At 40.2% G+C, this 72,089-nt stretch overlaps 2 protein-coding genes across 2 annotated transcripts; one reads left to right on the forward strand and one right to left on the reverse strand.

Moving 5' to 3' along the window:
- The first annotated feature begins 225 nt into the window (after positions 1-225).
- On the forward strand, positions 226-40,704 carry SUSD5 (sushi domain containing 5). The gene is made up of 5 exons (XM_054648102.2): positions 226-363; positions 8,446-8,623; positions 20,656-20,774; positions 28,885-29,073; positions 37,305-40,704. Exons 1-5 carry the CDS (start codon positions 267-269, stop codon positions 38,585-38,587), a joined length of 1,866 nt encoding a protein of 621 aa, XP_054504077.2. The 5' UTR covers positions 226-266; the 3' UTR covers positions 38,588-40,704.
- Positions 40,705-47,348: 6,644 nt separating this feature from the next.
- On the reverse strand, positions 47,349-68,736 carry CRTAP (cartilage associated protein). Its single transcript, XM_054641298.2, has 7 exons — positions 68,152-68,736; positions 64,613-64,762; positions 63,850-64,021; positions 61,268-61,396; positions 60,180-60,325; positions 58,090-58,173; positions 47,349-47,879 (listed from the first exon to the last, which is right to left on the reverse strand). The coding sequence occupies exons 1-7, from the start codon at positions 68,590-68,592 to the stop codon at positions 47,820-47,822; spliced, it is 1,182 nt and encodes a 393-aa protein (XP_054497273.1). The 5' UTR covers positions 68,593-68,736; the 3' UTR covers positions 47,349-47,819.
- Between the last annotated feature and the right edge of the window lie 3,353 nt (positions 68,737-72,089).

Raw genomic sequence — 72,089 nt, forward strand, 5'->3', positions numbered from 1 at the left:
AGCCTCTCCCCAACCCCAGCTGGCTGGACATCTCCCCCCCACCTTCCCCTCCCCTTCACACCAGCCAAGCCAAGGATTCCTCTCTCCCTCCCTCTTTCTTTTTCCACCCCTCCCGCCTTCAGTGCAAACCCAAGACGCAGGATCCTGCCGAGGGAAAGTGCTCCTTGAAATCATCACCGCAGAGCCCGCTACGAAAGTGCAGAGGAGGAGAGAGAAAAAGCCTCGGCAGCCAACCTCCTGCAGCTGAGGGCTTTGGAAGCAGGGCAATGGCTCCAGGCTCTCAGAGATTCTCTCTCACCTTTCTCCAGGGCGTGGGATCTGTCTTCTTCTTCTTACTTCAGATCATCTCTGTTCAGGCTGATGGTGAGTCTCCCATTCAGTTTGGGCTGGGTTGATATGGCTGGAATGAGGGCTGTATGTTGAAATGTGTTATTGCAAAAAGGAAAAAAAACCCAAACCAATTTTTTTTTTTTTTTTTTTTTTTTTAAATAAGAGGCTTAAATACACGCCCCAGTTTGTATTAGGAAACTTCTGATTCAGAGCTTTTTGAGACTTTACAAATATCCTGGGGTTAAGCAGAGAAAGGAAATAAGATCCCAGAAGGCTAAGATTATTTTATTACAACAGAATGACAGGATAGTGAACTTTTCCAGAGGAAATAAGAATAAAGAAACAAAGCCAGAACACAACTAAGAAGGCTCAGCTATATTTTAGGAGACCTCTCCTTATAATTCAAAGTACCTTTTCTCCAAAGGACTTTCCCATCTCCCCACTTCAGATGTGTCATTTTATATGGGCAGGTACTTGAGAAGTGAAAGACTTTGATAACCTCTTCTGTTCAGTGCCACACATGCTGGAAATGATTGCCCACCTTTCTGCACATGGGCTTCATCTGCACTCCCCTGCTGAGGGATGTGATCAGGACATGGATTTGGCTGAAGCACCAGCTACCAGTTACTCTGAAATGGGACTTTTTACTTGCTGATAGTGATCCTGAAAAGCTGCATCCCTTGAAAGTTTCCAGTAACCCAACGCCCTTTTAATGATTCAGCTTGTGATAATGATGACCAGCTTGTCTAAATTGGTCATCATTACTTTTGAAACAACTACAACAGCAATGCTAAATTTTCCACATTTTTCCACTTTCACAGCTGCAATAGATTTATGCCCAATCTCAGGATTTTTTAATTCCAATACCCTAATCCTTTACCATTGATGTTTGCTGCATTATTCCAGACAACAGAACTTAAACATTATAGGGCAATAAAAATCTCTTCTTGTTTGTTCTCACAGAATTTTTCCTGTTTAACTTAAATTTCTTTCAGTTGGTGACAAAGTACGGCAAAGGAAAGGGAGAAAATTAATCTTGTCTGTATGTTTCTACAGCTTCGAGTAGAATGTATAAATGTATTCCATTTATACAACAGAACCCTTTCTTGTAAAGTTTAAGGAGAGTTACACTTCATTCAGCATAAAGGAAAAGAAATGCATCAGATAACTGTACTATGTTGCAGTAGGCAAAACTGTGATTCTGTTTTTTGGATGTACTCCTTCCTTAGCAAAATGCCTTTGAAATAAGAAGGGGCGGGGGGGCGGGGGGAAGCATATCCATGAAAAAGGAATCTTCATAGAGCTTAAGGACACAGGGCAGGAATAATAATTTCCCTTGCTGAGAATGCTTCACCTGAAGATCCCCTTGTTCTTTCAGGGGCACATTCCAATTTTTATTATTTCCATAAAGCTAACGAAACTAACTTTTTGATTCCTAAACAAGCATCTTCTAAAAGAGAAAGGGAAAAAAAGTTGGAGATCATTTTAAGGCAGAGGTCATGACAGATTTTAATTGTCATTCAACAGTTCGTCAAATTTACTTCACATGTGGTAAAACATTCATAGTATGATAGGCAGAAAATCTGAAATACTTTACAGTTGTCAAGCATTATTACAATAATGTGGTTTGCAATTTTATTTAAATTCTAGGTAGCATTGTGAAAGATGTGTAAGTCTGCTATTAACTTGATCTTCAGTGGGTTCTCCTAATATTAATATTTGAGCACACAACTGTAACACTGTCCTATAAGCCATCTGGGTTAAAACAGAGGAAAACATTGTATGTCAGCTTTAACATTCACCGCTATGTATTTAAGAAAATCTGGGAGTATGAATTAGGATTAATCCTTTCTTTTATAGCAGATTCTGGTCTGATCCAGTCAGAAACCACCTTCTCATTTTTAAGGTGTGGGTGAAAATATAATGGTGCTAGTTTCTAATACATGTTAATGTCACTTAAGTGCCAATGTTCTGAGTGACACATACGTGTTTGTGTATTTGTCATTTTTAACTGAAGGTATCTGACTGTGTTGCAAACTGCTAAAGGGATTTCGAATATGTCTTGTAAAAAACTGTGAAATTCAGACTGGCCCCTGTTACAGTCAAACCTCTCAACTGGTTGCAATGTATTTCCCTAAGGAAGACTTTCACTTTATTATCTCACACAAAAATAATGGCAGAGAGTAGGCAATAAAACTGATGGCTGTCGAGGCTGGTGAAGGTGTAAAACTTCAGAGCTTAATTGATCTCTCTTGACCATTATTTACCATGGCACATATTGCTGTAGCCCAAATAGGCTGCAGAAATACCCAGGCAAATGCAGAAATAAAATATAGCTCCATTTCACTTTTCAGCTTTTTTTGCTCAAAGTTGTCCAGGTCCAGGTCAGATGGACAGAAGACTCCCCAAGGGCTTGTTCATACTCTGAGGTACCATGGTGTGCCACTGCCAGTGCAGTTACTGGAGAATAATATGTGTAATTGTGGCAGTTCTCAATTGTATAACTGCAAATTCAGGAGGTTTAAATTGTTTTCCATTTGCACTGGAATAGGAGAACAAGGATGTGACTTCCTGAATCCTGCACAGGAGTTGCCTCCGCTTTTTTTGCCTCCCTCTTCTGTTTGTTCAAGGCTTCTAAAATATCCACACGTATGAACCACAGTTTTCTGCAGAGTACTTGCTCTGAGACAGAGCATGTCAGGAGAGGGTGATGGCGATTCATCCACCGTACCGCGACACTCCTGAAATGAAAAATGTGCTAATTTCAAAGCATTACTAATTGTGCCAAATTGGAGCTGCTCTGTTGGCTAAATTTGGATCACATGAAGCCCTATTGGTCAAGCCAGTAGTTAGCAGTGTCCATGCATAGTGCCTGCAGAGGTTGCAGGTGAAAGGATCCAGAGTCCATGAAGCTGGGCACAAACAAGATCTGAGAGATATGCCTCTAACTGGAAACTGATGATGTCCAAAGTAGGAAAACACCCCTATTAAAGTATTTAATTTGGCTTGTTTTTCATCCTTTTTTTTTTTTTAAGTAAAGGAAAAAATGTGTGTTTTTTCTCTTCTGCTGTCTCTCAATGCTCAAATTTCTGTAGCAGGTGTCTACACATTTCATCTCCTGCTTACAAAATAACACACATTCACACGTGAACAATTCCAACTCTTTGGTCCTAAATTGTCCAGTAAAATCAAAATTTAGGCTCAAGCTGGGTTTAGCTGATGGGAAACTCAAAGATGACATCTTGATTTTGCTATTTTTCTGATGACGCAATATTTTTTTAATTGAATAAGGCATCATTCACTGTTGTTTCTCACAGAAATAAATTACACATTTGTGAAAACTAAGTAGAATTAGTAATTAGCCAAATCTCTCTTGGCAATTGTAGAGTTACTGGATCTTCCACCTTTACACTTACAATCAAGATACACTGTTTCACATATCCATAGAAATGAAAATTAAATTTCTCTTGAAGTACAGAAGTGACCTCTCCTTGCTCTGCTCTGTTTCATCTCAATTTGAAATTTTTAACATTCAATTAAAAATGTATTGGACTCCACTTTTGCACATCTTTCACCAAATTTTTTTTGTTGAAACTGATTAAGTTTTATTATTTGAAATAGGAAGTGTCATGTCGTGAGGTCAGCACACTGGGCATACCTTTCAAAGTGCTTTCATTTTATAGTATTTTTGAGGGATGTTCTTACTTTAAGGTATATTTGACTATGCAGTTTTCTGTTCCTTCTTCAAGCATGATGCAAATACTGCTGAACACATGGGGAAATTTGAACTCATTTTGGTGGGCTTTGAGCTGTGCCTGTGCACCTCAGAAGAACTTCTTGTTGTATCTGTTTCTGTAAAAGAATAAATCAGCCAAAGTCTTTTCTTAATAACCAATAGAATTCTGTTAAACCCACTGATCTTCTGTAAAATATGAAGAAAGAGATTTTGGACTGGTTTTATTTTTGAAGAACTCCTTTTTTGCACTTCCACATATCTGATTGTAGATGTCTCTTAAGTCTTGAAAGCATTATGAGGATCAGTTGTTAGAAGCTGAGTTTAGCAAAATTTGGAGCTGGAAATAAGGTGGAGTAAGAGTAATGAACCATTGGAACAGTTTACTATAAAGTGTGCTGTAAATTCTCCTTTACTTGGAGGCATTGAATCATGACTGGATGCATGTTGAAAAGACAAGCTGTAGTTCAACCATGAATTTTTAGACTTGATTGTGGAATTACAAGGGGAAATCTACAGTCTAGTAAGGCAGGAATTGAACAAGGTGATAAAAATGATTCCTAGAAGCCCTGAGATCTATGTCTCTGTGGTTATGTTTTCAATCAGAATACAGTGGGGTACTCTTAAGTAAAAATGATATTAATCCATTGCAAAAAAATAACTACAACTTTCTCAATAAATCAAAATATAATCAATATTCTGTAATAACAGTGATCAGATAATGGCAGAAGATAGCAATCTAATATAGGCTAGTTATTAAAGAGGAAATATCTTTTCTTTCAAGCATGAATTTTTCATGTGAACTGTGAATCCCACTAACAAATAGAGGTTGGAAGAATGATGTCTTATTATTTATGCCTCATCATTGAAGTGAAAAGCTTTATCACTTTTTTCAAATGGGAATTTAAAAGAATCTCACTGTGACAAGAATCTTTTTCATTCTGAACCTGCTAAACTCAACAAGCTCAGTACGCATTCTGAGAAATACTACTTTGCATGGATTTTTAGCTTGATCTTGAAACCAAAGGGACTTACATTGTTTAGAAAAGCTTCAGAAAAGTGTGTCATTTTGGTAACAAATTTCCACCCCCCTGTGGAGGTGAAAGTGTTGTGGGAAACGAATGTTACAGGGCAGAAATGAAGTGACAGAGTTGAGAGGGAGTGGAGACATGGTGGCTGCTCACAGGTACCACAACCAAAGGCATACTACATTCTTCATGTACAGATGATCCTTCATCCTGTGTCTTATGGAAATACAGGACAGTCTCACATTTAAAACAGAATGACAACACATATCTTGATACTGTCTCAGAGATAAGGCTGACTTCAACCACCCCAATATAAAAAGATGACTGCTATGTCATCAACTATAAGAGACAATCCTTTTTTAGGAAACGTTTCATTACAAGTAGGACCGATAAAAATGTTACAAATAATTATCCAGGATCCTCAGATTCCCTTAGACTGAAAATGATACCACTTTTGAGATTAAAAGTGAGAAAAATTTAATACATCCATATCTTGATTATGTTAGCCATGATACTGTAAGGTGCAGAATTCAGTGTTGCAGTCTTTTTTGTTTAAGGGGATTTCCTGTTTTCATGTGGTTTGTGGTTTTCCTGTTACCATGCTAGCATGTCTCCTGTATTTTTTCTGTCAATGCCCCTCAGTAATGTGACATATCTCAGGATATTGAGGACTCAGCTATTCCATTGGTCACCAATCTGATAAATGAACTTCGCTTGCTATTATATTTTCTAAGTAAGAAATTAGACAAAACAAAGGGCACATCTTGAAAAATTTGCAGATAGCCAGAGAGCTTCTAAAAGTTTGAAGAAAAATCACAGGTTGGTCTGGAAAACAGATTGGCCTTCTTTACCCACTTCTAACCAAATTCTGTCTAACCAGAATTTCCTATAAAGCAGTTCACTGTAACTTCCCAACCAGTAAGTCTTTCCTAGCTCACCTTATAATTCATTTGTTTGTATAATTTGATCATCCCAGATACCTTTTCAAAGGACAAGATTCCGTGTTGGCATCATCTCCACAGTTTCTAGTAAAAAGTTAGTGTATCTTAAGTACTAGCAAACAGCTTAACAGTAGTCAAGGGAAGCTGTCTCAGCCTCTGCCTTGGATAGGCTGAAAATGTAACTCTTTAAAAATGTAACTCTTGCTTCCTGGTAAAACGACTAAATCATTAACTAATTGTATCTAGATGGAACTCAAAGTCTGATGATTTTCCTTTCTTTAAGGTTTCTAAGTGAAATACTAATAGCTAGAAAATAAGGGTTATGCCATGTCAAAATAACATTCATGATTTAATTTAGATGTTATGCAAATTTGCCCTATATGTCTTTGACAGTGCACCTCAATCCTGACAGTCTAAATGTAGAATGTGGACAAGTTTTTAGCTGGGACAGAACCTGTAAATCATTACACTTAATCCCTGTTTTGCTTTAGGAGCAAAAGCTGTTTTGCCACTTAAGAATGGCTGTTCAAAACCATCACCTCTCTGATTACTGTCTCTCTCCCTAGGCCATGCACATTTCACTGTGTCTGTTGAAGCTTTGGAAAAAGGAACCACATTAGTGTCATGTGCATTATTTGGGACATATTGTAAAGAATCCTGATGTTTGTGTACTCAGGGATGTAGAGGCTTGCTGCTTTCACTACTTTGTGTAAAACCCCCCATTCTAATGACACTTAATGGTTTTGAATACAGTGGAGAATCCAAAGACAATGTAACCTAGTGGTTATCACTCTGACCAGTGTTTCTGGCTGTATTCCTTGGTCAGCTGCTGTTAGCTGCCTTAGGAAAATTGCTCTGGGTACTCTGAATTTCTGTTCCTTCTCATAGCTGCTTGTCCTGATTATTTGAATTGCCATTTTCCCAAGTCAGGATGACTTCCTGCTGTGCACATGTAGAATTCCCACCAAAGTAGGAGTTCTCATTAGGACCTGTCTGCCCTTGTTACCTAATGTAAACACAAATTACATGCTTACTTGAGGGAAACTACATTTTTTGATGTAAGGACCGTGATTCTTCTAGTGGGTGTAGTTGTGCACAGGTGAGAACAGAAAGCTGTTGGAGGCAGATCTACCCTGTATAAATTGCCTGTATTTAGGATTAGAATCAGATTTACCAATTTGTTGAAAGAGTATGTGGTGAGAGTGGCCCCTGGTACAGAACCAGGCTGAATCAGTCTGAAGAATTCCCAATACTGGTCAATACCTCCTGTGAGTGTGAAGCTGGCTACATAGCAAGCACTTGGCATGTGCTGGAAGTTATGCATTCCTGTAACCACTACCACGAATCCTCTTTGGAAATAAGACATAAATAAGAGTTTCCAGGCATTTACTGAATTAGTGGTGCTTAAAATATTTCTTCCTGCAACTGCAAGCAATCTCAGTCTGTACCTTTGAAATCCAGGAGGAATTCTGAGGGATGCTATCACATCCCTCAGATGTGATAGAAAAAAAGATAGTTTCTGTGTAGCAAAAAAGATAGTTATGTCAAATTAAATGTCAGCTGCAAAGTGTCTCATTGTTTATTTCTTTTACTGGAGCACCCAGCTAACATGTTCATTCCATAACCCAGTAACTTCTCAAACTTCATTGCCAAAACCCCAACTGACCTGTTCCCAGTTGCCAAAACCTCTAACTTTCACCCTTTCAGCTTTCATGGTATTAGATAAATTAAAGTAAAATAAACTGAACTGAAAATAAAAATAACACAAAAAATGTTATGCTAAATATGTTCTCATGCTCATTCAAAGAAAAAAAAAAAAAGCCTTCCATTAATAAAAAACTCTGTCTTTCCAAAAAGACATGGTAATGAAGCAGTCTGCATTTAGACACCAGATGTCATGGAATGACATAATTTTGATTTTAGAGAGTAAGTAGAAATCTATTTTTGATGTGGAAGGCAGGGCTGCAAAACTGGCTTTCAGGCATGTGCTTACTTTATGGATGTAGCTGTTATAGAGTAACTGTAAAATGTTTAGTAATGGATTCCAGCATTAGTAGCCTACAGGAGCTGTTCTTTGTGATTTTAACTTTATATGTGCATATGAGAGAGTATCATGCTTTATCTCTCCAGATCTGAAGCACAGACCTACAGAGGCAAGGCAAGCTTCCCCTCTGAGTTTGGACTGACTAGTGCCATTCTTGCTTTTCCTGTGGTAGACAAAATTAAAAGAAAAGCTAACACAAGGATATTTACAGTCCTGATTAAATTAGGCTTAAAAAAAAAAAGGTGGGCCATTAAAATAACCTTAGTAAAAGCATGAAGGCTTTATTTGGTGATAATTTGCAATATTTCTGTTGAATATGTATTGAGTACAATTCCATGATGAATGACATGTCCTTTCTTGGTGTTGCAGGGAAAGTCTTTGCACTTGAGTCCAAGAACAACTCTCAGGGTCTGGATTTAGCTGAAGCTGAGAAAGCTTGTGTTGACCTGAGTGCTCGCCTAGCAACTGCAGAAGAGCTGAAAAGGGCTGTTCTGGACTGTTCTTTTGCTGGCTGCACCACAGGATGGCTTGCCAGCGGCTCTGCTGGGTAAGGACAACAGCATAACACCTTCTGGGAACTATGAATGATGGTTGTCAAGGAAGTTTTCCACCTTGACTAAGATTTACTGAAAAACACTGGCCACAATTCAATCACCATGACATACAGCTAAATTGGCCGATCTCCCCCAAGAATTAGTTTTTTACAGCTAATATTGCAGGTACACAAGTATTCATCAGTCTCACATTATGCGTTCACAGATTTGATGCAATTTCTTCTTCTTCTTTCCCACTGAATTACATCACTGTGGCTCCTGTCACCCTGGCCTGTAGTGGGGTGCTGAGCCCTAAAGAGCCTTGCAGGACACATGTCCTTGCTGAGGACACGGTGCTGGAGTTGGTGTCAGCACTCCCACTGACTGCTATTCTGCAGTCCTTCAGAAGATCAGCAAACAAAACTTCTCATGGGAGCCACGTGTCTGTCTAAGATATTGATGCATGGCTGAGCAGACAATAGGCATGTTCCAAAGGGCACAGATGCACTTAGATATGATAATCCACATGTGCTAGAGAGTTTGTTGGGAAAGCCCACCAGGGAACTGACGTTGTCCCTCAATGTGTTTGAGGTAGCTCGAGTGACTCAATGTGGCACTAGGCTGAGCTTTTCCTTGCATGAAGCACTGTTGCCTCTGTAGATCCTTAAATTTAAAGCAGGAATGTAAATGGAGGGAATGTCTTCCCTTGTGTTGAGGGAATGTCTGATGTCACTGAAGCTGGGACCACACAAGAATTGCCCAGATGGAGTGTATCAAATCTATTTTCAATGTTCGATGAGGATAAAGCTTTGTTTTATGGAAAAAAAGTTTCCAAACTTTAGCATATTATTAGGTTTTGTGACAGTTGCCAGTTTTTTAGGTAAGCATTGGTGTTTCGGTATTTTTAGTAATAAAATTTCCAAAGGATAGAAAATTACTGCTATTAATGAAATATTATATTGAAACTATTTCAAAGAAAAGCAACCATTTTCTCCAATTATATTCTTTTCCAGGTGAAAAAATTGTTTGAAAATTTATTTTTATGTAAAAAAAAAAAAAAAAATCCAGAAATATCTCAGGATAAAAGACAGTGATCTAAACCCCAAAAATCTTTTTTCCCAAGACTGTTGCTGAGATGTCTTGCAGGCTGACTAGCCAGGGAAACTATATACTGTAAGAAGTCCATGGCAAAGTTGTTGCACAGGGTCTTTTATACAACCTCTGTATTATGGAAGTAAGGATGGGTAGGAGAAGAAATCATGGCTTTTTTATCCAAGCAGGACCACTAGTTAGTCCAGTGAGATCCTAAATTAATTGCTACAGGCACTTGAGCTGTGACTATTAATAGATCAGCTGTGCACTGAATATCTTCAGCATCAAAATGGTGATAAAAACACATCATAAGCATGGGAAGGAAATTAAGAATTTTCATCCCTTCTAACTTGCTGTACTCCATTCCCCCAGTAAACCTGTCTTTAGTATGGAAGTTTCTAACCTATTTATCAGAAAGAACCTTGTGGGGGCACATCAGTACACCATTGTTGTGCAGTCACCAGGTCTGACCTTCATTGGAAAGCTTCACCAGAGAGAAAAGCTCTTCAGAGCTGGAATTTTATACTCTGGGGCTATTTTACCCATGGCTGGGCAAGCACCAGAATGTATGTTACTTGGTTCATTGAACTGGGTATTTTTGGCCCTGGGGGAAAATAGGAATTGTGTACTGCCTAAAAAGCTAATCTGTTTTAACTGTAAGTTAATGCAGCTCTGGAGAAGGAACTGAACTGTTGAGTGCAAAGAGCGCAAATGGGACAAAGCTGTTTAAGTTGAACAAGCTCAGCTCCAATACAGATATTTACAGAGAAATTTAGATGAAAGGGTGAAATGATGCCAAAAGGAGCTCAATGATACATGATGATACATGCAGGAGAGGAACATGCAATCTACTTGAAAATATCTTTACAGGGTCTGATTTATCTCTGTCAGGTCAGGAAAGATATGAGGACATTACTATGGACAGCACAAAGAAAACCTCTGTATGACTGCAGCTGTAGTAAAAAACAGACGAACAAACAAAAAACCAAATGTTCAGCAAACAAAGAAATTGCTAGAGTGTTCATAGAATAGGATGAAAAATATGAAAAATATATATACACGTAGGTCAGTGTAATAGCCTCCTTTGGAATATTATATGTATTGTTACGGTGTCTTGGGAAAAATACTAAAAGGGACTCCGGTTTTCTACTAAATTAGTTATTTATTTTTTAAAATATACCAATTCAGTACTTTGGGTATTTACTTGATAACTGAAAACATGACAGCAGGGATAAAGGACAGATGGTATACAGAAAAACCTCTGCACATCAGTTGATGTAACCCAGAGAAGGGAAAGCAGACTTCATAGTATGCCCACAAGTTAGAAAAGTATGGAAAATTATTTCCAAAAGAAAGGACTCTCTGCTGGGCACACCTTGTGTATTTATCTTGATGAAGCACCACATCTTTGAATAATAGGTGACCTCCTCACATATGGCAGGTCCAGAACTGTTCAGGACTTTATAAGTTGGATCTAAAACCTTGGAATCCTCCCAGCAGCTGACTGGTGTCCAATGCAGAAAACAGAGCTTCAGCTGAAAACTCTCCTGTATCCTCTTGGACTGTGTACATCAGAAAGGAGACAAATAGGAGGGAGCATGATAAAAGTTCCTGATTTCAAGAAGAATGAGGTTTGGTTTATTTATTTGGTGCCTAGAAGGTATTCCAATCTTTCTCCTGAGGAAAAATGGATCAGACATTGACAGTAGAAGTAAACACAGACAAATGATGTGACTGAAGTCATTACAGTGTTACAGATTTTCTGACATGCTTCAGCCTTCCTTTCACCACTTAGATTTAAAACTGAACAGGAGCTCTAGCAGACATGTAAGGACTTTTTCACTGCTAGATCTATTCTCCAGGTTTTGCACAAGTCTGTGATTTGTTCACTTCTGATGGCTATTTATGGTTTTAGTGAGTAATTACAATCCCACTCCTGGTAAATATATCCATCACTGTTGATTATTTTGTCATTATTATTATTTTTACAGCCAAATCATAGCCTGGAAACCAGTGGGAGTTTCTCCTGTTATGGCAGAGGCACATCACTGAGTCAGTGTGAGCATGTTTATACTGCCTGCTCTCTGGGCTGTACCTCTTCTATGGGCAAAGAGGAGCATTTGGCCTAAAGAGCCAGTCCAGTTTGGGTGATTGTCAAATTTCTGATGACTCTCATGTCAATGCAGATCATCCATATTTAAATATGCCCACTTCAGCCCCTGCAAACTGGGCTAGCCCAAGCAGCAGGTCTTGATGAATATGAATCATTTCTACTGATGCAGAATGGAAATTGCTTAAACAAATTGATCCCTGCCAGTAAATCCAAAGACACAATAAACTGGGTGGTTTTGTGGTTTGAGCAGCCTGAAACAGAACTTCTTTCACAGGAATAAGGGCATGCTCTTGTCTTTCCCTTGCAGTTGTTCAGGCCAACCCAATTCAGGGTTCAGAGCTCTTCACACAGACAGACGTGTCCCTGGCAGTCCAGGGGCTTGGGAACTTTTTGAGAAGAGCCACTGACAAGTAGGCAAGGATAACTTCTCCCAGCAAGCCAGAAGTCGCCCTTTACAAGTCAGTCCTGACATGTGTAACTTATAAAGCATTACACATTGTTGCATTTCAGGAAATGAAACGTCGTTAGGCAAGTCTTATTTGTCAGATGAGCCCTAATAGCTATTTATACTAAAAATGACACTCTTATGACTTACTTGCATGTCAGACAAGTGAGTCAGTAAAACCATCAAGTGATCTGCCAGAATATTAATGAAAAAAAGGTGGCAGAGTTCTCTGAAAGGCTCTCACTGCTATCTTTTGAATTCAGATGTCATGCTGGCAAACTTTGTGTTGAGTCTTCCAACACTGGGCAGCATATCCTGTAGGGTCTTGACTTCTTTACTGGGGTTTTTGAAATTTAGGAAGTGAACATGACACAATTGGTATTAATATCAACCCTGTACAAACAGCCATTTATTTTAGAAATTGTTAAACATCCTCAACACCTTGTATTAATATCCCCGTAGCAAATTTACTCATTTCCAGTGCTTTTGTAGGATGGAAAAGCTGAAGCTGCCCTATTCCCTATCCTGTTCCTTATTTGCCTGCAAAGAGATGGAGCCATGTTTCTCTTCTACAACAGCTTTGATGCTCTGCATAGAATTTTTCTTCTATGACAGACTTCCTGCAGGGCTTTCAACCTGCTCCTTTGTGTGAAATCCCTGGGTTGGTTCCTACCCAGTCCCTGGAGGATTTATTCCAGAGCGGATAAGTCAGGAGTGAGCAAGCAGAGTCAGCTAGAATAAACTCTGCTGTGAGAGTCAGAAGACAGGGTTTCTTTTCTTGGCTGCCCACAGACCAGGTGTTTGTTACCAGGAAAATTATTTCGTCTCTATTTTTCCTTCCTTTTGTTAGCTTTTTGGGTTTTGCACTGGCTGCTTTTGAATGTTTCTACAGTGTCAAACACAACAGGGCCCTCACTGCAGATGACACCAGTGGGAAATGTAATAATAAGAGTCAAATATGGCATTTCACAAGACTACCTACTTCTTTTTCTGCCTACTGTGTGGGACGTGCCCAGTACCTGACAGTATGGTAATAAAAGCAGATTTCCTGGGAAAGAAAAAAAGCACTATCCAAGGAATGAAATAAAGGGTCAATTGCTAACTCTTGCCAGTCCTCTCATCTATATTTGTAAAGCCTTGGGCTTGTGGGTCCCTTGAAATTCATCCAGGAGTACACACTAAAACAGGCCCACTAGCTCTTTGCAGAGAAGCAGTTCTGGTGATATGTCCCTTTGGCAAGCTCTTGGTTTTATTTCAAGGCTGTGCTCTGCTGACTGGTGATAATGCCCATGAATTTGCTCCCAGACATGTCTTTGAGGCAGGTCAAGTAATTCCCTTCAAGAGAAAAATCCAGACATAACTGGCAGGACACAGTCCAGTTCAAAATGCTGAAGTTGCTTATGAAATTGTCTGAGGAGGTCTTGGGCTACAGAATGCCTTCATGTCACAAACTCCAGTCCCACAGCTCACAGCTCATGTCATGACTTTTTCTTCCTGTCAAGCTGCTCCTTGTCAGTCTTCTCAGTAAGTCTCATGCAAGGTAAAACAAAGTAATTGTGTTTCAGGAATAGGGATTTCTGCATAAAGCTCAGTCAGGAAACTTGAATTTAAGAAAAGGGCATGGCCAGTTTAGTCCAAGGGATGATATCACTGAGCAATGTAGCCATGAGCCACTTTCCATCAGTTTTGGGAAGAGAGAAGCAAATCTTTTCTTAGCACAACTTGGGACAGCAGCATTGACAAAGTATGATAGCTATGTTTCTTGTGAAAAAGACAGCCCAATAATTGAATAACTTTTTAGAAACTGTACTTTTTTTGAGGAAAAGCACTGCACAAAAGAAAATACATATGTTTTTTGTATTTTCTAGGACAAGCACCCAAACCACCATCTGCTGGGCTGTAGCACCACAGTCCTAGAGTTGCCATTTGCTAAGTGAGATATGACTCGCACTTTTAAATTGTATTTTTACTGGAAGGTATTTTGTAACAAACTCTAAGGGATTTAGCAAAACTTTAGCAAGCTTTGGCACAAAAGGCATGGGTTTGCTAGTGAAATTAATTAATGCCAGAAGGTTAGAAATCTTTCATAAGACCAAGGAAAAGCAGAATATTGAACAGGAAGACAAGCCTGACTTTAGAGATGGAGTAACAGAAATGGGGTGCAATGCAACAGTATTTTATGAAGGCTAATAGGAATTTCTGCCTTAAACCAGCTAGAAAGGCACAGCAGGAGAAAGAGCTGGGTGTAGTCACAGAACACAGGACAGCAGTGGGCTTGTTGAAAAGTGAAATAACTCACCTAAAATTTGTGAGAAAAATGGATGTGATCATCCTAAAAGACATCCAGCAGCAATTCCAGAGGAGAGAGGGCAGTACTGAAGAGCTTGCATGAGGCACAGTGACACACCACCTGCAATAGTGTAATGCAATTCTTTGCATCCAAGCTCAGGAGGTCTGGGCTCAGATAGGATTAGACAAAAAAAGCACCTCTCTTATCAAAAGGGGATTAAAGGTGATCATTTGTTTATCTGAACAAGTGAAGACAGAAATGGGATATGCTTATTCTTTGCAAATGCACAAGAGGTGCTAATACCAGGATTGTAACTTGCCAGACAGTTCTAATGAGGTTGATTTTCTGCTTTTCAAAAGAAGTTCATGTATTTTGCCTTTTGTTTTTTTAGAATAGCTGTAATGCTTTGTTGTATCTGAAAGCCTTTCCTCTGAGAATGAAACTGTTTTGTAAATTAATAGCATACAAAAAAATATTTTTGTATTTTTTAAACCCTTTAGTAACTAATCAGTAACCTCTGTTATGAAAGCCATGGATTAAACTGGAGCCTGTAAAGTGAAATTGGGTAAAACCACCTTTCTAGTGATGCTTGACATGTCATTGAGCACCCAACTGGTCCAGGCCAGGAAGCAACATGCACTCCTTTCCATGCCCTCAGAATGCTCAAATTATACGTGCCTAGTGATATTAGAGTAAAATGGCCATATAAAATCTTTCATACTAGGCTACAGTATGAAAGCCTGCATGAATGGGCCATATTTATTTAATGAACAGAGGCCTTACTATTTCAGTAGTCATATGTACAATTTTAAGCACAAAAGGCTGCATTTTGGTGTATATTTTTAAGAATCTAAAGGATATTGGTTCTGCCTTGGTAAGACCTCCTTTTGACATTTCCAGTGGCAGTATTGCTGTTGGAATGTCTTCATGTCACACTTAGCAGCTGCTTTCTTTGGGACATATCCAGCCAAAATTAGCCTCTATAGTTCCCAGGCAATGGACTTTACAAAGCCCACCTGCGCTCCCCTTCATGACTTTTCAGGGAAATTTTCTTCCCTCTGGTAATCATGAACATGTCATTTATATTTTATTCCTCATCAGAGCCAACTTTGTAATATGCAGTTTCCCAAAATACAGAGGGGAAAGACTAAGAATAAAAACCCCCTAGTTTGGCTCCCAGACTACTGTTGGTTTTTTTCTCTTACCTAGTTACTGAAACACAAACAGTAAAGCTGACCTATTAAAAAAAAAAAAAAAAAGCACAACATGTTAGAGATTTATCTTGACTAAGAAAAGTGATGAAGTTTTTAACTTTCTAATTAGGGGAAGGTTTCTCATAGTGTGTTATCAACCAGACTTTCACAGTGCCTCAACAACCACGTTGTTCCTGATGTTCTTCTGAGCTGAATATATTGCAAGCTCATACTACTATGAATCAATGTCATAAGACCATTCTGACTCAGTTCAGTGAATTTCAGTTTAGTGAATTTATTGACTAAGACTACAAAACCTAAAATCAACTGGTGGATAAAGTAGCAACTACAAAAAATGTCCCACCTACTGTTTTCTGATGGATCACACTTTATCATATAAACTCAGCTGTCAAATCCATATGTTTTAACTTGGACTCACTGAAACATTTTCAAGTATTACAAAATTGCCTTGTAATTTTCTTAGAAAGCAAAATTATCAGTGGATACTACTATAAAAAAAGAGTTATCATTTATATAAAAATACTACGTCTTTATTTAAAATTCCTTTATTATACATACATACATACATACATAAAATTTATGACATTAACTATAATTACAACAGTTCAAGCCTATAATTATCATATATTTATTAATACGTATTATATTATGGCATGTTATGGCATATTGTAAAATAAGTACTGTTCACGCCAGCTTTTCTGCTATTTCCATCTTTGAGAGTGGAGCAAAATATACCAGTTACTCATTCATTACATAATACATTAGAAAAAAAATTAAGCAGCACAAGAGTAAGCAGAAGGCTTCTGGGAAGTCTGGTTCATACTTTACTGTGCTACGTATTAGAATTTCTCTCTGTGTGTGCACATGATATCTGCAATATCTGAGTCATGGCACAGGAAAACAATGATCAGATTGGCCAAGCTCTTTCCAAGGTGGGCACAGAAGAAGGACTGTTACTTGTTCTTAGTTGGATGAACCATATTGTACAGCAGGAGTTAAGCTGAGGTTCAACACAGTGCAGAATCCCTGGTCCCTTGTTTTCTCTTTTGGGAGAGAAGAGGCATTGTGAAGCAGTTTGTCCTTCTGAGCTGGGTAGCAGTAGACTAAGAAGATTCTCAGTAGTTTGTCAAGGAAACAATGGAGACACCTTTAGGCACCTTCCAATTTTTCATCAGAGAGCAGGGGCTGCTGTCAACACCACCAACCATGTCTTTATCTTACTGGATAATATGTGGTACATTCATGGTCTATGGTGATAGTGTTTCTGATTGGTTTTTATGCTGAACTTGTGAGTTCATGGCCATGTAAGAGTAATTTTCAGGGATGCACATATGTTCCAGGCAGATTTGGATCACAGACAATTGTTATGGGTGATATGCTGTCCGAACTCAGTATGTGTCTCCTGAGCACGCCTGCCTTCATCAGAAATCTCCACAGAAGGAAAATGAAATCAAATCTGTTTCTTAACTAAAAGGCACAAAATCAAGCATTACACTGCTCTGAGCATCAGACAACATTATATGCTGAGAAATGAGCTCAAGTTCAATTAATGCATGAAATTATCCATAAATAGAATTAAACTTGCATGACTGCATTCTTCTGAATGGCTGTGTAGGTGGATGTATCCCTTAAAAAGTACAAAGTTTGTGACATTCTCTCAGCCATGATGCACGCCCCAGGGTAATAATTCAAAACAGTCAAGAAACAAACCAGCAGCAACACCTCTCAGCAGGGTGCTGGAAAGAGTAGAACTGCTGTACAATATTTTTGTCTCTTATTTCAGAACAGCTGTGCTGCTGCTGAAGAAATTTCAAGATATGATGAATTCTGAATTGGTAGCCATTTTTCAGTCATGAAAATTGTAACAAATTTAAAAGCGTCACATTCCACCTTTTAGAACTGTGACAAAAGTGTACCTGTGTATTTCAGCTCTAATTATAGATTAAAAGCTAGCATTTTAGGATTTAAGATTTTAACCCTCAAGAGCTCAGAAAATAGACTGTTAGTGTGTATTTTTAGTCATACCTGAAATCCTACTGACTGCAAAGAGACTATTTCTATGCCATGGGCATTGCAGGTCTGATCGACTCGCTACTGAGAAATGCTGAGTGCTCTTGAAGCGGTAGACATCAGCAGCAATAACAGCTTACTGAAGGTGTTTAAAGCTTGCAGGACTGAGCTTGAAGTGGGAAACCACTGTCAGAGAAGAAGGAATGAAAGAGATTAAATGGATTTTTTCTTCCTTCAGTTTTTTAGAATCACAGAATCATTAAGGTATGAAAAGACATCTGAGATAATCAAGTCCAATCATTGGCCCAGAACTGTCTCTTGTGTACAAGGCAAGATTTCTTTCATTTCAGAAGAATTGCATTAGGATGTTTGCAGTTTAATCAGATAAATTTTGATATGACAAAAATCCAAATTAAAGTCCTAAGTAGCAGATACATGTAAATACACATAAAATATCTTAATTTAAAGCCTTTCTTTATGTATAATGTTGAAACTAAATGCAAGGTACACCTTTTTAAGTTTGGTCACACTGGATAGCACCTGAGAAAGGTTCTTAAAATGAATTAGCTATCTGCTAAAGTCTATCAACTACAAACCTGCAATTTATTGTACAATATTTGAAAACAAAAGGTGAGAAAACTAGCACTTTAAATATGCCATATTACTCATGAAGGTATCCTGTTTTGGCAATGACCTCATTGTACCAAGGATGTGTCACCCACAGATAACTTTGTAGCCTGATGAAGAACTGATAAAGAAATTACAGTGTTTTGGGCAGAAGCAAAATACATAAACATAGAAATTGGAATTAGAAATCAGAAAATTCAAGACGAGAATTTCAAAAATGTCTTCCAAGTCTCAGGAATTTTAGTCTTTGATAGAACATAGAAATGAGTCTGGACTGATTTTCAGAGACCAGAATTTTGTGTTGGTGACAGTCTTCAAAACAAATTTGTTTTCTTTTGTTGGTTTTTGGTTTTTTGGTTGTTTTTTTTGTTTTTTGGGTTTTTTTTGAGAGAAAGAGAAAGCTTGAAGCCTAAAGTACAAAATTACAGACAAAAAGCACTTTTTTTTTGCAGTCATATAATTATTTGTTTATTTAGTGTTGCAAGACATAACTGATCCAGATATCTAGGCAACTGAGTAATTATTGGAAAGATTAAGGTTGATGAGCTTATTTTTGAAGGGAAGCGTAAGTGTCTCATTCTCTTAGACCTTGTAAGACCCACTGGAACAATATGTGAATATTATATACATATAGAAAATTTTTAATTGATGTCCTGATCCTCCCACTCATCTGAACTTATTTTAGCAGGTCAAGTTGCTTTTGTCTAAGTGCTTAATTACTGACTTAGAGGTCTCAGACTTTAAATCCATTAAATTATGAGAGAACTGGATTTAAAATTTGTGGAGACAATATTGTCTTTCAAAAGGGACTTTTTTGAAAGGATTTTTTTCCCCCTCAAAAAATCAAGTGGAACTTTCTATACAAAGGAAACAAATTTGGTTTTAAATCAAGTAAAGGGGCTTTCAGCAGGGAATGACATCATGTTGTTTTCCAGAGGAGAAGTGTGGCAGGAACCATTCTGGTGCATATGCGTGACCAGCACCATACGGCTCCTTTCATGTTGCCTCTGTTTGTTTATATTAAAAGAACAGTACAGTTACATATTTAACTACTCAAAAGCTAACATGTGCCCAAAGGAAAATAGTCTGTACAACCATAATTCAGCCTATTTCTGTAAATCTCTATATAACATTGAAGTTCATGATCAAATACTGGGTTTCCACTGGATCTTTTTCACTCTCAATGAATGGGCATTTTTTTACTTTATTTTGGGGTCTTTTGTATTATTGGATTTTATTCCATCTTATTTTATTCCTCAAATTTAGTGGAGGACTGATGGCACATTAGTTCAACCATTGCAAAATACAAAATTATAAATTTCCTCCACTGGAAGGATTCGTTCTGTGGAAAGTGTTTTTATCTTCCTTTCACTAGAATAGCTGACTGTGCAACACGTCTACAAGCTTGCTGTCCACAAAAATATAAACCCATGCCATTAATATCTAGCTGCAAAAATTTGCTCTGAAATGACTTTCCCAGCCTTTGTAACCTTCAATCTAACAGTAAAACCAATGTTTTCTACAACAAATTCTCTTCCATTTGCTAGTTTTAAGCAGCCAGTACCAGCTGAGAGAAGAGGTAATTAGTAAACTCTTCATCATCAGCATCTACAGGCTTGTAAAACCCAATACAGATCTAATACCTTTCTTCAAGCCTATCAGGGGTAACAGGATGGATTAGGTACTGCTGAGTACCAAACCAGAAGAAATGGGGTTTACTCAAAAGCATGAAATTGCTATAAAAAAAAAACCAGCCGTTTTTCTTCCAAGAACCCAAGCTGAATTTTCTAAGTAAGTTTGCCTGTGTTAGCTTTTGAGCAGTTAAATATACAACCTTAATGGTTCTTTAATGTAAATGCTAATGATTTATAAAATTTCAGATCAAATCTTGAGTTTCCTATTCATTTCTATCCAGGTGCCATCGTTGGGAATATATATTGCTGAACTGTGAGAGCAAAATATTGACTTAATTACTCTGGGTATAAGTCTGATATTTAGAAGTATTACAGAACATAATAAGATAAACATCCTTTATTGCTCCCTATGCCTTGAACTCATCTACAGCAAACATTTTTCTAATTACTTCTATTTCTCCCTTGGCTTTTTTTCATAGATCTTCCCACACTACTACCAATGCTGCCAATGCTGAAACAGCTAAGGCTTGACTACTCTGATTAAAAAATCTCCAAATTTCACCTGCATGTACAACTCCAGAAGATTTCTGATTATTGTTTTCTTCTTCTTCTTTATTTTAGGACAATTATATGCAGAAAGACGGGCAGCAAACAGCAGAGCGTGAAAGCCATTGATGTTAAAATTGAAACCGATCCCTTTGTGAATGACCAATATGATGCTTTTTGTGTAAAGGATGAAGGTCAGCACTGATATACTTCTGAAATAACACAGAGTCATCACTGTCTTGCAACATTAAAAGTTTTGCCTTCAATTTTTCTGCTGCTGAGAGAGAAAGGGGGAATGTTAAGGGATAAATCTTTGTAGTAATCACCCACTATGAGAGGCAACTGCTGCAAAGACATTGATTGCAGCAAATAAATTGTGTTGTCTTTTGTCTTTCCTGCAGTTTAGTGAGTTCAAACAGCACTACTGATCTGGCAGAACCCATTCTGGTGCTCACAGAACATACTTTATGGAAAGGAATATATCTGGCAGCAATCTAATGGAGGTGGCTGAAGCATGTCCCTTACTCAGCACTGTAGCTGACTGTAACTCAGCAAGCTGGTTTCCAGCTGCAGCACACCACCCTGTTGTATATCAGTACACAACATTTGTATGCAAATAACTTCATTGCCTCCATTTTAGTTTAAATTTGGTTTGGTTTTGGTGTTTTTTAACAAGTGTAGATAAGGCTGCTAGGGACACTGATATATCCCAGATGATTCTGAAAACCAAATTATTTCCAATGTACGTTGGTGCTTAAATTTTTCAATATTTAAGTTCCAGAGCCCACAAACAAATATGAATTCTGGAGGCAAAAAGTAAATTGTTACTGATAGGCAGGATTGCATAAAGAAATTTGGGAACCCCTGAAACAGATTGTTGATGTCTGCAGTGAGTTTTTGCATCTGATTTCCAAGAAAAGCAAGGGTAAGCTGATGGCATTTACTGAGAAACAGTAAATTCACAGCACAGGGGGGTCATTCTGATAAACTGTCAGTGGCAGGAGTGGGGATGAAAATATGGTTGAAGTGAAATGTGGCAGAGGTGATGCATGACCAAATTGTTCTTTTTAGAAAGAATGATTTTACCAGAGTTTGACCATCCTCTCAAGTAACCCTTGTGATATCAACTCCAGGCTCCGTGCTGCTGTGAGCGATGCCAACTCTGTCACCCAGTTGCTAATGTGGTCACACAAGCACCTTTGTGCTGTCTCCATGCTGCTCCTCACACATAGGACCAGCTCCCTGTAAACATCTGCAAAACTCTCTCATTGTCTTCCTTCAAATCTCTTTTGTCATCATCCCCCCCCTTGAGAAAAACCTTGCAGTGGGTTGGGACAGCTGTGAGATGCTGAAATCATTGCTCTGGCCACTATTGTTCCATTGTGCCCTTGTCCTCCCTGGCTTGTCCCCACGTGCTCCACCTGGAAATGCTGGATCTTGGAAAAGGAGCTGTGTATACCTTTTGAGTTTGGCTACTGCTCATGGTAAAGGGGCAGGGAATTTTCTGATGACAGAAAGGGATGATCATCCCAATGCACTCAAGTAGCCCTTACACACAGAACCATTTCTGGATAACTGTAAGGTTCCCTCTTCCTTAAATATATAAAAAAAAATGGGATGTAGAGCTGATGTTTGAACAGGAAGACTTAAGTGAAGTTGTGTGGCAGAGCCTGGTTTGTAGCTGGTATAAAGAGAGCAAAATCTGGAAAGGAAATGGCCTTAACGTTACAATGGTGACACACAAGGCAGCACAGAGCTGTTGATTGATGAAAGAACATCCTCAGGGATGCCACTTCCAGTTTTAGCAAATATCCAGTAAGAAGCAGCAAGAGTAAACTCTGCACCACAACCTCACACAGAGCATATCTGTTCTGATCTTATGTACATGTGGCTAATAAATACACATCTAAGTTTGGATTAATAAGTTGTTTTCTTACTTGAAACCTCATGAATATTTTTTTTTAGTCTTAGAAAAGTGGACATCTCTTTTTATCTATACATTTGCAATTATAATATAGAAATACATTATAGTTAAGTGCAAAAGGCAAGTTGTTTTGCCCTGCTGAAAGTTATAAATCCCAGGTTTCTTACACTGAGATCTATATTAATTTCTTCAAGCCCTTTCATTTCTTTTACATCCACCCAACTAATAATGAGCAGACAGCAGCTTTCCTTCTTTGTCAGACTTGGCTGAGAAGAGCCAAAGGCTCAGACAGACTGGTAGGTTGAAAACAGAGAGGGAACAGTCACATCAACCTCTATTTCAGAAACTAAGCTGACATTAATAACACCCTGCAACTCTATCTTCAGTTCTTAGGACTGTGCAGAATGCATCTCAAAACACCATGAAAGTTCTAGTACAAACCAAATTGACTTCTTATCCCTTGATTTATGACTAATCTTTGCTAAATTAACCTTTCCCATGCACGTGAGTGGAGTCAAATTCCTTAAGCACACATCTCAGCATGCCACTACACCAGGGCAGCAGTCAGATGCTAGCAAGATCTCTGGATGTGCTCACAGCATCAGGCTTTTGCAAATAGAAGTCCTGAAGAGAGAGACATTTTTTTTGTTTGTTTCTGAAATGGATTTTGATCTGTACACACAGAAGAATCACAGCAATTGTTGAGACTAAGAGTTATCTTTTACGGGGAATTGAATCTAAGGGCTCTGTTTGACAAGGAAAGATGAAGCTGTAATGTTTTATGAATGCTCTGAGCATAACTGCAGTTTGCACAGTACAGAGAAATGTGTCTTCTCAGCTTCTCATAAACACATGTTTTATGCAGCCATTAGAGTCAGCAAGACAACTCCTTACCAGCTCAGGATCAGCTGAGAACGTTTCCCTTTTAGGCCCTGAGTGCCAAAAAATATCTAAAAATATATTAGATTTCAGCCAATTCTGAAAATGCAGTATCACACCTAAGTTAGATCTGGCACACAGAGTGTGTATCTCTATCAGAGTTCATAAGAAAATACCTTAAAGTATAAAGTGGGTAAAGCAAGAAAACCAGAAAACTGGAATTTTTCTTGCCTTATTTTTTTGTAATAATACATACCATTCAATTCCATATGAATATATACAATCCTTTTAGTTTTCTTTCTTATTTTTTTACTGCAGCAAAGGAGAGATCTCTTTGTTAATAACCCCCAGGTTTTACTGGTTCTCTCTTTCAGTGACCCACTGTTATTTACAGGCAACAAATAAGATCTGTTCCATAAGGCTTTGATTTGCTGCTACCACAGGAAAACTAAACAGGCAGCAACTTGTAGTAGAGTACAGCATAAATGCAAATCAAACTTTTTAAAATATGACTGCTGGCTCCAGATATCCATCAAAGCTTGATGGCTTATGTACAAATTTTAGTTAGTTTTCTTACCTTTTTCAGCAGTAAGAAAAAAAGAAATCAGTGTAATCTTTACAGCAAATTTATTAAGGGCACTTTACAAGAACAATCAAACTGTAGTTTGCTTTGTGTAATATTTGAACTATTTCTTTGTATTTGTCATGCTTTGTTGTAGATATAATTTTTTTTTTAGTGCTACAGCTTTATTTTTCATGGCTTTGCATATAGCTGACAGTTAAAACCACTTCTCTGGTGATGCCACTTAAACTAAAAGAGTCTCACAAGTCCTGTCTGATGTAAGAGGCATTGGCATCCTAGCACTGGTAGCTTACAAGCATCATTTACATTGGCTATAATTGAGTTTTTATTCGTCATACTCAGTACTTCTATCCAAACAGAAAAATTCTGTATACTTTAGGGTCTCTGCAATCAAGAAGCAAAATAAACACCCTCACTCATCTCATACACAGGTCTGACTGCTAGGAGTTCCATTTTCTAATTTCTTAATGACAAGATGACATCCTAAAAATTCCAGCGGCCTCTCTGGAAAAACTCCACTGAATTGAGTGGTTGTAATGGGAGATGTTTTATGTCAAAGGGGATGTCTCATGTCAGCTTTCAGAGTGTGGTGCACAGTTAAAGCAGCATTTCTAGATAATCAGATTTCAGTAAATTCCTGGTTCCGCCAGGTGGGGCGGAAGCTGAAGTCTGCATCTTCTTCATGTTAGTTTTTTTGTATTGACCTTTGGCTATCCTTTCTGTAGACAGCATTTTATCAAGACATCTCAAAAAAAAGCTTTACAGACTAGTGGGATGCTTATAGTTCAAATAAAGGAGATGCTTCTGGTGTAATCTGGACTGGGGAGGAGAAATTGCTGTGTTCTTAAAATGACACGCGCCAACTCTTTGCCAGAAATCACCTGTCTCAAAATCCTTTCCACATGTGTTCTGGGTTTAAAGTTACTATTCTGAGGAGATATTTTTCCTAAAAGCCAATCATTACTGAATGTGCTAACTCAATTAACAGGAGAGCTCTTTAGTCTCATGTATAAAATAGTTGCTGAGTCTCTAAGAGGTCTGTAACCACAGCTGTCACTAGCCCTAATATGTCTGTGCTCAACACCCATGTATATCTTTGCTGTGCCACTTATTCCCATGCATTTACCAGATGTTGACTCTGTTCTGATTTCTGCATGTGTATATTGAGATCTTTCTTGACTGTAGTGGTGACTTTCACTCCAGGACACAATCTGTGCCAAATTACTGCTGATGTGAGGATGTCCTGTGAACTTTAACTAATTTCCTTATATCTGTGCTGTGCTGTCTTGCTCTGAAGGTCAATCCACCCTCTCTTACTGGAGGTCAATTATCAACATATGGAGGCCTGTTATCTGTTTGACCTCAGTGTCAACATGTAGAAAATTCTGGAAGGCTCATGATGTCCAGAAACCAATTCCAAGTGTTCAGGTTTAAGATATGATCTTGGACATAAGCAAGCCAAGCATGGGACCTGCTTGATGTTCTGTTGGACGGCCCTTAAGTATCAAGCAGATCCAGCTTTTTTACTGGGAACCATGAGTTGGGCTAATTTTTCAGCCAGTAGCAAGAAAATATGCAGGTTTATGGGAGGATAGATGAGGGAAAAATCAGTGCTCCAGATGGATGGAGGAGCCCAGCCCTCATCTACCCAACAGCAGCACTGCAGGCAGCCCCTGTGGTCACCTTAACAAAGAGCACTACTGTTCCTCTGCATGACAAGCTGCTGCCAACACACCCTCTGTCACGCTCCGTGGCCCTGATCTGCCTCCTCTCTTCCAGCAAGAAAATGGCCTCAATGACAGCACTGAGCACACACTGTTGCTCCAAATAAGCCCATGCTCTTCCAGCCCCTGGTACAAAGGCTGCACACAAAAACATGAAGCCTGTCCCCAGAAGTGGCTCAGTGTGATGAGTTGCTGTGCCAGTGTCATTTCTGTACGTGTGCCAGAAAGAACAGGTTTGGCAAAAGGCTGAGCAGGAATTGTCATAGCAACTGAGATTGCAGCAGGACGAGGAGCCATAAGATGCTATAACCTGGAAAATTCCTGCACATTTTATGCAGGAGAGGACAGCAGCAAAATGGATGTAGGAACTTGAGTTTGTCTTTGCAGTGTATCAGCTTTCACTTATGCTTGTCCATGCTGTCACTCAGTATGTTCTGCAGCAAAGGCATGATCGTACAAAGTCTCATGGGAGAGAGTCAAGAGTTCCCCACACAGTGTCAGTCCATGAACATCTTTAAAATCTCTGCTTTTCTTTCTGTTCATGCATCAGCCAGAGCTCTCTTTCAGGGGTTCATAATTCTGTTACCGAGTCTGTTGTCAAATTTTACTGTAAGGATCCCTTCAGCTTTCTTCTTTCCCGTAAGGTTACAATGTTCTTTTTGAATATGTTTGCCATGGTTAACTAATGTGTTGCTTTTCTGCTTCCTCTGGCAACAGGATCAAGAAGCAAGGCTTTGTAGATAAGAATACTCTCTGATGTATAATTGTTCCATACAGCCTTGGGATCAATACTTCCCTCAGAACAGATACACAGCTCCCATTTGTGGGGATGGAAGTAGCTACATAAATAAAGCACATGAAATGCCAGGCTCTGTAGCCTTCCTATGAGGCAATAAAATAATTTTTTATACCTTTCATCCACATCAATCTCTGTTCATTCGGCCAGTTCACAGGAAAAGCATTAGCTGCTAACTGCTCCTCACTTCCTCGGATGTCAAACCTCCATAAGATTCTATATAAACTGAGCTTTGTGTAGCCTCAAAAGCTTGTTTTTTCTGTCAGTGTGTGTGTGCATAACTCCCACTAACTTCTTAAGGTGTTAGACAGTATATATATATATATATATATGTGCCTCTGTGTGTGTACAGTACAGAGAACAAGCTTCAAAGTTTGATTTTAGTAGCATGTCCTTTATATTAGTGGCAGATATTTTTCAGCATACCCAGTTGAGAAGTGGTTAGTCAGGTCTCTCAGACAATTTCCAAAAGCCTGATCCAAAGGAATTTTCACAGAGTGTAGATGTTTATCATAGGATTTTCATTTCACTACAAGGTAAATGACTGGCAAAATAAATACATGATATTTCTAAATAAGCATGTATTTACCTATGCCTGAGTCAGAAGTGGGTAGAAGATGGGGAAAGCTGCAGCCTGAGACTCACAAGTATTTTGCAGAATGTCCCTGGGCAAAAGCAGGAAAGCCTGAATTTTTGCAGAGGGGAGATTGAGAAAGCTTTTCTGTCAAGCCTATTGCCCATTGAAAAACCCTGGACATTAACTGGTGTCAATGAAACACTTGTCTTGCTTGCAAGATCTTGTGGTGATGATGCCCTAAAAGTAGACTCTAGCAAAATAGCAAGGGTGCTCTTTGAAGATGTTTCTTCTTCTCCATGTTTAGGAACATAGTCTTGGAGTCTTTTCAGCTTCCAAACAAAAGTCTTTTCAAGGAACATCATCTTTGCTTTACCAGTTAAAACAATCAAGTTTTTGTACCAAAGCAAACTATTTCAACAGGAGAGATCAATACTAAAACACAGACCTAGCCCCATGTTTCTCTTATCCAATATAATTACCAAAACTCATAGCCTTTTAATTTTGGTTGTTCTGTATCTGGACAAAAGAAGATTTTGGATCTTCAGTTACTTTGGCAAGAGAAACAGCTGGCTTTTTCTAACACAGTCAATAAGGGTTCTAGAGCCACTGGGAAGAATTCCCAGATTTGAGAAAGAATATAGAAGTGATAATTTGTACCAACACTGCAGTCTTTGTCCTTGGGTTTCTTGGTAAAATCCACGTTTTTATATTATATTTTTTTTTGTTTGTTTTGTTTTTCTGTAACCAAGAGGCACCTATTCTAAAAAGGACTGTAAAAAACATGGAGGAAAAAGGGACATGGCAAACCCCGTGTGAAGAGCTCTTGTCAGAGAGGAAGGTCTTTGAGGAAAGAGAATCCACAATGTTCACATGTTCTCTAGAAAATCTTGATCTACCTTGTTAGCAATGGCCAAGATCATTCAAACCTGAAAAAGAGAGTTAAAATTCAGTTTACACTAGTGGTGGCAGCTGTCAGCTGTCAGCCTTCCTCCTCTCCACACTTCTTTAATGCAACAAAAACCAGTTTTGATCTTGCTCATAGTAATTTTTCTTCCTGGCTTCTAATGTTGTCAGCAAAAACACTATCAAACATCTTTTTGAGTTTTATACCCTGCAATAAATTTAGCTTTTCACATTCTCATAGACAGCAGAGCTATGTTACCCCTGGGTATTCTTAAGCTGATGAGCCCAAGTTGCTATTTATTTTAGGGTGTCTCTACTCTGAAAAGGGAGATTTGAATATGTGGGAAGACCCCTAATTTGAGAAAGATTAGAAGATTAGAGATAGTCTGAAAACTGCCTGGTGTTCACCTGGACCTCTTCTTTCTGTGAGTGTGGACTGGGCCATTGCTCAGCCTCTGCTGGTTTCCTACCGTGTGGAAGAGATCAAAGTGCTGGTCTTAAACAATTCCACAAGCATTTCTGTGGTTAAGAAAAATGACTGTGTCCAAATTGTTGCATTCCAGTCCCAACCTGCCCAAGCTCTTGTTAGCTCTTGTAGAATCAGGCAGGGAAGACAGCTGTGATCTGGCATCCTGCCTTGTTTGAAACAAGGCCCTTCTAAATGCATGACCATCAGATGGTAGTGACACGGGAGTAGACCATCATGGTAATGGCATCACAATTATAGCCCAATTTATACCTTCCAGCTGTAATGGGCAATTACAGCTGGAAATAATTGTGAAAGGACATAAGGGCATGAAACAGATGAGATGTACAACTTCTGTGGACGTGTATACGTTCATCCTCAGGAAAACTCTTAGCATGGCACTAAAGGACTGTTATGAAATCTTTACAATGTCATCTCTTTTTTCCTTCCAGACAAGCCCTGTGGGGACCCACCATCCTTCCCCCACACCATTCTGCACGGCCACACTGGCTTTGACATGGGGGATGAGCTGCTGTACGTCTGTGCCCAGGGCTATGCCATGGGCAACAAGGAGTCGGCGTTCACGCTGCTCTGCGACAGCTGCGGGGAGTGGTACGGACAGGTCCAGGCCTGCGTCAAAGGTCAGCTCAGCCAAAAAACTGCATGATGGTTTCTTTAAACTGCCCCAATAAACAGGCAAACACTTTTTATCTTGCACCATGCCTCCAGGATTTTTGTCTGCAAACGCAAGGGTAGTTGCTCAGATAGTTACTCCATTAGAAAGAGTGAAAGCGGATTTTCTTACCAAATGACTTGACTTGGGAAAAGATTTTTCAAAAAAAAACCCCAAACCACAAAACCCCCAAGCAAATTGTAAAATGGCATTTCCTTAATTTAAACTCTCAATAAAAACCACCTTTATGTGTTAGTTAAATTCTACAGCAGTCTTTTAACTTTCCCCTTGTTTAAACATAGGCTAAACAGTACCATGAGTTCAGATGTGCATGCAATCTGAATTCTGCTTTCTCATGTTACCCTGCTCAATGCATAAACCCACCATTTTTCCCAGTATTTAAGAATGGTCATCACAAAATTTTAGTATTTTTTTTGAGAAGGCTATCACATCTTTAAAGTAAGTTTTCTGGCAAAACAGATAAATTTTAAGGAAAGGAATGAGCAGCTGTTGCGTAGCTGAGCTATCTATATGGGCTGGCGTTAGTATACCCATTTCAGAACCTATATATTCCTTAATGTCTGGAGGCTTGCAAGGAGTTATTTTTACTCATGAATATACCATCAGGCAGTGGATAATCATGAGAAAAGGTCAAGCTTGTTCTTCGTAGAAATAGGTCATGTCTGTGCACTAGGGAACAAGATTCTCAAACCCATCCAACCGGTATAGATACGCAAAAAAACAAAGAATGAAAGCCCCAGCATTTTTCTCAACTTTTTCAGCTTCTAAAACTGTTTTACAAACAGCAGTTCAGATGATTATGCAAAACAATGTAGGACATAGAGGAAGAACATGGAGGGAAAAAGGAAAAAAAATAAGTATCTGCATCTGATCATAGAACAGTTTGGGCTGGAAAGAACCTTCAAAGTCATCAGATCCAACCCCCCTACAATAAGCAGGAACATCTTCAACTTACCCAGTGGGTCTGAATCTCCTATAATCTGCACCAAATTGATAATTCTTTTTCCTTTACTGAGGTTAGTGGAAATGCTATCTTCATCACACACAGACATAAGGCTGTATTACAGCAAAATAAGGAAGGGAAAAATCAGGCCATTTAAGTTGTCTGTGTTTCACTGTTTTCTCTGGATATATAATCTATTTCCTCTGTTTTTCCAGAGCCTTTCACACAGCTGCAGGGGAGAGGAAAATATTTAAAAAAAAAATAGGAAAACATGGCTGTCAAATCACAAACATCAACACTGAAACTTAGGAGCAGATGTGATATTCTAGATGATGATTTTTAAAATTATTTAAATGTAGACTTCATGCTGGGGGGCTTCCTCTGATTAATGTTTTTCAAATACTTTAAGGACATGGGACAGAAAATACAATAATTGTTCAAGTAATAGTTATGTATTTAATCCTCCTGATCATAATTCTTTAAGAAAGAAGACTTCACAGGATGATTAAAATGTGTGATACGAGGTTTCATTATTTTTTAAAAGGTAAGAATCCAGTGAAAAAGAACAACAACAAAAAAAGAGAACTTAATTAAAAGGAACCTGATTTAGAGTTGACTGATATTTTGGGGTCATAAGAGAGAGGAGAACAATTATTAAGTACTCCAGAAGTCAGCACACAGACTGATTTTTAAGTGCTTTGAGGCAAGAGAGCACCTTCCCTAGCATGAGGGTTAATGATGGGACTTAATGGAGAATTTATATTCCTGTTGGCAGACTGGACCACTTCTGTCCTGACTGGCTGACATCAATGGAAAGATGTTCATGCAGCCACTCCAGTGAACATTTTAGTGCTATGTTTAGAGCCTGGTAAGATGATACAGTGCCCTTGCTCTGCATCTGTGCTGGGTGAGCAACTGGGAAGTGTAAAATGGTCCCGATGCTCTTACTCCGACAAAAGGGGGCCACAGGGAAAAAGCTCTGGTCAGAGCATTGAGAGATATAAGGCCAGTTAATACATCTTGCAGTGTCTCTGAGACTAGGGACAAGTCACTGTACTGCTCTTTGCTGCTTACTCCACCTCATCTGTGAAAGAGTGATGACATTTATCCAATTTCATAAAGCTTGCTGGGATTTGTGGATGTTACACCTTGAGTAACATTGTTCTACTTGGTAACTGCCCCATTATAATACCCAGCTGTCCAGGCAGAATATCAGAATAAACAGCAATAATTGCATACTTTTCTTTTTTGTGGAAAAGCATCAGACTGGCTTTACATTCCCAGTTGCTCACACAGAGCAAATATGGAGTCACAGAACTATCATCATAGCAGTGTCTAAATATAGCAGTTAAATGTTCTTTGAAGTCTCTTTGTGATCTTTCCTCTCTGTTTTGATCCTGTAAGAAGAGATACAGTCCATGCTGGCACCTGGGATATAAGTGCACGTGGGATATAAGTGTACAGCCACACAGTCAGCAGATTTGCAAATTAAAATTTAAAAAATACGCAGATAATCAAATAGGCACATAATGCAAAATACATGGCAAAACCTGGCTTTGGGCATAACTGAACAAAATAATTTTAGACTTATATTAAGTGGATTTCAGATGCAGTAAAGTATGATGGAAATTAGGAAAGCAGTACATTACAAATGACTGTAATGTACATTGTGCATAGCAGGTAATAGACAGTAATTATAAATTAATATGCTTTTTTAAGAAAAACGTGACTGTTTCCTGTAATTCCTTTTGATGAAAAGGCACTGTGTTCTAGCTGAAAGCTCAGGGATATTTAGCCCAACAAAACAACCTTAAGGAGAGAACAGGGAAATACATGGATTTTGCCTTTTTTTTTTTTTTTAAATTTCTGTGGAGAGAATGCATTTTCTTCACAAAATATATCCTGATGAACATTGTAGTAAGATCTGAAAGCAGATGCATATGTGCCATGCTGTGGCTGTCCTGTAAGCACAGAGACCAAACTGACAATTGCTGAATGACATTTGGGTTTTTTTTTTTCCCAAAATAAACCATGAGCTCAATATCAGAAGCATTAATACCAACACTTGAGTGGCAAGGGTCAGGGCTGGACTGCATTAGGCTGCATTCTCTAGGGTTTGCTCCCTCAAAGCGAGGGCAGATGAGATGGCTGGGAAATCATGCTCCATCTCTGCCCTGAAACTGTCTCAGAAGAATGTCATGTATCTATCCTTCTCCCTGGATTATTTGGGTTTTTCCAGCTATATGCTGTGGCAGGAGAGTCCATATCTTCTACACATCTAAGGAATCTCTCCAATGACATCACTTGGATACACAGCTAGTGTGTTCCAAGGTAGTCCAACTTTTCCAGGCTGAGGACCATCCTTCAGATTCAGTGTAAGGAGGACTTGGCTGACTCTGACTTAATCTGCAGCTACCAGAATTGTTGCCTTGCTCAACAATTCTCATTACTTCAAACATTACTTCCAGAGTTTTCAAAAATTATATTGGCTCACATTCATGTGGTCTGTAAGCACAACTAGCTAGCACCATTTATTTATGGTTTTTTTATTTTTAATGTGGGGAATCAAACAAAATGTCTCTAGCTTTTGATCCTATTTGAGAATGCTTTTTTTTTTTTTGTTCATTCTGTGAGTGCAGAGGAAGAGTTGTGACAGAGAAATATAATCAGCAACAAATATGTCTGTGGCCTGTCAAAACAATTGTTATGACAAACTTTGGTTCCCTTTTCAGGCCTGTCATTGAGGGGTTGTATTAGATTAATGCAAAGTATTGATCTGGCATGAATGGATTGTGCCAAATGGAATAAGTTGAAAAAAAAATTGATGGGTTATTTGTTTATATTAGCAAGCTTTCTGCTGGAATAAAAGTTATCCTCTTTCTTATAGCTATTGCAAAAGACAAAAGGCACAATCTCTGTCTAGCATACTGTGGTTGACTACAGAGAAATTTGTGTGCCTGATCCAAAATAAATGGATAATTCTTTGAGATGCTGTAGCTCACGAATATGACTTAGACAAATCAGTCTACATGCTCCTTTCCTTCCCATCCTTAAAGACAGATGCTGTCTTGTTAATGTTTGCTGTAGCTACTCTGAGATTCTTAGACTAAAGATGTTTTATTCAGTACAAATATTTATAATGATGGTCTATATAGAATCAGGTTTCAATTTCCTGTACTCCAAAAATACACCCATAAAATATGCAGTACATTTTATGGTTGCCCAAAATAGTAACACTCAAAATAGAGCTTGGATACCAATATACTATCTAGAAGAAAAATTAAACTGATCCTAGAGTGTGGAAGACCAGGCTCTTTGTTTTTGCCTGTCTCTGTGTTTGGTTACTGTTTTCACATTAGGATCAAAAACTGAAGGAGTTGAGAGCTCTACAGAACTGGATGCTTCCCAAGAAGGATTAATTAATAATTAAAAGGATTTCACCTTTTAACTGAGCTTCACATCTTTGGTGGTATGTCATTTCAGCATCTCTTGCTGTAAAGTATTCAGACTCAGTAATCCCTCAGAGAGTGAATTAAAACTCACTGATCCTTGAGTCTGCCAGAAGATGATACGGTCAAGGTGCAACAATGACCAAATATAAAAAGATTTTTATCTTGGATAAATTAATTTCAAGGCTGACTCTTCATAAAACCAGACCCGCCTAGGTAGAAAAAAAGATGCAATCACTTTAAAATCAATTGTTAGCAGTTTAAAAATATATATATATAAATAACAGTTACAATTTCTTGGATAAGAGGTGGAGCTGAATCTAGTTTGGTTGTTGCTCTTCAGTACCAACACTAAAATTTAGAGAACTGGAAAGTTCAGGAAAGTGCTGAGGAGGTGAGCAAAAAGAAGTGCAGAAGTCGTGCAATCTATTCCCAGAAAATCAAGCTCATGGTGGACTTAAAAGATTGTCATGGTAACACAGAGTCACTAAACACTGAGCCCAAGTCCCATTTGAAGGTCTGAGGCCCAGAAAGAAAGAATAGAGTATTATTACTGTGTAAGTCAATCCAGGATCATATAAATCAAACTCCAGAGTAAGGGCGTCCGTGTTTCCTTTGATGGTTAGAGAGCTCAATAGTTGCTTTCATTTTGGCATCCCATAAGCTAACATTAGTTATGTTGATAGTCTCTGCTATAAACTCTACAAATAGGGGAGATTGAATATGAAAATATGTTAGAGCAGCTTTACAACTTGGGCCACAATCTGATTGTGAGAGGGAACAAGACTCCCTTATGTGGTGACGAGCAGTGCATAATGAGCTCCAATCTCAGGATCTCTTTAGACTACAATGGGCTTTTTCTTCCCCCAGCTCTGCATTAAGAAAACACCAATTCATTTCTCTACAGGCAGGATCATGCCCAAAGGCAGCATGTTTGATGGAGACTCGACTGATGGCTCAACAAACCTTTAATATGTTCTGATAGACTGAGGATTTGCACTTTCTTAGAAGCACATGCTTTTTCCTGATGTGCCTCCATAGGACCTTCTCCTAGAGGGCTGAAACCACAAGGCAGGAGAAACACTGAAGGAAAAGAGCTTCAAAATCTCTAAAAAGCCTGTTACAACAGTTGTTAGGCATTCATCAATGATCCACTCACACATAAGGTACTGGTCAATGAGATGAATACTAGATGCCCATTCACACTGCTAACTAAAAAATAGGTCTGGAGGAAACAACACAAACATGTGGATGTAATTTTTGTTTGCAGATGTGTGTGCCTGCTCACCACAACATAAAAATTACTGTTTGAACCTCAGCTGGATTACTGTAGTGTGGAAAGTGAATGAGTGGCAAAAATAGAGGTTACAAGAGACACAGAGGTGAAGACAGACTGTTGTGATGATTCAATTACAAAAATAAAACAATGACCATGATGGCTGGTAAATGGTGACTTCTCACATTGTGATGCTCCAGTTCATGTACATGCCACAGACACCTATAGGCTCTCCTCAAACACACTGAACTTTAGTGAAGGAGGTATGCCAAATATCAGCTTCTAGCAGGAGTCTGGATTATTAGAGGATGTAATAGTTTGAGGCACCATTTTCATGAAAGAGAGTGCCAGCCAGGCAGAAAAACTCTAAAGTGAAAGCAAGAGAAGGGACAAAGTGAGGCTAATGTTTGACAGTCGGTAGAAGGGCTGCATTGTGATGGATAGGGCCATGCAGAGCTTCATGAATATGCTGCTAAAGTGCCCTGGTGTTCAGAGTTATCCTCCATACATTTGTGAGTCTGAAATACTATTGGAAAAGATTTAGGATCAATTAGAAAAGTGAGAGCCCTACCAGGAAGATTTCCACTCTAAGAGTTTTATTCCCCTGACTGTTAAATCATCCTTGAATGAGACAGAAGTTTTTTCCTGCTTTGGAGAGGATGGGGAGGATCTAGAGGATTACCCAGGCAGATGAGAACTCTGGGACCAGGAGGGAGAGAGGTCTGTTGTTGGCACTTCCTGTGAGATGAGAGGACCTGCTAAGAACATCCAGCTCTCCAGCATGATAGCTTTCACAGAGGCATTAACTCTCTGCAGGCTATTTGGGACACACATTTGGGTTTCCTTAGCATAACTGCTTTGGTTTCTGGTAGACCCAGATGCTATTCCAAGGAAAATACCTTTTGCTAATGCTCATTCTGTTTTGGCACCTGGCTTAAGCTGCTCTGGCAAAAAGTGAGCTGGTGTGAGCTGTATCACTGCTAAGTGGTTTTGGTCAGACTGGTTTGACAATATTTCTAATCTTTCTGAAGAGTAGACCAAATATGGCTCTGCCAGAAGTCTGGGAAGCAGTCTCCAAGGAGAATGTGACTCAGGCGGAAATTGAGGTGGGCCCCAGATGAAAATGTAATTCAAAATCGGTTGACTGTAAAAAGGCAAAAAAAGATAAGGATTTACAAATGCAGTGATGTGTAAAACAGGTTCTCCTATTAATTCCTTGTTTGCCATGTCATGCCAGGTCTATTTCTTCACTGTCTTCATAAAAGACTAAACACCCTCTTAAAAAGAAAAATTCTCACCATTATTCAGTTTATTTTCCATATCCCAAGGCACTATTTTTTATGACTTCTAATGCCAGCATAAATCTCAGAAATTACATCAACTTTCTATGGAGTAAAACTTGTGTGAACTTAAAATCAACTACCCTGTCTAGTTTGGAAAATTTTTCATTGAGCTAAGGCTTTAGAATAGTGGAAGGAGTATTAGTGCAATGGACTATTCCATTAAAATTCAAACAGTTAGCTTTGTGCTTTGAGTCAAGTCTATTTTGCTATCAGTGGTAGGTCTGTTGAGTATTTCTAAATCAAACTCAAGCATTGTAATGAATCTACCCCACTGCTGCACTCAGTTTTTTTACCAATTTTGTTCTGTGTTCATTTTTTTCTCTTTTCTCAGTGGCAACATTTAATTCCTTAAAATTGGAAGCCTAAGAGTTGATTACTAAGAGTAGGATTATCATGTTAACTAGGTGTTAGGGTTTAAGTGTTTGAGACAGGGATTTCTAGCTTTGCAGGGTGCATCTTGCTTTCCTCAGATGAAAACAAGCAGAACTCAATGTCAGCCTTGGTGGTGGAGTCTGCCTCAGTCAGCTCTGAAGAGCTCTTATGGACAAAGAAATACTGTTCTGGCCCCAGGCATTGTACCACTGTAACACCAAAGTGCTTGAAGAAAAGCAGGATACTGATAAGAATGTGCCTTGATATCTTGAGCATAAGGTACTGAACATAATTCTTTAAAATCATCTAGTTCAAAAGGGATGAAGTTGCTGTAAAACTTCTAGTTTTGTCTGGGGCGTTTTTTTTTTATTACCAGTTAATAATTGGTATGTCTTTCTCTCCACACACATTTCTTGCTTGAATAAGATGAAATTTTTTTCCTCAAATCTTGCCAAGAGTCACACTAGGGAAAGAAAAGGTTTGAGAAAACAATAAGCAGAGGAAGTCCTCTAACTGGAGATGGTGAGTTATTTATATTAATTTTTAAATCTGGAAAGGTAAGACATTAGCAGTTAGCATTGACACCTCTTGTGATTTTTTTAAACAAAACCCATGAAATTGAGTATCAGATCAAGGACCATGCCCTTTTCAAATAAACAATTACACAGAATGAAAAATACTGCCTAGAAGACACTTCACATTGCACCTCTCTTCTTGGATTCTTGTAATAAATGAGCTCAGTGCTTTGACAGAGAATGAAATGTTGGCTTATGAGGGTTTTTTAAATTTTTCTAGATGAAACCGAGGCACACATTGACTATGAAGATAACTTTCCCGATGACAGATCAATACCTGTTGCTGAGAATGACCATGGCAATGGCAAAGAGGAAATTGAGCAGGAGCAAATACAGCTTTCCTTCAGTAAAACTTCAGAGGAAGGAAGAACTGGGAGTACCAGTGGGGTTACTCAGCACACAGACATTTCTGAAAAGGGAAGCAGGGCACCAACTGAGTCCCCTGTGTCACTCCTCAGCCAAAAAAATTTGTTTTGGTTTCCATCAGAAACTTTCAGTGAGCCCGTACCAGAGAAAGAGACAGACGATTCCACTAAAGCCCAGTTTTCTGAAGGTGATAACCACATTGGTGTGAAGACAGTCTATGATGAACCTGGTGCCAAAATGTTTTATGACAGTGAGGATTTCCCCATTGGACCCATTCTCACAACGAACGATACAAAGACAGCGATGGGTGCGGTTGCCATCACTGACGAGTCGTGGTTAGATGGATACCCAGTAACACAAGAGGTGGTGGAGGATGATGAAGAGGGTGATAAAGTCGATGGTTCGATGGGAACAGAGGATGACATCATCCTCACCACTGACCAGCCAAATCACGTGGAAGTAAGAAAGTCAGGAAATGGCAGCCCAGCTCCAGAGGAAGGTCTAACACAGATTGTGGCAGCAACAACAGCGGCAGGTGATGAAGGGGCTGAAGAGACAGCGGTGCCACCTACATCAGTGAGTGGTCTGGAGAGCTTCAGTGTCAGTGGGGGTTATGATGATGCTGCTGTGTGGGAACATCCTGCTACATCTCTGGAACCTGTGACTCAGGAGCCCACTACAACGATGCTGTTTGACATCAGCAGCTTAAAAACATCCATGTCAGAGACCTCTGTGACCCTCAGCCCCTCCGATCACACTCCATACGCAGAACCAAGAGACACAACCACCTACCCAGAACAAGTAGCAACCACTGCACCAGCTCCAGACATCATTACTGACACAGCATCCCAGGAATTAGCTGAGCAAGAAAATCTCACCCAGGGCCTTGGAGAAAAGCCTGGCCCCACTTCTGAGCCATGTGAGGGAGAGGATTGTCCCAAGTCCAGTAAAGGTGCTATCATAGCAGTAATAGTGATTCTTCTCTGCTTGTTACTGGTTGCAGCTGTTCTGGCAGTGTGGTTTTTCAAAAAAAGGCAGCAGAAAAATTCTGTTTATAAACTAAATGGAAGGTGTCAGCCCAGACATCACTGTTACCACCACTACCACCACCAGCACATCGAAATGCAGAAAGTCTAACCAGGGGCCTTTAGGCAGAGATCAGAAGAAAAAACATACTGATGCTAGAAGAATCACTTGACTCATGGATGCTAAAATCCAGCAGTGCAGAAAGCAGAAGAAAAACAAGAATGCTAGAAGAACATAGAAGACAGAAAAGATTTCATCCTTTTGAAATTGCAGTCTAGCATATTCGACTTTTCAGAGCTAAAGAATCTGTACATTTTTATCACAAGGGTCTTTTGGAGACACCAGCAGGACACAGTGTGCTCAGTAGTACACCTTCAATTTGTTCCGCTTTTACATTTTGCTCCTATTAATAATAAATTAATTGATTAATTTCTGTGTTACCTGGGTATAATGTAATGGTAGGGCTGGTCAGGCCTCTGGTCTGTTCTCAGTGGAAGAGGAAAAGAAGGAGGGAAGAATGGAAAAAGGATTTTTTGGAGCAACCACACACTTGGTGTTTGTTCCTTTTTTAGAACCTGCCCAAGCTGGTCAGGATAAACCACCATAACAAATTATTACCTGATGTGTCTTAAAAAGAAAAACTATTTGCTACCAGACCTTAATGGATAGTATTGCAATGATTACTAAGGTCATTTTCTTCAATGTTGTGAATTTAACAAGCCACAAATGTTGGATCGTTATGCTACTTTTCTGGAAGGTGTTCTTTTAGCCTTAGTGAAGACATGCCATTCTTATAACTAATCTTCCTGTAGAAATGACGATGTTTCCCTGGAATTCAGAGAGTACTGTAAGTGCCATTCTTCCTTGAGCATGAGCAGGAGAGGAGTCAGAGCACCTTGGAATGCAGGTGTTATGATGAGTAGCCTCTCATCACAGAGCCAAACACTGATAAAGCACTTTCCAGGGGAATCCTGTATAAAATCAGCTGCTTTCTGAACACAATGTTGACTGACCAAGATACTGAACTTTAATTCACAGCCAGTAGTACCTCTGGCAACTGAAGCCATGTGTAATACTTGGGGAAGGACTGATTTTTCACCATTCTGCTCTTGCATTGGCTGGAGGAGTGGACATTGGCTCTGGGAAATGAGCAGCCAGCCCCTTTGCATACTGCTTATTGTGGTTTGAAAGATAAAGCAGACCTGGGAAAGAAATAAATTGCATGTGGTTGATAAAATGCATTCAGCTTTTAGACTGGATGTTGGTAGAAAAGCACTGAGGCTTTTCCAACAGCACGTTCCAGTTCCAACAGTTCTGAAAATAAACTGGAAGAGGGGAACATGTTTTCTAGAATCCCTTAACATAGTTTGTGTGAGTTTAGTATGAGGTCTTCCTTACATTTCTGAATGAACAAGAGGAAGTCTGGCAACTGTGAATAATCTGCAGGTCAGAAATAAATTCATCTGCCATTCAGCCTTAGTCAAAGAGTAAGAAAAAGTGCCTGGGTGGAGTTCATTCCCTGCTCTGGCTTGAGTCACAGTGGTAATCGCCTCTAACTCCATGGAAGGTAGGCTTTATGAAAAGGAGTGCAGAATTACATGCAGCCATCAATCTCAGGGCTGGTAAGCAAAACAAAGCATTTTTGGACAATGGCTAGGGGTTATCTTGGAGAGTTTGACCTCAGAGGGGTAAGAGTTGAATCTTGTTGCCTGGCCAGAGCCACAGTAAATAAAAATGACAGAAACTGTACAGATTTGTAAATATGTCTCTGACATATGCATGACTTTATGCTTTTAATGCATTCTACACTACAAAATGACTCAAAATTTCTGTTGTAAACTATTTTTTTAAAGCAGTCATAAAAGAAAAACTCAACAATGGATTTCACACCAAGCAACTTTATGGAGACTGTTAACTCAACTAAAACATATAATCTGTAATCCTATGGAAATTTGCTGAAAAATAAACACAGGAACATCCATTAAATATATTGCTTAACTGAAAGGTACAAGTAGGTGTTACAGTTCCTTGTAGCATCATTCTAAATGAAAAGTCAATTCTGTTTGTCCCAGGAACTGAATGTGTAAAAATGAGACTCAAAATATCATTACAAACACAAATTGTACAAGGATCTTATTGGAGACTTAGAAACACTTGTTATTCATGAACCAGAAGAAAGTGTACATTAACATAATGCTTTGGAGGTATTTAAATAAAACTCAAGTTACAAAAACACCAGGAAAGGAAGTGTGTGCATGTGTTTTTGTGCAAATCATCCAGTTTGCCCACAAGTTTATGGAGAAAAGAGTCCTGTTACTTTCACAATTCTTGTAGAAGACACCTTGATATTAAAAATATTAGCTAAAAAGTGTTTAGCTTAGACTGCCAGCCCAGTTCTGCTTTAGAACATCTACCCTCCTTTGCAGCATCATCTGTTGGTATTCACAGTATTCACTTTACCATGGAGTTTGGGAAAATTAATAAACAGATGGGGATAAACAGCTCTTCAATTATACATTTGACTTAGACTTCCTTCTGTGTGTGAAACTTGGCTAATCACAGATAATGGGAATGGCAAACAATATACACGTTGTACAATGAATACAAAATCTTAACGTGATAAGGTCAAAATAGAGTAGGAGATTAATTAATTAGAAATCAAAACTGAAACTGCCAGCTGCATGTTGAAATTAGGAGAGGAAAAAAATGGGTGGAATACCAGAAGTGCTTTTTTGATAGTGACATCCAACCATTGATCTGTTACTCTGTGATAAAAGTTACATATCATTCTCTTCTAGGGAAACCATATGTTACAGCAGGCTGCTCAGAATTTTCCCACTGGGGTCAAGACTGGGATACCATCTCCCTTTCCTCTCCTTTCCCTTGTTAACCTATTAACTTGGCCCCTATTTCATACAGACCCTGTGCTATGGTGTCTGGACAGAGACTGTACAAATTCACTTCAGCAGGCTGAAAAGTGACACTGTGGGCTGTGACAGCACAGCTACTGGCAGTGTTTGGAGGTTCAAACCCACACAACCAAAAGGAGGCGGTCCCCCTTTGTACAGAAACACTGGGTTTCATGCATTTTAGGTGTTTGCTAAGTTCTTGAGGGGCTGAAATCCCCTCAATTTCTGTGCTTGTCCTAGCAATATATGGTTATTGTGCTGTACTGCCTTATTGCTCACTGTACCTCCAAAGCTATTATGCTGGAGATTTGTTGCCATGGGCATTGGACCCAGCATAGATTGATTATTTTTTTCAATTATTTACCTTTTTTTAATACTCAATAACTTATAATACAAAGATAAAACAAAATACATATCTGTGAAAGATCACAATATGTAACTTTAAATGACATTTAAAAATTAGCCTTAATAAGAAATTATTACACCATCATAGGACTTGTCAAACTACAGGGTTTCCACCAGCTCATGATAATACTTAAGTGTTTAATCCTTTTTTAGATAAGTGATAGTGAGAATGGGGCAAAGACAGAAAGCCCCTTTTTTTATTTTCCTTTAAAGTTAACAGTCATATAAAATAACTTCTCTGACTCCTATATTTCCACTTGAAAGTAAGCAAGTTCCATTATTTTGCAAGAGAATTAATCAGGGAAAAAAAAGCACATTTGTTACTTCAGGGTGCTGAAAAGACCTACCTATGAGATATATCAATGGGAAGAAAAAGTTTAAAATAATCAAAGAAAACTTAGAAAGGTTTTTCTGCAGGAAAGGTTCAAATTTGTAAACTTCGAAACTCAAACTCTCTACAGAAATTCATTTCCATATAACATCAGTACTTTAAGGAGAGAGAAGAAGGGAAGGAGGAGAGATGGATGCCTAAACCACTGAATATTTCCTTGCCAAAAATAAATAAATCAAAATGTATCTCTTTATTTTAATATTTTCTCCTAGGCACTGAAGAGGACTTAAGATACAAACCCCTGATTTGCTGGGGTGTGCAACCCAACTTACTTTGGCTATTTCTTACTTAACTCCTTTTTTGTATAGAGCTTAAACCCTCCACACTAGGTCATTCAAGCCTTGAGTCACCAGGAAAAAGAAGTCGCTGTTTAAAGTATGGCAGACGACCAAAAGTTCAGACAGCTGCAATGAAGGATTAGTTGTGGGTTTTTCTCACTGCCTTGCTACAAACTGCATCACAGCTCTATGTTCAAACATTATTAAATGGGAATGTTTTCTCTGGCACTGACTACTCCTCCCCACAGTTTAAGTATTGAATTTTTTTAACTGAAGTAGCTTTGGTTTACAGCTCACATTAGAACTTAAAAACATATTTCCATAGTAGCTGGCATATGCAGGCAACTGTTTATTCTCAGTACCAGCCATAATAAACACTTGTACTTTTATAATCCAACAAATCTTTGTCTAATCACAACTCCGTTTTCAGGGCTGTAAAATTTGCATGCTATTTAAACCATTTTTCATGAAGACTCTCTTGAAATGGAAAGATTTTCTAAGTGTGCCTCCATTATCAATGCAGACCAATAATTCACTGTAAAGGATGTGAAGATAAATGGTGGGTATTGATGCTAACTGAGAAAGAACTTTGTAAAAAGCAGGACATGCTATCAGATTTTCAGGGGGAGAGTTTGTCTGGAAAGCATGGAGAAATGACACCTCATTGGTTGGATGGGCTCTTTGGGTGAATTAAGAACAGCAACTGACTGACTTTTGGGTTTATATTCTAGCATTCCAAAGCAGTAAAGCTCTGGAAAACGGAGCAATTTGAATTTGCTTTTGGCTCATGCCTTGTCAACAGAAGTAATGAAGGTCTGCTTGCAGGATTGCTACGGCAAATGAAAGGGCCCAGCAGGACATTTGTATTCCCTTTGAATTTGCCAGAACTGATCATTCTAAAAGTATTTGTTTTTCATAGTTGATTTTGTTGGCAATAGGAATTGCCGAGGCACAGAAATATGGAGCCTGAAATGCTCTTTTATTGGAGCAAAATTAAGCTTTGAGGAGAAAAATCACTACCATCCTTCTTCCTTTTTTTTAATGGATGCTGCCTTTTGTGAGGATGAATTCACAAGGAGCCAGTAATAAAAAGAATTGCTATCAGCAAGAGTAGGCATTAATTTGAAAAGGATTATACTCTTAGCAGAGTCTGTGAAATGCACTGATTTTCATCCTGTGCATGTCTTCTCTTACCCAAGCTTTAGTGCTTACATAAGAAACACTGTCCTGACAGCCAGTGGTTGTGTTTTTCACCTAAACAAATATCCACCTCAGTGTGACACTGTTTCTGACTCAGTTTAATCTTCAGCTTCCTGATCGTGCAGGACCCCATTCAACAAGAACACAAGCTCAGGAGTCCCATGCATGCAGACCTGTGTGCTAGGAATCTGCCAGGAGATGGACTTCACCCACCATTCCCCTCTAAGTGGTGATGGAACATGGAGATGGAGTTATTGCAGACCTGATTGTGAGCACTGACAAAGCACCAGAGGCCAACAGCAGCTACCAGGACAGCCAGCTTTGTTATTAGAAATGTGAGTGATTATTAAAAAGTGGAGCTGTACAGCTCTGCAACAGGCAATACTACCACCAAGGTGGACAGACACCACAGTACCAGTGCTGCATTCAATCCTGTCACATGCACACGGTGTGTTCAGCAAGATGATGTTCCCATGAGCATCAGCATCACACTGTAAGCCTTGCCAAAAGTGGAGACAAAGCTAAATATCCCATCTGGTTAGGCAGAAGCTGCTAACATCTGAGGCAGACAACTCACAACTGCAGGAATTTGGGGTGGCAGAAGGGAGGCAGGAATATTCTCACTGCCTCCCAAGAAGAGTTGGCAGGATCAGAAAAGTGGAAGAATAGACACTAAGTTATTACAGTCACATGTAAATGTTGGCACTTAACAATAGCAGCAGGAAAAGAAAAATCAGTTAAAAGAACCTGAGAATGCTGAAAAAAGCCACAATAAATACTAAAGAACTGGAAGAGGAGCTATTTCTCATTAGAAAAGAACAAGGGTTTGAGAACTACTTGTACTTATTAAGATGGAAGTGGCTTGGGACTATACAAAATGGAAATTAAGAAAGCCAGAAAAAAATCCACAGACACTTGAACAAAATAAAAATGGGATCATGGTGCCATCTCACCAGGCTGCAAGAGTATCAGTTGCCTCCTCGAGTTAAATCAAATGGTAAAGGACATCAGACTTCCTTTAAGCAGGGTTAATAAAAATAAATCATTGGCTAATGGACATCTTAGTAAATCATGAAATCCCCACCTGAGAAGGCACAATGGGAGGGGAGTTCAGCTACAAGATCAAGAGGTGAGGAAATGAGTGAACCTGAGAAAGGATTAGCTAAGGAAGCCTTGAAGACCAAATCATAAGCTTGCCAGAAAATTGATAATACCTGAGAGACTTGCAATTGAAAAACTGTTCAGTGAAGAGGAAAAATCAGGGTTCAGAGGAACCAAATGTATTCTCACTGTAATCTGTTGAAGTCAAATGAATCACAAAACAGGTAACTCTGGTGCTTAGTTTTTAGTGGTGAAGTGAAAAAATGGCAGTATTTTACCATGTCCTTTGCTCTGTAAAAAACATAACAGGAATCTCAGACAATTAGTACTAGAAAGGGGAATGGAGTTCTTTAACTGGAGAGAAATAATTCTGGGTGCAAAACAATGAGGTCCTGGAACTTGTTTTCTCTCATCTTGTACCTACTGCTACTTGCTCCACCAACAGGCAACAGCTGATTAGGAGCTTTATGCACGTGCAATTTCCACACAGGATGTACAGCCATGGGACACCTTGGGCTCAGGAACCTGAATTACAACCATCACTCTTGGAGCCTTTGAGGTTTTGCATTGCAGTGCCTACAGACACAGCACACAGGAGCTGGGACACCACAGGGCACCACAGAAACAAACAGCCAGGCAACAGCCAGAGCTTGGCAGAGCTCTGAAGTCAGTTTGGTAAGTGGTGATAGCAAAAAAGTGAACTAAAAATGCTGTAAGACAAATGTAGATGGATACATCCATCTCCAACCAGCTCCACACCCTTTAATGGGATTTCTGGATTTGAATGCTAGAGTATCAAAGATGAAGATATTGGCTGTCACAGAATCCCAGGATCAATATTATAAGCTGCAAGGGACTCAGAAGGATCATGGGGTTCAACTCCTGGCCCTGCACAGGACACCCCAAGAGTCACACCATGGGCCTGAGAGCATTGTCCAAACTCTTCTTGAGCTCTGTCAGGCTGGTGCTGTGATCACTTCCCTGGGGAGCCTGTTCCAGTGCCCAACCACCCTCTGGGTGAAGAATCTTTTTTCTAATATCCAACCTTAATCTTCCCTGACACAGCTTCAGGCCGTTCCCTCGGGTCCTGTCACTGGTCACCACAGAGATCAGTGCCTGTTCCTCCTCTTCCTCTCACAGGGAAGTTGTAGACTGCAATGAGGTCTCCCCTCATCACTGGCTAAATTCCTGAGGACAAAATCTGGAGTTGTCCATCAGTCTGGAAGGCAGAAAGACAAAAGGGGACTCCAGAGCAGTAACCTCTCATTTTAGCATACACACACCTCCAACAAGAGAAAACTAAGAATAAATTAGAGAAGCTACCCCAGTAGGATATTTCATGGGGTGAAGTGATGGTTTACAATCAAATGCTTGTAAAAAACTTTTAAAAGCAAACTTCAATTCTTAGATAAAATTACAATGAGCAGAGTGCTAATATTGTGTAGAGCAAAACCATGAGGAAATATGACACATACAACCCTCTGTCAGTTCAAGGCACACAGCAAGCCAGATTCAGGTCTCCTTACCACAAGCTGAGCTGGCCAAATCCCCTAAAGTTAAAAGGCTCTGGATGGATTTTCATTTTGAAATTAAAACAGTCTGCCCATCAACTTCAGTAGATTAGTTGTGATTTATATTGAAGCAGTTAAAAAAGCCAATCTGATCTTCCAAACACCTTTCACACTCAAATTCAAATGTTTCATTGCTGTCATGTGCTGAAGGACACTGAAACCTCATCCTGTGGATTCTCCTTCTTATTCCCTATAGACACTCAATGGTGTAGACTACTGCAGCTTATATAAACTATAGGAGCAACTACTTGGCAACCTAATGTAGATCATGTTTTGCCTTTTTAAAAACTCAAAGCAGATTAAGGGTTTGTAATTCATTTTCATTCAGCTGAATTACAGCTCCACCATAGCAGGTGAATGCTCAAATGGATGCTCATATGCGCTGAATGCTCATTTCCCCTTGATGCAAGCAGGATGAAACCACTTGCTGGGCTTGACCCTTGAAAACAAAAGAGGAAAGCACAGGATGAAATCCTGTATCCTTCTCAGACCCCCTTCAAGGGGATTTTTGCTCTTCAGTAGACTTAGGCACTAATTCAGTACCCTTCTCTATCACACCTTTTTTGGTCTATACCAATACTGCTGTATTGGACTCTGCTGTACAGTTAACAAAAAGGACAGGAATTCACATGTAAATATTTTTCAGTATTCTACTGAAAATCACCTCAGTTTCCACCTGTACTTACCTTTGGATGAAAGCTATGCAGATAGTCCCACCAGGCTGAAAAAACCACACAAGCTATTTTTTTACAGAAGACAATACTAAATTCATCAATCATCAGTATTTCATACAAGACTGGCCCCACCTCAACAGGGACTGTTTCAACAGAAAGAGTAAAAACTGGTAGGAAGAAAAAATAGTTTTCTTCTCAGTTTCACATAGTGGAATTTAATTTAGCTTTCAAGAAAGATCAACACTGCTTTCAGAATTCTTTAAGCAATGTTTACAAGATCATTAGTTGTGCTTTGTTAAACACCTTATTTCAGCTATTCAAATGTACCTTAATATCTTTCAGGTGCACTGGGATTCATTATCACTTTATTCACCATCACATAAAAAGACATATATAAATAATACAATTCATAGCTCAGAAAGAGGAACTGTTATGTCTTCCATAGTTCATAATCTGACCAAAGTTTTTGAGAATTTAGCTGTACTGTTACAACTCAGTACAACAGCACTGAAATGAGGAACCTTAGTGTTATCCCAGAAAACAGAAATGGTCAGTTCTGTTGTGTTTGTGCAAGGGAAAGAAAGCTCAAGGGGAAACTCATGTGCACCAGTTCTGCAGGGTGAAAAGCCATGCTCACAGAAGAGTCAGTGCAGCACGAAGTGACCTTTCAGGAGTGGATCTTGGGACAAAAGGTGCAGCTCAAAGAAGCACCTTTGAGGTATATCTAACTGGAACTACAGGTGATCAAATATAATAGTAAGGAGCAATGGTGAGTCTTCACTTTCTGTAAAGTACTTCCTGGTGGTTTCACTCATCAGGATTCCTTCTTTTCCTCCACTTCTAACAGCTCATCAAGGAATTCCACAACTTCACCCTAGAAATTATTAAATTTAACAGAAAGAAATTAACCCCAAAACCTGGTGGGAAATTTCTGCTATTTTAATAAAAATAAAATAAATAAAAAAAATAAAATAAACTGCAATAATAGTTGTGCAAATATTTTTCACACCCTCCATGCTAGACACTAGTACAACCAACCTATAAAATACAGGTAAATGGCCCATACCAGGGTAGCACAAGGCTACCCTGCAGTGACACAGACCTTAAAAGAAGACAATGTCATACACTTCACAGTAAATCCTCTCATACTTTTACAGGTACTTAAATATACAATGAAATCTTCAAACTTAGAGAGGAATAAATGTTTAAAGCACCTGTTAAATTAGGAAGTTGTTAGAATCACATAAAACATTAAAAAATTTTAGAAAGCTTCAAAATTTGAAGCCAAAGAGTTTTTAGAACCATAACTTTGGCTTTGTAAGTCTGATCTACCTTTTGTGTTCCCTGTAACACCCTTCAACACACACCTTCTCCATTTTCAACCATGGATCTTCATAAGCCTTGCTTCAATGCAGCAAAAATGTGAAGAACCAGAGATACTAGGATGTTTTCCATAGTGGAAACAAATAGACTGGATTTAGATTCAGACCAGAAAATTTACAAGCTGGAGATAACAGCTAACACAGAGCACCAACACAATGTAGAAATCCAACTTTATTTAAACTACTCCTAACATAGTTCTACATCCTATACCTTAGTTAAATGTCTTCCTGCATTCCTGTGGTGTTTGTGAGATCCCCAGGACGAGGTGGGAGAAGAAAATCTGACTCCATGTTTTCAGAAGGCTAATACATTATATTATATTATATTATATTATATTATATTATATTATATTATATTATATTATATTATATTATATTATATTATATTATTATTATATTATATTATATTATATTATGCTATACTAAAACTATACTAAAGAAAAAGAAGGATACAGACAGAAGGCTTAACAAGAATGATAATGAAAACTAGTGACTGATTCCTCAGAGTCCAACACAGCTGAAAGTGATTGGTCATTAAGTAAAAACAAGTCACATGAAACCAATCAAACATGCACCTGTTGGTAAACAATGTCCAGACCATATTCCAAAGCAGCCAAACACAGGAGAAGCAAATCAGATAATTATTATTTACATTTTTCTCTGAGGCTTCTCAACTTCCCAGTAGAAGAAATCCTGACAAAGGGATTTTTCAGAAAATATCACGGTGACACATTCCAGCCTGAGTACTCTGGGATGGTACAGCCCCACTGGCTGGAACTTACTGTCTTGTCAACTAAACTACAGCAGCTGAGCTAAAACCTTTTGTGATCGCTTTCAGCACAAGGTAACACCCTCAGTGGTGGAAAGCAGGTGGTCAATAGCAACTGTGCAGCAGCTATCTGGGTCTGGATTGAAGGCACTTGAGACAGTAATTCATGTTTGGACTCAGGTGTTTATTATTTCTTATCAGCAAAACAGTCTCACTACTGTGAGTTCAGCAGCTTTTCATTAGAAGGCACAAAATGGCCAACAGTCTCTTGTTACAAGGTCTTTTAAGACTATGCTATCCAATTAAGAACTGACACCTAGATTATTTTCCTTTTTAACCCAATAACTGATCCCACAGAGCCTGCAATGAGGACTTTCCTGCCCAATTACAAAACGCCAGCCAAACCCAAGAAGAAGAAGGAAGAAGAAGCACAAAGAAGAAATGCAGGACAACACCCTGTGCCCTCCATCTTGCTTCCATCCACAACATACTAAAAATCCCAAAACCTAAATTTCTCACCAAGTGATACACCTACACTACTCTCTATAATCTATTTCACACTTTTGTGGATTCTAGTCTATCTTGAAGTCTAAGAAACTTTCTCCATGAATGAGGGTCAAAGTCAGTGCTCCCCTGGGGGCCAGGGCACCTCAGAACAGACAGAGGAATATTCCCAGTGCCCTGGGTTTCCACAGCAGCATCTCAAACTACTCTAAACTGCCTGTAGCAGCCCATCTGCTGGCACCCTCAGAAACACAAGTATTTTCTGGTTTGCCTTCCATGCATAGTTCAGAAACACTGCCTGAGAGGGGAGACCCTGTGGGAATACCTGGGCCTATCCTCACTTTTTGATATGACTTAAAGTAGAGAGATGCAGATGCTCAATGCTACATTTCCAACCCTTTACTCTAATAACTACAACGTTCTGATAAACTCTCTTTTCTTTAAACCTTTCCGTCCTTTCTTTCTTGACAAAAACATACGGTCTAAAAAAGTCTTAAGATGTAATTTGGGTTTTTTCCAAAATAAATTATCATTTTCTGCTAGAAAACCTGATCAGCTTGTACTCACTCTCATATTTAAATTAATGACAACTTCTACCAGTTATGCTGAAAGCAAGTCATCCTTGTTTGGATGCTCATTTTCCCTTTGCTTCACCACCCATTCCAAGTCTGTGAACTGTGCTGGGCTTCTGAGTCTGCCCAATTGATGTTTACAACCCCAATTGCATTTTTAGCACATTTTTGTCTAAACGGGCATTCCTTCAAAAGGCAGCATCTTCTAGACACTTCCATTCTGAGACTCAAAATTTTACTGTTTTCTATTCTGGTGAGAAAAGGGCATTAAAACTCTGTCAATGAAAATAATAAGAGGAAATAGAGAAATTCTGTCTATTTTGAATATAATAATGGTATTATGGATATTGTGATTAAAAAGTATTAACATCACACTTTTAGGAAGTATGACTAGTCAGGAGAGAAATAATGAAACTAAGCAAACAAAAATAAATGCAGGAGGATAACTGGCTGAAATAACTGCTGTTCTTGTTCCCTGCTTCACAGATCCATCTCAAAAGACCACTGAGATTTTGAAACTATGAAGTGATTTTAGCAAGTCCTGAAGGATGGCAATTTGTTGTGCTTTGAATTTGTTCAAAAGATTTAAGTATCCAACACATTATTGTCACACTCATCACTAAGACAGAATTTTTCAGAAGACACAAAACATACAGACAAAATTAATGTTTTTTTTTATTTCTAGTATGTTTTCAAATCCAGAAACATGTAAGAGATGAAAAAGGATATTTAAATGCAACAATATTAGGGAAAAAAAGCCCTAAACAAACCTGAATTCTGAAATCTCTAGTGTCTGAAACTGAGCTCTAAAGGAAAACATTGCAGAAGTTATTGTGGTCTAATTAGATGTACTGAGGAATAAGAGAGGTTGAAATATGGCAAAAATATAAAAACAGTTGCTGAAACAATATACATAAAATATGCTGCAATACAACTGAGTAATTGCCTGGACGTTGGTTATTTTGGAAAAGGCAAAACCTCCAGATTAAAGACAAACAAAACCCCAGTTGAAATATTTTTGCCTGTGCCTTCACAATCAAAATGTGAAACATTTGCAAGTTGTCACTGGAGAGGTTGGCAGCCCAATGAAGAGGTGACAACTCTGCCTCAGAGGAGGAGATGACATTGTCACACGGGCAGCTGTGCCCAGGCCAGCCCTGTCCTTGTCCCATTAGCACTCACTTCACACTGCACCAGACACCCAGCACGGCTGAGCTCAGCACATCCTCCACAGATGCTCATTCCAGGGAAAGAAGCCTTCTGCCTGCTGATATCCAGTAACTTCCTGCTGATCTATGCCTGCAGACCGGGAGCCTGAAATGAGTCTTTGACACGATTTACTCCCTCAGTGAGACAGAGTCCCTCCTGTCACCTGCTGTGCTCTTTGGCTCCTCCCTACCTTTACAGGAGAACATCCCATTTTCCATGCTAAGCTGGCTGCAAACCCATAATTTGTTCCACTGCCAGCCACCCGAGGGCACAAGGACCAGCAGCTGCAAGGCAGGAACACAAACACACGGCTCCAGCCCAGGGCTGATGTCAGGGTGGTGAGCAATCCATGGTCCAAAGGGATTGCTCCTAGGTAGGACATCAGGAGGTGAAGTCTGCCTGGCTTGGGAAGAGAAGGGTTTGCTGCCACAGCAGTAGAGGGGTGACAGTCAGGCAGCCCACAAGTGGGAAGCACACAAGCACACAAGTGGGAAGTACAGCTGGGCTGCTTGGCCAGCTGCAGGGAAGCATTTCCTCCCCACTCAGCCCTCGGTGCACAGTTGTGTCCTCCAGGTTGGCCAGGTACAGGTTGAGCAGCTCTGTGGCACCCCACAACCTCCCTCCCTCCCTGTGCTTCCAACCTCTTCCCTCTCCCAGACTAGGAATGGTCAGTGGAAAGAGGGACTGACAGATCAAGGATGCATGGGAAAAGATGGAACAGGTATAGCCTGAAATATGAGAGGTGTGATATCGAGCAGAAAATGGGGAATGTTCCCAGACTGGTGTGAGAGGCAGGAGGAATCAGAGAAGCTGATCTGTCCAACTGGAACCTCTAATTATCTGTTAGATATGCAAAGTGAGCACTCTTGGCATAGATTAACAATGGAACAGAGGCACAGACAGAAAGAACAAGTTGTATGCCACAGTAATTAATTCAAGAAGATTTTACTGAGGGTATGTGAGTAGGTGGATTATAATTAAAAAAAAATTAAAACAGAGCTCTTGGTCAATTCTGAATAAGCTAACCCAGGCTAGTGAGATTGGGGCACCATCTAATGAGAAGCTAGAGCACTGGGGAAAAAAAAAGACCTAAAAAGAAGACTGCAAAACTCCTCACTTAGTACCTCAGTGTACTGAGTGTCCAAGACCATGACATACATTGGGCCAGGCCCTTCCTTATGCCACATTAAATGTCACATTCACACTCACAAAACACAGCTTTTTTAGAGAAACATCTGTACTTTGGAGACTCCTAGCCATCTATTAAAATAAAACAGCAAAGAGGAAGAGTTACGAGTACCTGGCTCTGCTATGGCACACTTGAGGCTGATGGTCCAGCACCATCTTTTCTTTCAACAGCATCATTTAAGAACAGCAGCAAGCAGCAGTTGCACTGCCCACTGACAGACCCAGACACTTTGCAACTGCTTGCAATGAGTGCCTTCTGCAAATGCCAGCATTAATCATTCATGGGTCCTTGCCTCCACCTGTAATCTGTTCTTCCCTTTCTCAGTGGACAGGAAGAGTTATGGGACACAATTAGCTTTCTTGTAATAACCCACATTTTCCAATGCAGGTCTGCTCATGGCCTCCCCTATAGGGATTCTGTATGTATTGCAGTGGGATATCTCATTCTTCAGGGAAGCAACAGAGAAGACAACAAAGGATAGTGTTCTAGAATGAATTAAGTTCCATAGAAAACTATTATTCTGGACATGCTTTTATGTGTGATTACTGGTGAATGAATAGGAAACAGCTTTTATTCTACCTCATCCAACAAACAGCCTTAAGAGACAACACACAGAGCATGAACAATTGGCTGGATCTTTGTTTCCTTATAATCTATGACCTAGAAGAAAAATACTTATCTCACAAAATGTCCCTCAGTTGTCTTTCAGAGCAAAAATTCAAATTTTGCTGAAGTTCAAAGACCTCAATGATTGGAAACCTGTTCGACAGTGAGAGCAGCAGATTTGATTCCCCCATGTACTGGATGTAGGTGATCAGGTTGTGATAGTGAGAAGGGTGGCCTCTAGGTGAGGATCTAGCAACCCTGTAATTAATTATTGTCCTGTAACAGCCCTAGTAAACAATGGGAGTAGTCACAGTGATTAGGTTATGAAAACCAGCAGATTCTGTACAAGAACAAATAATCACCTTGCAAGAGTGAAGACAAAGGTTTGGTATGGATGACTGTAGAGGACATTTGCTCCATGGACCTGACAGAGCCTGCACATACACACCACAAAGCCCACGGGCCAGCAATGTTTTGGAGAGGGAAAACATTTCAGGGTAACAGTAAGGCATGTGTCAATGAGTGGCTCGGCCTGAAAGGTTTATTCAGCCTTCAACCAAGAGCAAGTTCCTTGATCTAACCTTCAGTTAAAATCTGAGAGTTAACTGTAACCACCTCAAAGCCCTGCCAGAACTTCCATGAGCTGTACAGTCCAGGCTGGACATTCTTCACATTCTAGCTGGGGAAAAATAAGAAAATCCCTCAATTCTTTGTGCAGAAAAATTATTTGAACCTTAACTTAATTCTTTTTCAGATATTTAGTCCTCAGTGTGACCAACTGCCACATGCTTATAGGGCTTTTTTTTTTCAATATTAAGAGAGCTTAGTTGTTTTTTACATGAATATTAACTACTTTCTCAAATATTTTTCCATTTCATTTCAACTATATATTCTGAACCTTTAACTGGTTTTTTTTTCCCATATATTATGGGAGACTACAGTACACTGCAGTTATTACAGCAGTATTTTACAGTAAACCAGTAAATGTGCTTTCCTTTTAACTTACTTATAAAGCCTATAAAACATGAGTCAACCCAATTTCAGAGGGACTTCAACATTGCTCCAATTGCACTGAAAGCAGAAGCCTTCCAGTGGCCTTGTTTCAGAGCTCTCCTTATGCTCTCTTGCCTGCTTTATGCTGCATGCAGAGGTGTAAGAGAATCTGGGCAGAAGTTCCTCCTAATGCCAGTACCTGCAGCTCGGGGCCATCCATTTGAGCCCAACCATGCTGGCAGCTTCCCATGCAAAGTGGCTTAAATGGGAGGAGGAAGCCCTTTGACCAAGACACACATCCAGCAGTGCAGAAGCAAGAGGAGAAAGCAGAAGGACCCAGCCATACAGGAAGAATCTCCACTAGAAAATTATGATGGCAAAAAAACCCAAAACAACCTCATCTTTTTTCTTTAAAAAAGTGTGTGCTGAACAGGGACCATAACACTGCCCATTAGCTGGCAGCTCTCTCAGAAACAGCTGTCACCAGCTCTTCTCAGGGCAGCAGTGCTGTTAGAGCTGTTTGGGCTGAGGTCACAAGCAGGGCAGGGTTTACAGCACTTAAAAGTTGCTGGTACAAGCACACTCGTGTAAATCATTTGACCATATGTAAGGAGCAAGTTAATAAAGCTCAAAGTAAGTTGTTAGCAATTCCCAAACAGAAAAATAGTCTGAATTCAGATTACTATTTGCTATCAGTACTCCACTGGGGGCCTTGTGTTTTGATGCTATTCCTTATGTCCTCTTTCCACCAGTCACATTAGTTCAGTACTTCCTCTTCTTTGCCTTACATGGATGTGATGAAACACAGAGCCTTTTAATCTCAGCCACTACACAAATGGAACACACGCTATACACAAATAAAAAGAAAGATGTCCAAAAAAAAGCGGGTCAAAGCTGCCAACAGCTTTTCACCTACTGATTAAGTACCGAAAGAAAAATCACATTGTAGGCTCATCCCCGCCAAATATTTGTGGTTCTTATGTAATTTAGAACAGCTAAGTAGCTATCTCCCCTCCTCCAAAATTCCATAAGAACACTGATTTTTATGGGCCAAAACCATGTCTCACACAATTAGTGTGGTGCTGGAGTTACATCTACACTAGCTGAGTGTCTGGCTCTTAACAGCATCTCAGTTTGCCACTTAAATCTGTGCAGTACCAGGAGCTGTATCCATGATAGCCTTGATGCATTACACATCTGAACAGAAATTAAGAAGCTTGTCTATCCATGGCCAACCAAGATGACAACACTGTAATGTTCTTTTAACTTCCCTGTGGAAAACTGCAAGGATATTTAAGAATAATTACTTTTTCTTAAAAGTAATTTGCAGCTAGCTGGCGCTAATATTCTGTCACCTCCACTGTGTTAAATGTTTGAATTAAGAGTTTTTCATTTCCTTGTGGAAAAAAATTAATAGAGTACCACAAGCAGGACAGTATTTCTTGTAGTAACATATGCAAAAATCATTACTGCCTGTTCCAGCCTCTGCAATTACTGCTATGTATTCCTGAAGAAGCCAAGTGTTTTCACTCTCTTTGCTAAGGGGATTTAGAAAGACACATGGATGATCTGGGATACAGGAGCACTGAGAAGTCTGGATAAAAGGAGATTCTCCACTTGAAAATAATGACACTCACACAGGAAGTGATCCTCTTGTCACATCAATCCTTTTGCTTCCACCAAGGGAAAAATAATTATTTTTTTTTCTGCAGATTATCTTGCAGGCTATCTTACCAGAAAGAAACTTCACAAACAGCAAACATGGACCACAGAAACTCACAGAAAGTATGGCCTATGGCCCAAGGAGTACATGGTTTAAATAAACAGAGTGCACTTAGAAGAGAGCTTGCCTCCATCCTTAACAATTTTTAATAAAGTTTTTACTGTAATGCCTTATCTGGGGTTTTCATCAGTTTTCAACATTCCTATGGAACAAACTTTTCTATCTGTGCCAGGAGAAATATTAAACAAAATAAAAAAATTCCACTTATACTACCAGGTCCTGCCCATAGAGCAGAAACTGCAAGGTAGTGGTTTTACTTTTGTGCTATTCCTGCTCTGTCTGCACTCCCTGGAAGTCTCCTGCAGCCAAAGACAAGTTCTGGTAGCCAGGGATTTATGAGTTCACTACCAAAAGCCAGAGCCAAGCCAGAGGCATGGACAGCCTCCATCCCCCCCAGGTTTTTGGGCCCTAACAAGGGAGGGCACAGAAGCCCTTCAGCTTTTCCCCTGAGAAGAAGAAGAATGGTAACTTTCCTAAACAAAGAGAGTGTGAGGTATCTGCAGCATAGGCAGGCCCAGTAATTTTGGTTGTTTAACCCAAACATATAATCCAGTGTAATGTGACTTCCTTGTCAGCCCAAAGGTTTAACTGAGGTTTACACTGCACCACCCTCCTGCAGATTGCAAGGTCATTTGTAATTGCCCTGGTGAAAGGGGCTGCAGGAATGAAAGCCAGCAACTGAATGCTTGTTTATTCTACACACAGTGCTGGAGACTGAAGATTGTTCCATAACCCCTTCTCCTAACAACATATGGGGAAAACCCTCAAAAAGGACTTCTTCACCCCCCTACTTAATTCTTTACCCCCCAGCTTAATTCTTCAGCCCCCTATTCCTCCCTGTGTTTTGAAGCAGCAGACAGGAAAGAAGGAAAAAAGTACTAATCAAGTTGATGCTTAACATAAGAAAACATCATGGACAAAGCACAAACCAACAAGGGAATATAAAAAGCACTCAAGTATTTCACACCTTGATGAAAATCCATACAGACTAGTCCTCATCTAAGCTTAACCTTAAAGCAAGCTTATTAAACTATCTTTCAGGGGGTTTAATCCCAATGGAAAGTCTTCCTGAAGTCTGGTAACCTTGCAATGGAATTTTACATAGAGTTGTTTTCAGATCACAAGAATACTGAAGGCAGCACAGACATTACTTCTCTGCTGTAAAAGATTCTCACTCCCTATATGTTGGATAACAGAAATTGCAAAGGTGTTTTCATTTTTTAACATAAACCATCTTCTAATAATCTTTTTAACTAGAACAGACCTCAGCAGTGCTCATTACAGATACCCTTGCCTCATGTCACAGCTGAGCACAGCTCTTTGTCAATGCCAGCAACATTTCATCATTTGAAGATTTTTCTAAACCTCTAAATGAAAGGACCCAAAAACAAAGCAAAAGGCAATCCAAAACCTCCCATGAATTATGCTTTAATTTCAGTCGCGGAAGGAAATGCCCTTTCAACAATTAAACCAAAGTAAAAAAATCCCTTCTTACATATTTTCCAGTGTAAATAGTAGTCATTATATGTTATTTGACCATGAATTCCAACCATCTAAAAAGCATTACTGGGTGACCAAAATGCCACTGAGCAGAAAAAAATAACAGATAACAAGACTTCCTTTGGACAAAAACTACAATTTAGGTGGTTACTTCTGGACAAAATTGTAAGGACCTTTAAATCTAATTTAAATAACATTTTAGAAAAAAAAAAATCCACACCCCCTCCCGGCCCCCCAAACACCAAACCCAGAAAAACATTTGGTTTAAATATATATGCACCATTTCTCTGCCCCCTGGTGTTACAACTTGAAAACTGGGTTTCCTTTCTTTTCTGTGGGCTCAGTGCATTATATATTTACCTTTGTGTGAATTCTGTCCATGTTTTTTTAAATGGTACATGATGTTCTTCGGGTTTGTTCTTATATTCCACTTACCAAACAAAAATTTATTATAAATTGGTCGTGGTTACAAGATTTTTCCATATTAGTGCAATCCTGGAATTACAGCCATGTATCATCTTCACTTTAAACGTGATTGCTGCTTTTTTCACCCTGATTTCATTTGTGGAAAACTCACCTCATCATCATCCATCAGATGTTCCTTCGCAAATTCATACAATTCCAGCTGGAGCGTGGTAATGTTGTGGTATCGAACGGCCTCCTATCAAAAAACACCCATATTTCTGTAACTTTAGGGTAGCAAGACAGGCCAGTGCCATCACATGCCTCCTGAAACCATCCCAGGGAGGTCACACCCAGACCTAGCAAAGGCAGATCCCAGGCAGGGCTCACAGTGCTTGAGAAAGGAAACAGCAGAACAGCAAAGAGCCCATTCCAAACTCTTCTGTGGATCTTCCTAAGCACAGGCTTCCTCACTGCAAGAACAAAGCACTCTCCTCCTTCTCATGTTTCAAAGCACTGGCGGGCCTGAGAATAAGGCATGAGACTGCCAGGGCTGAGCAGCAGCCTGTGCCTGCATTCCAGTGGGCTTTGGACAGGAGGAAGGCTCTGTCTCCCAGTGCTGGCTATGGCAGCAGGCAGTTCTGGGAAGGAGACACACGGAGCTGTTTTGCATGATAATGACTCACCAGCCCAGCCTGAGCCCGGGCTAGGGAAACTCTGCAAGGTCACTCACCTGTGCCTCCTCACATCCCCACTATGTGCCCGGACAGCACCGGGTAGCTCAGTCTCACACTTTCACATTTGTGAGTACCAACTGCCATCTACTTTGATTATTCCATTTAACTCCTCTTGGGGAAGAAAACAGGAGACTCCCTCTTTCACAAGAACATCTAAAGGTCAGTGCCAGAGCCAAATGCTGCTGTCACCCCATTATCACTTTTAGAAAATAAACCAGAGGCATTGTGGTTTTCGGGGCAAGTGATTAGGACAGCAATCAACTTCTGTTTATAGCTACATGGATCAAAGTACAAGAAAATACAGCTGTGTGCATTTAATATTTTGTATTTTAAAATCAAATTATCTGTAGTCCCCAGCTCCAGAAGTTATCAATGAAACAGTCAGAGTGCATGTGTAGGGCCCTTGTTCCGCCCTCTCTGCACTCAGTATGCCAAATGTGTCTGCGGTTTGCAGTTTCGTACTGTTGCTACCCCTCACTCCCAGCACCACCAAACATTGTCTCCAATATGGTTACAAAGCACCATTCTGTTCCCAAAAGCAGTGACAAAGGAGCAGTTCCCTTCCCCTGTGAGCTCAGACTTGCTGCTGCTGCTGCCTGAAAGAACCAAATGCATTTTTGTTGCCTTTTGTCTCAGTTGGCCCTGCAGGGCAGGCCTGGGTTCCCACTGTGCCAATAAAGTGTGTGCTCTAAGAGGCATGACTAGAAGGTACTAAATTTAATTTGTGGAACATGTATTGCTAATGACTAACTGGTTGTACAGCCCATACGACTGATGCCTAAGCAGTCAGTGAGTGTCACAATTTAGCTGCGTGACTTAAATCCTGGTAACAAGAAACGTTAGAAAATCCAATTTGATGTCACAGTCCAGGCTGTAAAATTTCCTTGGACATGGAAATTTAAGAACAGCATGGAAACCCATTTTTAAAATAGTTTTCCAAAGCCAGATGACAACTATTGCTGGATGGACTGGTATCTTCTTTGCAGCAAGAATTTTAATTTAGATAATTGGATGAAATGCAGTCCTGAGCCTCTTTCCATCCTCATCCACCCAACTGCCTTCTAAATGGAGTAAGTGGAAAGCCAGTTTAGCTGGAGTTACCATATTCAGACACATTCCAATGCCCACAGAACCTGAAATAACAAGCGAGTGGGCAACTATGTGTTGGCAAATAATGATTCACAAAAGCCTGAATGTCACTCAGAGATTTCATCATCACAGATTTCAGGGGCCAGCTGCTTTATTTATAAAGGTACATAAAGACATAAATATGCCTAAGTGTCAGAGAAGTACCAGCATGGGTTTACTTCTCATCATATATTATATGCTATCATAGTATACTTCAACAAAAAGGGAAGAGTTACAATGGCATTCACTGTTTACATTATACACTGCACCTCTGTGTGCAACTTTCTATATGGCTTTAACAAAACAGGACTCCAGAAACAGAAGATAACTTACATTTTCCCACTGAATTTCAGAGAAATATTTGAATGTGTCTAAAAGGCATTTTAGGTAATCCACCTACCGATCTGGGCTGAAAATCCTCCTCTTTAAGTCCCCACTTGTCTTTGTGGTACTGGTAATAGACCATGTTCTGTTTCATTACTTCATCCTTCTCGTCAAACAGAAGGTAACTGGCAGCACAAGAAGCTGCATTCTTCATGTCATTCACTAATTGATAAACACACACCAAAAAAATCCAGGTAAGGTAAATGAACAAATTCCTGCTATTATCTAAGCTCTGGAAAACTCAAATGGAAACACAGCCCATACATACTCTACCTCCTCACCAGCTGCACAGAGGAAAAAAAATTGCTCCCCAGAAACTGTATGCTATTTTTGCTCTGAAACACATAAGGTCATGATTCAAAAATCATCTCATCATCAACCTCTGATTGTTTTCTATGAAAATCCTAACCAAATGTTCCTCCCAGGTATCCCAGTATCAGCCCACATCTTGGTGAAACGCACTGGGGCATTTATTTAAGAAACAAAAAAAAAATATATATATTAAACCCCTCCCTACTTCTCTGTACTAGGATTGATAAAGAGGGAAGAGTCAGGGTGTAAGGTGTGTAGTCAAACAACACAAGCAAGAGTCATTAATGGCTTGATGCTACATGGCTGATGAGTCTTCCCTTTGATATTGGAGCCTGCAGGAACAGCTGTAAGGGCTACATGTGTTCTTTACAGGGCAAGCAGCTCCTCAAGAAACCACAACTTTCACTGATTAATTTACCTATCAAATATGTCATCACTGAGCACTGAATACTACAATTTCTTTTAAGTGGTCCCCTCTTTCTTCAAAATCCATTTAGCCCTATTCTAACAGGATGATAAGAATCCACTAGGAAAAAGCAAATAGTATGAAATACTCTGAAGGTTTGTCTGTGGAAGTAATTCTGTCCCATGTCTGTTAACTACAGCGATAACAGGGAGCAAAAGACACCAGGAAACTTAAGGATTTTCTGTCCCAGAATAGTTTAAAATTCAGATTCTGGAGGCCACTACTTACATTCTAAAGCATAAAATTAGAGGAAAAATATTATGAATGGAATCCGTCCCCCATCATCCAACATCAGTGTTGTTTAAGCACAAGAAATTACTACTTACATTTATAATATGCAAACTGCAAGTAATGGTACATGGTGGCCACAAATTTTTCAACGACAAAGCCTCCTATAATAGGTGTCAGATTGCTCTCACACTGCACTTTGCACGCAAGGACTTCAATATAATGGTCTGGAAGGAAGAAAACAGCAACAGAGGATATGGATAGCACAGAGCAAATTGTGATAATCACTCTCATTAGTCACCCATTAAAATCTGGCCTTATAACACTCTCCTGGGTCCTGTGCCTCTGGCTCTTGCTGCTTGGAAGTACTGAGAATCCACGACTCCATCTGAAGTATGAATCGAGTGTTGGTACTAGGCCCTTCTGTAAAAATCTGTGTGGCTGACTTTTAAGGCATCAGAGCTGGAATTCCAGAGAGCTGAGCACTTAGGATTCACTGACACCTACAGGCAGTATGTGGTTGGTGGGTTTTACAGAGTATTACACAGTACTGCATTATGTCCTAGCTGTAAACTTCACAGTGCCTTCTCTCCTTTTCTAAATTTTGCAAACCTTGGCAAGGGAATTACATTATTGCACAAAGAAGGTCCCCGTGGTGCTGAGTACAACTGTGTCACAGACAGATACAGCAGGTGATTGCAAAATAAACCTCCAGAGATGGCTGCCCAGAGTTTGGATGTTTTAAGGGAGAGGAAAGAGAAAAATAGGGTGCTCACAACTGAATAACTTTCAGCCAGGAACATGTAAGTTCACAAGCTTACCCTGTCAAAAAATTGCTATATATAATGCAGGACTATTGCTATATATAAAATAGGACTATAGGTGATTTTATCTTCAAGAAAATGCATTTCAAGAAAACCTTTCAGCAAAAAAATTCAAGCATTTTCCAAATATATCACATTCATCAACAGCACAGAAAATATTTATTTTAAAGTCTTGCTTTCCCTCTAAGCCACATTTGGCAGGTGAAAGCAAGTTAGCTAAGCTTGTGCAGCAAATTTCTGACCAAGACAAAAGAACTTTTCATCCCTGACAATTCCTAACATGAAGAACACTGAGGTTAACTAAATATAACTGCTGAAACTAACTAAAAATAACTGGCCAAATGAAATTCCCAGACTCATCTTTCACAAGAGCAGTGGAATGTCCAGACACAGTAGTGCTCAATTCCAGCCAGCAGTTAAAGCCAGAGATGCGAGTCCCTCAGGGAAGTGATCCCATGCAATGAGGACAGCTGGCTTCCTAACACAACTCACTGCTCAGTGATAAATACATGCCTAGGGCAAGACCCAAACACTTCTGGTGAACACTTACTGCTACATCTGCTTCCTGCAGACCCTTGGAGGCAGAATCTCTCCCTGCAACACGAGCACGATTTAGCCCAGCCAGTGCAAATAAATTTGAGTGTTCTTATCTCAAGAGTGAAATACCTGAAATGCATGAACATGGCCATGGTGACATCATGCAGTAATTCCTGCCTTTCCTTCCCATCACTGCTGCTGGGAATTGTCCCTCCCTTCCAAGGAGGCAGAGGGAGGGTGATAGTAAGTGTCAATCACAGCTAAGCACAGACACTACTCTTCACAGTGGCTTGTGGATTGTCCACAAGAGGACCCACTGGGGAAGAAAGTCTGTGTTTCTTGTTTTACCTCCTGTGATTTGTGCTTCACTCTGTATTTGTTACCCTAGACCCCTGCATGTTTTGCCCAAGAGCAAGTCAAGGCTTGAGAAACAGCCTGCAATAGCTATTCCATGTCAGCTGCTCTGGTGGATACCAGCTGCACACCATGAGAAACTGAAGCTGCTCATGTATAAACATATTTCACAAAAGCCTCCCCTCACCAAGACATGTTATGGCTTTAGGACAAAAAGTTGGAATAATTTTCCTTAGGGCAACTTGAAACACAAAAAGTGCAAGAGAATTTCTAAGTTTATTGAGAAAATATGCAGGTGTTCTCCACAAAAATATTTCCAACAATACTGAGATGTCAGAGCACTGGAGAAATTACTTGTTTCTTTCGCTGCCAAAGAGCATAGGAAATGTGCATGTGCTATTTTGATAACAATCAAAAAAGCTGATGTCCCTTTTACTTTGCAAAGCAATGGGTTTTTGGTTTGGTTTTTTTTTTGCTATACACACAAAATATAGATGTTACCTACTAGTAAAACTCTAATGCAGGAAAGATTAAAAATAGCCAACAAAACCTTGTCATACTTACGAGAAAGGAGATGCAGATTACCAGACCTACACAAACCAGAAAGCTGATTTCAAAGGCAGGCTAACTAACCACTGAGCCTCAAAGTGATACTGAAATGATAGTCAAGAGACCTGGCTGGATGACCACTGCTACCCAGATGGAGCACCTGTTATTTACATTTCTATGTTACTCTGACACAGAACTTCCATGCTAATGTAAGATCTCTGTTCCGATTTCCTGATAGACCTCATTTATCTTACTGATGACAGCATAAAGTAAACCAGAGTTAAACAGTTTTCAGTGAATCTAATAAACTCCCATTGGCCTAAACTGAGGAACAGGACTTGGGTAACCAATCCTATGAATAAACTAAAATGCACTTTGGGGACATCTTTCCTTCATGTTTCAAGGTAACCACTGACCTGCAATGGAAAGATAGAAGTCTTTAAAGTCTGTGATCTCTCGGGAGCCTTCGCAGGCTGCTATGCAGTCGTCGTAGGCTTTGAAGAACTCGGGAAGAGCCAGTTCCATGTCCGAGATGGACGTGCGCCAGTTGTCCCCATTGTACGCTCTCACCGCCCTGACAAAGAGATTCTGGAAAATTGGCAGCAATGAATCGGCAGTAACTGACCCGTGAGAAGTGCTGTGTAAACTCCAAACACAGCAAATGATGTCTCCAAATTTCTAGATGAGCTGCTCTCCAGATGATGTGAGAACAAACACGGGAGACTAATGGATTTTAACAGGTATTTCCTAGGGAGCAGAGTATGTCATTCCATTTCCAATCAAAAGAAAAGCCTGCTGGAAAGAAGCAGCAGTGTGAGGCTGCGACAGAGATTTTCAGTGTAATCTCAAAGCCAAATGTCTGAGCTATTTTCAGCTCTGCCACTACAGCACTCATGAATTTGGATAACTAGGCACCTGCTTAGCTCCAGCAGCAATCTGCATGTAGCAGCTTTCAGGTACGCCACTCTCTGATTTGCTGTGACTCATTTATGGAACAATGAAGTGCAGGAGAGGTGAGAATTACTGAATGCACCAGGAAAGCAGAACAAAGAGGACTGAGATGACAAAAAGAGATTAAGAACTGAGAACACATAAGCAAATGAGATCCCTGAATCTCACCCAATAAGAGGAGTAATAGACGGTTCCAAAAGAGCAGACTCTCCCAAATAAAAAGCATACCTCATAAGGCTTTATCTCCAAGTCTTTAATATGCTCCTCAGCATCAGGTATGCTCTTATAGTAGGCCATATTTCTTTGCATCATTTCATCATCTGGATGCTTCAGAAGAAATGTGTGAGCTGCTGCAATAGCTTTTGGAAGATTATTAGCCTAAACAGGGATAGGGAAAAGAAGGTGTTAAAGAAAAAGATTATCTGGAGAAAACAAAACAAAACAGTTCAAAGGTTCCCAGTTTTCTCAATGACTTTTCCTGCATTCTGTATACTCACAAATTTATTTCTACTGAGAGCACAGCAGATACAATTTTACAGTAAAACTGATATAATTCCTCTCAGTTTTACTCCTAGAAGAGTGTGAACAATTTACTTAGAAGTCTATCATTTTTGCAGATAGAATAGATGACTGTTGTAAATCAAAAAGATTAGGTTTTATCCCTTGCCCCTCCCCTGTTCATAGAGCTGACAAGGCAAAATACCAGGGCTACTGGGAGAGATTAATCTCACAGCAAGTACTGATGCTAACCTATGGATAGTAGTTGGGAGTCATCACTGTTTGTATGTGTTTATGTCATTTATTTGCCTAGCAGCACAGAGGACATTATTAAAATAATGTATCTTCCTGGTGGTATTACAAAGTTAGATCATACTGCAGAGACTTGGTCAAAAATTGTGTCCTAAAGCAATTTTCTGTGCCCATTTTTAAACTAACTTTAATCCCTGTTAGACATACTTTGTGAAGTGCACATTTCTCATCTACAACTGTATGTACCAAACATGTATGTACTTCTGTGTGCGTGCCATTTATGATTTCTTAAAATTATATATATATATACACACCCACATGCATACTTTCATACATTATATAGTATATATGCACATATTTAGGAAGAGTGAGAGAGAAAGCAAAAGTCTGGGGTATTTGTGAACTGTTAAAACCCCTTTTCTAGGCTGTTCAGTGTATTGATGTACAGGCAATACAGAGCTCCACCTCACATGTGAAACAGCTTCTGGCAGCACACGTTTGAAACCACGAGCAAGAATCAAAGTGTGCACACGCACCCATCTGCTCACACCCATGAAAGATGCCCTTTCATTTTGGAAAGGAACCTGAGAGATGGCTGCACAGGAGCCAAACTTCAACCCAGCCACTGCTGCTGTGCTGCTAGGAGTGTCCCAGCACTGGAGCTCTGCCAGCTGCCCTTCCTGGCTGTCCCAAAACTACGTGTTTCCAGTCCGCCCCGACTGTGCTAAATGCAAAGGGAAATCTCAGCTGCACTTTCGTCAAATGCCTGGTTTCTTCTGTGCTGTAGCTGTAAACCTGCTTCTTTGGTAGGCTGACATGTCTCGTTTTTACTTAGGTCCATGATTCACTCTTGGTTTTAATTTTCACCTCTTAGAAAAAAAAAATAAATAAAAAGAGGTTTTGTAGAAACACACTCCTAAAGTGAACTCAGTGGCTCTGAGAAAGCTCCCTCCAGAGGAGCAAGCAGCAGCGCGGGAACAGCTACTCCCAGAATCTTACAACGTGGCAAATTTCTCTGCGAGCCCACCTGAATACACACATGGTCACTCTAAAAAATTACATAAAGCACTTCCCTCCGGCTTCTCCCTCTACTATAAACGCTGTTGGGGGGGGTGGAGGGGTGGGGGAAAGGACATTCCTTTCATAGAAACCACCAGCCAGGAAAAAGCCCTTTGGATGCAGCAGTTTGTAGCTCTAGAAGGCAAATTTAGAACTTCCCGAGAAAGATAAGGGCTCGGCACTGAACTACAAATCCAGTACAAAACACAATATAAACAACAGTCACTAAAGGCAAAACCACCAAACTACTACTCAAACTTAATGCAAATGTGATTGAAAAAAGAGTTAAAAGGGAGGGGGAGGGATTCCTACAATTTCCCTCTCACACTCCTACCTGGCAGTTACCTGAGTGTATTCAAAATGATAAGAAGAAATTATATTTGGTGTTATCTGTACAGTGCAAACTTTGTACGTGCCACAAGGGGGGAATTAATAGTTAAATTAAGATAAGAAGAGGAAACATTTGTGGTGATGTCATTTTGGTATCCATATATGGCTTTGAGAATTCGAGGAATTCCTGCCCTCTCAGTTAAAAGAAAAGGCAGAGGCTAAAATGTATCAAGTTCTTTTGTATGGTCTTAGGGACGGCATTAGAGACCAGTGTGACGCTGTGCATGTGGATGCTGTTCTGGTTTCATGAGGACACATTTCCCTGGGAATGTTTGGAAAAACTGCTGAGGAAACAGCACTCCTAAAAACAGGGCACAGCAACAGTTTAGAAGATGTGTGTTTTCAAGAGGCAACCTCAAAATAATGCACAAGCATACAACCCTATGTAATGTATACTGGGATATGTTGGGAGTGAATCCCTAAAAGGGAAAACAATCTAACCAAAGAGCTCAGCTTGTTTCCTCCCCACAGAGAGGCCCTGTTAACCTCAAAGGCAAATAACTGCAGTATCTGAGGGGATGGCAGGAGGGATGGACCTTGATATAGAGAACAGAAGGTGAAGATGAGAAGGGAGAAAATAATCAATAAGATCCTGGACAGTAGAATGATAAGCTAGAACAACAGGATGAAATCTGTTAAGAGAGAAGTGTGTCCCAAGTCTTGGCTGACCCAAGAGCAAAAGGTAAATACCATTCCAAGGTATTCTAGTGTCCCACTTCAGCAGCCAATTTTTGCTTCGTTCCTTCTTGCAGCTGCAATGAAACTGGAGTTTTCCAGGCATGAGGCTATGGGCAAGTCACAGGCTGGGCCAGGCTGCTGCACTTGAAAGAACTGGACCAGAAACGAGCAAGTGAAGAAGGTGGACACGCTGAAGAAGAAGCAGTGAAGATCATTTGCAATAGCAGAGCTGTGACATGAAGAGTCTGAAAAAGGTTCCAGAGAAGGTTAGAAAGCAAGGCAGATGGAAAGATGGAAAGAGAGGGGCAGGAATGACACAGCTACTGGACACCAGTGGCCAGATGTCTAGGAAGAAGTGGAAGGGCTGATTCTAGGGGATGAGCTGGATGAGTTGTAAAAAACGGGGTGAAGAGGGAGCTGGATGGTATGTGGGTAAGCAAGGGGAAAGACAAGGCACAGGCTAATCCCCCTGTGGGATACAGGAGTGGAAAGAAACAACTGAAAGGTTTGTCGGGGAGAGAATCACAAAGTGTAGGGTTGGCAGCCTAGGGGCGCAAGGAAGAAATGGAGGTGAGGCAGATGAGAACTGGTGTGGAGGAGGAGGTGATAGGAAATGAGCTTGTGGCCCAGAGTAACCTGCTCCGAGGGCCAGGTGAGAGGTGGTCGGCATGACGGGAGGTTCTTCTAGCATCGGGTGCACGAGGCATTTGGGCACACCAGGACACCACGACACTGACAGGCGCGCTTGGCGGGCCTGGAGAGTGACACCGCACCAGGCGAGACTTCGAGAGCCTCCGACAGAGGCGGGGGGAGCGGAGGCAGGACAGCAGAGCGATGGGAGGAGAAAGGAGGAGGGATCAACGAGAGGCAGCGGGTGGAGGGGGGCTCACCTTGAAGTAGGCGAACTGCAGGTACTTGTAGGGCTCGCGGCGCTGGAACTCCTCGAGCAGTTCGCGGCCGGGCTGCGCCTGTCGGAAGGCGGGCAGGCCCTGCTTGCAGCGCCGCAGGCACTGCGCCCGCCGCAGCACCCCGGACAGGAGGCGCAGCTCCTGCAGGGCGGCGCTGCGGGGCGCGGGGGGCGGCGGCGCGGCCGCGCTGCAGTTGCGGTGGCAGAACGCCTCGCTGTCGCGCAGCAGGCGGTACAGCCGCATGCTGACCTCCAGGTAGCTGACGCTCTCGGGCCAGTTCTCGGTGCTGTACTGGTCCAGCCCGTAGCGGTAGGCCGACTCCAGCGGCATCAGCTCGTCCCGCGGGAAGCTGCGGAAGCTGTAGCGCTCGTACTGCGCCCCCGCCGCCGCCAGCAGCGCCGGCAGCAGCGCCGCCACCCACATGGCTGCGCCTCCGACACCGCACAGCACCGCACAGCACCACGTCGCTGCCACCCAGGGCCGGGAGAGGCGGCCCGGGCCCGGGAGGAGGGAAGGGAGAGCGGGCGGGCCGGGGAGAGGGCCGGGCAGAGGCGGTCCCGGGGCCGGGAGGAGGGAAGGGAAAGAGGCCGGGGCCGGGCCGGGGCGGTCCCGGGGCGGAGGCGGAGGCGGCCCCAGGGAGGGAGCGCGGCCGCGGCGGGGCGGGGCGGGGCCGGGCCGGGCCGGGCGCAGCGCCGGCTCCTCCGGCCGCCTTCGGTGCTGCTGCACGGCCAGAGCCGGAGCTGGTGCCAGCTGCAGTCGTGTCTGCAAGGAAACTTCTCGTTCATGTGTTTTCCCCAGTGTCCGTGAGAATTGGGGTTTTTTTTCCGCCCACAGTTTAGGGGGTTTGTTTGGAAATTATATGTTCTAAATCAATCTCTTGTACCCTCCTTTTTTTTTTTTTTTTTGTGTGTGTTTGTCTAGAAAATCTGTGACACAGGTTAACGCATTCATATTGTGATGAATGCGTGGAAAAAAAACAAAACAAAACAAACAGACAAAAACAAAACCAAAAACAAAACAAACAAACAAACAAAAAAAACCACCCTGGGCCATATGTCCCTTGAAACTGGGGTTTTAGATATGGTGTTTGTGGAAAACGCCAATCACTTGTTTTTAAAATTTTAAAAGTTTAATAGTAATAAAATGGCTATAAAAATAGCAATATAATTAGAGTAATAAAAATTTTGGACAATTTGGATTAGGACGATATGACACAATAGAAACAAAGAGTTACGGACGTCCGGCTACCTTCTTCTGGGCAGCACAAGCCCGAAAAAGGACACACGTTAACAGAGGATTAACCCTTAAAAGCAACAGCCTGTTGCATATTCATACACTTCATACATGATGCATAAATTCCATTCAAACACAGGATTCTGTCTGGTCAGTGTCAGCTTCTTCCTCTGAATCCTAATGGCGTCTTCAGGGCTGAGTGAGGCGGGAAGAAGTTCGTTTCTTCTGATAAGAGAGTAATCAATTCTTTTTCTCTGAAAGATTTAGGTGTCCTGTGGCTGCTATCTCCCTGCAAGTCCTTTCTTTAAAACAAGTATCTTACATTGCATAGTTTCTATTTTAACATTATGTTCTAACCTAAAACTATATTCAACACACTACTTAAGAGAATTAATACAGCATTACTTTCTAACACAACACATATAATATTCATTTTAATATTTGCCAAGAGCCAATCATAAAATAAGCATTTTTCACGTTTTAAATCAATCTCTTGTACCCTTCCATTTTTTTGGGGGGTGTGTTTATCTACGAAACCTGTGACATAGGTTCATGCACTCATATTGTGATGGCAAGCAATAAGTGCATTCTTGGAATACTCCTAAAATTCTGGGCATTATTTCCCTTGAAACTGGGATTTTAGATATGGTGTTAGAAGGTGTTGCAGAACTGTAAGTACTATTTCCAACTCTTGTTGCTGTTCAATGTTTGGTTTCCTGAGGAAAATTAATGTGAAGATCTATAAGGGAAGTGATTTTGCATTTTTTTGGATACTTGCCAGAAAAGCATACTTCAAATCTTAGCTATAGAGCTATAGAATGCCAACAGTGTGTCCTCCACTGGTTCTGTGCAGTGCTTTGGGACATTTTCTGATGTCCAGCTACATTAATTAATGAATAATCAGTAGTAAGTGGGAAAAGCTGTGGCTGTAGATCCAAAGAATTTGAAAGTTCCTAATCTAATCAAGCAATTCTTTAGAATTGTTCTTTCAGTCTGACACATAGAGATTATTTGCATTTTGACAATATGCAACCTCCCAGACTTCACAGAGTTGGACCAGCTGCTCTCTCTCTGCTGCTCTTGGTGGACTCATGCACTGATCAGTGGCGATCTTGGGGCTGGAGAACCCTCCAGCTTGGAAAAAAAACTTGTGTAGAGCCATTTAAAATGCTAGCATGGCTTCCAAACTAGACAAATCGTGAAGGCCCAGATCTTTGCCTGTTCTTTTTTATTTTTAAATTGAGAAGTCACGGGTAATTAAAAATAAAACAAAACTCCACACCCCATAAAATAACAAATAACAAAAAACAAACAAACAAAAACAAAAAAAAATCAAAAAACCAACAAAACAAAAAACAAACAAACAAACAAAAAACCAACAAACAAAAAAAACCCAAGCCCCTGACAGTTCCAGTATTTACATTTCCTTTAGATGACATTTAACCCTGTGCTTTCTGGATCTAGTAAGAATAGTTCTCTATCCCTTTGCTTTCTCAGGCTGAGTATCAGTGATTTTGTAGGTGTGTGTGACCTAAATGACCAACCATGAAGAAAATGATTTCTTAGAAACACTTAATACTTAGACTGTTTGTCTACATTTCTCAGCAGAGGCAGCCACAGGATGGAGGCTGGTGAACTTCTCCAGAATTCTTCATTGCAGTGGCTACCCTTATAGCAGGGGCTCTCACGAATTACTGAGCTGAGCCTGCCCTTCTGAAGCCAAAATCTGAGCCCTGCAGGTGCAAGTGCTGGAAATGTTGTACCTAAGTAGTAGGTTGTAATGTAATGTATCTAAGTAGTTGCTGTTATTTCACACTTCAGGCTTGAACGGCTGAGAAACCTGGAACACCAGATCCTCTTTCCTGTGGGGAGACAAACACCAAAAGCCAAAACCAATCCAAAATACAACATCAAAGGTCGCTGGTGTTTGATTCCTTTCCACAGGAGGGCTGAGCACCAACGTGTCCCCAGCCAGGCTTTGAACCTTGGCTTCTTGCCAGCCTTTTGTGTCAGCTCTGCCAGCCTGGACTCTGCATTTTGTCTTTGCATGGAATAGGGATCGTTCTCCTGTTTTTCCTGGCACATGGCTGTAAACACTCTGAATCCCATTTTTAAACCTTCTTGGGTAACAAAGATGCAGCTGGGAGCTTACACACCACGGGAGGAGCCCCCAGGAGGAGGAAGAGCCCGACAGTCTGGTTTGCGTGCGGATGTTGCTCACGTTGCCACCATTCCCTCTGAGTGCCTGCAGTCCTGTTCCCACAGTCACTCCTGCTCTTACTCACTGGCAATTTCTGGAGTTTTGCTGCCAGCTGATTCCCAGAGACTTGCCAATATGTTGCCAAAAGCATCAGCATAAATGAAACTCTCTGACGCTGTTTTTGTAGTCTTAGGAAGTAGGTATTAGTTTATTCCAGGCCAGGGTGCTCCACTGAGATGCACACAACTTGCAAAACTTTTCACTTATTTCTACATTTTTAGCAAAGAAGTTAATATTCATTTGTTCTAAATTACACAAATTTTGCATCAATTATTATTTTGTCTTCTATTGGTTATTGATTTCTCACTTCTTATGCTAATTAGTCCACATCTTTTAGTTTTCTTATTATCTTTTTCCCAGACAGGGAGTCTCCAGAACATGCTGAATCCCCTTTGTTAGTCTCTTCTACTTCAACATGTCCTTGGAG

This window comes from Agelaius phoeniceus, chromosome 1 (assembly GCF_051311805.1).
Source record: "Agelaius phoeniceus isolate bAgePho1 chromosome 1, bAgePho1.hap1, whole genome shotgun sequence".
Taxonomy (NCBI): Eukaryota; Metazoa; Chordata; class Aves; order Passeriformes; family Icteridae; genus Agelaius; species Agelaius phoeniceus.

Bases quoted from the DNA above. Each gene is read 5' to 3' on its own strand.
- SUSD5 (XM_054648102.2), top strand. From the start codon at position 267: ATGGCTCCAGGCTCTCAGAGATTCTCTCTCACCTTTCTCCAGGGCGTG. The intron at 364-8,445 runs GTGAGTCTCCCA...TTGGTGTTGCAG, and splicing joins CATCTCTGTTCAGGCTGATG to GGAAAGTCTTTGCACTTGAG. The intron at 8,624-20,655 runs GTAAGGACAACA...TCTTTATTTTAG, and splicing joins CTTGCCAGCGGCTCTGCTGG to GACAATTATATGCAGAAAGA.
- CRTAP (XM_054641298.2), bottom strand. From the start codon at position 68,592: ATGTGGGTGGCGGCGCTGCTGCCGGCGCTGCTGGCGGCGGCGGGGGCG. The intron at 60,326-61,267 runs GTAAGTAGTAAT...TTTATCAATTAG, and splicing joins GCAGTTTGCATATTATAAAT to TGAATGACATGAAGAATGCA. The intron at 58,174-60,179 runs GTAGGTGGATTA...GTTTTTTGATAG, and splicing joins AGGATTTTCAGCCCAGATCG to GAGGCCGTTCGATACCACAA.